This window comes from Bos taurus, chromosome 9 (genome assembly GCF_002263795.3).
Source record: "Bos taurus isolate L1 Dominette 01449 registration number 42190680 breed Hereford chromosome 9, ARS-UCD2.0, whole genome shotgun sequence".
NCBI classification, from domain to species: domain Eukaryota; kingdom Metazoa; phylum Chordata; class Mammalia; order Artiodactyla; family Bovidae; genus Bos; species Bos taurus.
In genome coordinates this window covers 458,117-530,205 of record NC_037336.1, presented here as the reverse complement: position 1 = coordinate 530,205, position 72,089 = coordinate 458,117, and positions in this window count along the sequence as shown.

The window sequence follows — 72,089 nt, the reverse complement described above, 5'->3', positions numbered from 1 at the left end:
ACTTGAGTCTCAGTGAACTCTGGGAGTTGGTGATGGACAGCGAAGCCTGGAGTGCTGCAATTCATGGGGTCACAAAGAGTCGGACACGTCTGAGCGACTGAACTGAACTGATGAGTTTATGCCTTGTTCCTTCATTTGCATAATATTTCTCTGTCTTATCATTTTTTTTTCCTAACTTACTGTGTTTGCTGATGCTGCTAAGTCATGTCAGTCGTGTCCGACTCTGTGCGACCCCATAGACGGCAGCCCAACAGGCTCCTCTGTCCCTGAGATTCTCCAGGCAAAAATACTGGAGTGGGTTGCCTTTTCCTTCTCCAGTGCATGAAAGTGAAAAGTGAAAGTGAAGTCGCTCAGTCATGTCCGACTCTTAGCGATCGCATGGACTGTAGCCTACCAGGCTCCTCCTTCCATGGGATTCTCCAGGCAAGAGTACTGGAGTGGGTTGCCATTGCCTCCTCCTACTGTGTTTGAGGTCTCCTTTTTTCAGGCTTTAGGGTTGTATTCCTTTTTCCTTTTGGTTTCTGCCCTCAATGGGTAAGGTTGGTTCAGTGGTTTGTGTAGGCTTCATGTTGGTAGTGACTTGTGCCTGCATTTTGATGGGAGTAAGTGAGTTTTTTTTCCCTTCTGTGGTGGACAGGGCTGTGTGAAGTGGTATGTTTGGGGGTGTTGGTGAGAATCCTGTCTGCTGATGATTGGGTTCATGTTTTTGTCTTGCTTGTTGTTTGGGTGAGACATCCTGCACTAGGTGCTGCCAGCAATTGGGTGATGCTGAGTCTTGTATACAGGTGGAGGCTTTTGTGGGAGTTCTCACTAATTAATACTTCCTGGGGTTAGGAGTCTCTGGCAGTCTAGGGTCCTGGATTCAGTGCTCCCAATCCAAAAGCTCAGGCTTGATCTCTGGCTGGAGAATTGAGATTCCACATGTCATTTGTTAGGCCATTAAAAGGAATTAAAACAAACACACAAAAACAAAAAACAGAACATAACAAGAAACAAAAGACGAACCCAGACAAATGGTATTTAAAAAATCAGACTAATAATAACAAAAAGAATGGAACACAAACACACACATACCCATACATACAAAACCACAAAAGTTCAAAGAAAAGAAAGTAAAAGAGAGTGAGCCAATGAGCAAAGGAAACCAAAAATGATATCAACCAATCAAAAACAAAACTAAAGTACAAACTGGAAAACAAAACCAAAGCAAAATGCCAACTGGGGAATAAAGGAAAGAAAGCAATAACAAAGTAACACACATGTTGGAAAAAAGAAAAGAAAGGAAAAAAAGTAGAAGGTAGAAGAAAAAATAGAAAAGCAAAGTTAAATAGAAGTATATAAAAAAGATTTATATATATTAAATAATAACTATAGCAGGAAAAGAATAATAAGGAAAACAATCAAGCAAGCAAAACAAAAAATCCCCACAGAACTGCAAGAGGCCAATGTAGTGGCAGAGGTATATAAAATAAAAAAAAAAGTGTGATTAAAAATCTTCAAAAATGTAAATAGAATTAATAGTAATATTAAATGAACAACCTCAGCAACAGATGAAAAGGAGGAAAAAAATAATCCAACATGTGCTACAGAACAAATAAAAATAAATGTTTTTCTTGGATCCCAGCTGTCAGTGTCCTTTCTCTTACTGTGTGTCACAGTTCACCTCCACCTCCCTAGGAGGCCCTCCAATACTGGGTTTATCCCTGGACCTGCTGTGGGGACAGCTCAGTGTCAAATCTGGCCTTACTCCTGTGTGGTCTTGCCTACAATGTCCACAGCTTCCAGAGCTAGTGCATTTTCTTTTTTCCGCAGACACAGAGCCTGCCTAGTTGATCTTGTGGATTTAATCTGCAGCTTGTACAGTTGGTGGGAAGGTTTTGATCCTCTTCCTTAGCCACACTGTCTCTAGGTTCAATTGTGATTTTATCTCCACCTCTGCATGTGGGTTGTCTATAAAAGTTTGCTCCTGGGGCTGCCCTGGAGGACTTGGGTTTGCCCCAAAGAGGATGAGGGGTGGAGGTAGTGCAGCTGCTTAGATCATGGGACCCTGGCGGCACCAAGTGTTTAGGGATCCCAACTGTCTCAGCTGCAGGAGCTGTGGTGTTATTAGAGTCTTTTTCTAACCTCTGCCAGCTGGGATTCAATGTGGCCTTTTTGGCTGGTCCTTCTCTGTTACCTGGTGTGTCAAGTAGTTAATGGCCCCCCCTTGGCTGGGGTGCTTTTCTTTTGCTCGGAACATCAGTCTTTCTCTATTGGTCAACTGCTAGTCCTGGCATGTGAGGAGAGAGAAGCTATGGTGATGGCTCCACTCCCTGTGTGTGACTCAGCATTATCACCTTGCCTCCATGTCTTCTCTGCTTTCCTCCAAAGGCATCTTCCAGCACGATCTCCTCCCTCATGTCCCTTGGGCCATCTCCTCATAGTCAACATCATACTTTGCCCTAGGATTGCTCTCAAATGCCTATGTTCCAGCTCCTAGCCATCATGCGTTTCAGGGGACTTGTGTCCCTGTCCAATGTACATAGGTCTGTGGCAAGGATTGTCTGTGTGCTTCTCATTCCATTCAGATTATCACAGATCAGCTGCTGCACTCTCCAACAGCCTCATATGCTTCTCCTCTGTCCCAAACAATTGCCCTGATGTGTGTATCTGACCCCTGCTTCAGTTCCCCCACCTCCCAGGTGCAGTTCCAGTCCTGCTAACTCTATCCTTTTTCTCTTCCTTCTTTTGTCCTACCAAGTTTTGTGTGGATCTATATATTCCTTCCCAGTCGTCATGGACTTCTGCTCATTCTTAGCTGGTGTCCTATGAGAACTTCTGTGTCTGAAAGTGTATTCCTGATGCTTTTCTGTGGAGAGAGATGTACTCCACATCTACCTACTCCTCGGCCATCTGTCTCCCTCTCATTGTGGTTTTAATTTGCATTTTCCTGATGACTAGTGATGTTGAGCATATTTTCATGTGTCTGTTGGCCATCTGTATGCCTTCTTTGGAAAAATGTCTATTTTTTAATCAGGATGCTTGTTTTTTTGATGTTGAGTTTTTTTTTTTTTTAATTTAAATTTATTTATTTTAATTGGAGGCTAATTACTTTACAATATTGTATTGGTTTTGCCATACATCAACACGAATCCACCACAGGTGTACATGTGTTCCCCATCTTGAACCCCCCTCTCCATACCATCCCTCTGGGTCATCCCAGTGCAACAGGCCCAAGCATCCTGTATCATCAATCGAACCTGGACGGGCAATTCGTTTCACATATGATATTATACATGTTTCAATGCCATTCTCCCAAAGCATCCCACCCTCGCTCTCTCCCACAGAGTCCAAAAGACTGTTCTATATATCTGTGTCTCTTTTGCTGTCTCACATACAGGGTTGTTGTCACCATCTTTCTAAATTCCATATATATGCATTAGTATACTGTATTGGTGTTTTTCTTTCTGGCTTACTTCACTCTGTATAATAGGCTCCAGTTCATCCACCTCATTAGAACTGATTCAAATGTATTCTTTTTAATGGCTGAGTAATACTCCATTGTGTATATATACCACTGCTTGCTTATCCATTCATCTGCTGATGGACATCTAGGTTGCTTCCATGTCCTGGCTATTATAAACAGTGCTGTGATGAACATTGGGGTACCCATGTCTCTTTCAATTCTGGTTTCTTTGGTGCGTATGCCCAGCAGTGGGATTGCTAGGTCATAAGGCAGTTCTAGTTCCAGTTTTTTAAGGAATCTCCACACTGTTCTCCATAGTGGCTGTACTAGTTTGCATTCCCACCAACAGAGTAAGAGGATTCCCTTTTCTCCACACCTTCTCAATCATTTGTTGCTTGTAGACTTTTAGATCTCAGCCATTCTGACTGGCATGAAATGGTACCTCATAGTGGTTTTGATTTGCATTTCTCTGATAATGAGTGATGTTGAGCATCTTTTCATGTGTTTGTTAGCCATCTGTATGTCTTCTTTGGAGAAATATCTATTTAGTTCTTTAGCCCGTTTTTTAATTGGGTCGTTTATTTTTCTGGAATTGAGCTGCAGGAGTTGCTTGTATATTTTTGAGATTAGTTGTTTGTCAGTTGCTTCATTTGCTATTATTTTCTCCCATTCTGAAGGCTGTCTTTTCACCTTGCTTATAGTTTCCTTTGTTTGATGTTGAGTTGTATGAGTTATTTGTATATTTTGAATATATCATTTGTAAATGCCTTCTCCCATTCAGTAGGTGGCCTTTTTGTTGACAGTTTCCTTCACTCTATAAAAACTTTTTAGTCTGCTGTAGTCCCATTTATTTATTTTTTTAAATTTCTTTTTAGTTTATTAATATGATGAGTTATATTGAATGTTAAACCAAATTTCCATTCATGGAACAGATCCCAGTTGTTAATGGTATATTATTTTAAAAAAAAAAAAACATTAATTTATTTTAATTGAAGGATAGTTACTTCACAACATTGTGATGGCCTCTGCCATACATCAACATGAATCAGCCATAGGCATACACGTGTCCCCTCCCTCCTGAATCCCCCTCCCACATCCCTCCCCACCCCATCCTGAGCTTCAGGTTGCTACAAAGCACTGGTTTTCAGTTTCCCGTGTCACACAACTCCCACTAGCTGTTTACTTTACACATGGCAGTGTATATGTTTCAATGCTATTCTCTCAAATCATCCCACCCTCTCCTTCTCCCACTGTGTTCAAAAGTCTATTCTTTACATCTGTGTCTCCTTTGCTGCCCTGCATGTAGGATCATTAGTACTATCATTCTAGATTCCATATATATGTCTTAATATGCGATATTTGTCTTTCTCTTTCTGACTTAACTTCACTCTGTATAATAGGTTCTAGGTTCATCCACCTCATTAGAACTGATTCAAATGTGTTCCTTTTTATAGTTGAGTAACATTCCATTGTGTATATGTACTATAAGTTCCTTATCCATTAATCTGCTGATGAACATCTAGATTGCTTTCATGTCCTATATATTGTAAATAATGCTGCAAAGAGCATTGAGATACATGTGTCTTTTTCAGTTATGATTTCCTCAGGGTATATGCCACATGGTAGGATTACTGGGTCATATGGTAGCTTTATTCCTAATTTTTTAAAAAGTAATCTTCATACTGTTCTCCACAGTGGTTCTATCAGTTTCCCCTCCCACCAACAGTATAAGGGGGTTTCTTTTTCTCCACACCCTCTCCAGCATTTATTGTTTGTAGACTTTTTATGATGGCCATTCTGATTGATGTGAGATGATACCCCATTGTAGTTTTAACTTGCATGTCTCTAATAATGAGCAATGTTGAGCATCTTTCATATGTTTATTAGCCATTTGTATGTCTTCTTTGGAGAAGTGTCTGTTTAGATATTTTATCCACTCTTTGATTGGCTTATTTGTTTTTCTGGTATTGAGATGCTTGTGTATTTTAAAGATTAATTCTTGGTCAGTTTTGTTTGTTGGCTTGATGTTATTTTTTCCCATTCTGAGGGTTGTCTTTTCACCTTGCTTATATTTTCTTTCATTGTGCAAAAGCCTTTAAGTTTAATTAGGTCCCATTTGTTTATTTTTGTTTTTATTTCCATTACTCCAGGAGGTGGATCATAGAGGACCTTGCTTTGATTTATATCAGAGAATGTTCTGCCTATGTTTTCCTCTAAGAGTTTTGTAGTTTCTGGTCTTATGTTTAGGTCTTTAATCTATTTTGAGTTTATTTTTGTGTGTGATATTAGGAAGTATCTAATTTTATTCTTTTACACAAATCCTTTCACAATTTGTATAGAAACATGAAAGATTCCAAATAGCCAAAGAAATCTTGAGAAAGAAGAATGGAACTGGAGGAATCAAGCTTCTTGTCTTCAGACTATACTACAAAGTTACAGTCACCAAGTCAGTATGGTACTGTCACAAAAACAGAAGTATAGACCAATGGAATAAGATAGAAAGCCCAGAGATAAATCCATGCACCTATGGACAACCTTATCTTTGTCAAGGAGGCAAAAGTGTACAATGGAGAAAAGACAATATCTTCAACAAGTGGTGCTGGGAAAACTGGTCAACCATTTGGTTATTTTTGCTTTTGTTCCCTTGCCTGGGGAGACAGAGCCAAAAATTATTTCTAAAACCTATGTCAAAGAGTGTATTGCCTATGTTTTCTTCTAGAAGTTTTACATTTTCTAGTCTTATATTTAGGTCTTTGATACATTTTGAATTTATTTTTGTATATGATATGAGAAAATATTTTAATTTCATTCCTTTACATATGGCTGTCCAGTTTCCCCAGTACTACTTATTGAAGAGGCTGTCTTTTCCTCACTGTATATTTTTGCCTCTTTTGTTGTAAGTTAATTGACTGTATGTGTGTGTGTGTGTGTGTGTGTGTGCATTTATGTCTGAGCTCTCTATTCAATGATCCATTGACCTGTGTTTACGTTTTTTTTTTTTTTTTTTTACCAGAACCATAGTCTTTAAATTATTATAACCTTGTAGTATAGTTTTGTAGAAGTCAGGGAGCCTGATACCTCCAACTTTTTTTTTTTTTTTTCCTCAAGATTGCTTTGGAAATTTGGGGTCTTGTTGTTCCATACAAGTTTTAGGATTATTCATTCTAGTTCTGCAAAGCATGTCATGGGTATTTTGATAGAGTTTGCATTAAATCTGTAGATTGTTTTTAGTGATATGGACATTTTAACAATTTTAATTCCTCCAATCTCAAACATGAGATTCCATTTAATGTATTAATGAAAGGATATTTATTGTGTGTCACCATCATATTTTACTCTGTCCTTATCCATTGATGCCCCAGTCAACCCACTCCAGCACTCCTCAGGGACCAGGTGTCAATGGGAGTAGAGACTGAATGATGTGGGTATTGATTCATGAGCTAGGTTCAGAGTAATTTTGTCCCAGTGTTTCTGTAGACAGAAGACAAGGGAGTTGTTTTCAATGAAGGAATCTGAGAGATATACAGATATTACAAAGCTCAGCTCTGTTGGTACCAGAAGAGCAAGTGTAGTATAGAAGAGGAGTCATTTCCTCCATTTCTGGAGTAGAACTTACATGACTATGGCACCTGGTGGCTCAGGCGGTAAAGCGTCTGTCTACAATGCAGGAGACCTGGGTTCGATCCCTGGGTCGGGAAGATCCCCTGGAGAAGGAAATGGCAATCCACTCCAGTACTATTGCCTGGAAAATCCCATGGACAGAGGAGCCTGGTAAGCTACAGCCCATGGGGTCGCAAAGAGTCGGACACGACTGAGCACACTTTCTTTTCTTTCTATGGCACCTACGAAAGTTGAAGAAATGTGTCGCTTTGTTGGGAACTTAAGAGTCCACAGTTTTGGTAGCTCCTAGAGAGGTGACCTTCAATGCAGCCATCACCATTGTTATGTTGCTCCCCTCCCAACCGCAGACACAACAGTAGTGACTTAGTACGTAATAAACACGGGGAAAGAGGGGGAAAGTTAACAGAAGACTGAGCTCATGTGCAGATTAAGCCAAATACATTTAAACCAAAAACCTTAACCATTGACTTTTTTATGCCATTGCAAGACTTTTGGCTCCCCACTATGAGTGGCAGGAGGGATGCTTGGTTCAAATATGTTATCACTGATTAAAGGATGAGGATATCAAATTCTGATAGATTAAAGATGGGGTGGAGCACCCCAGCTTCAGCTCCTTGTGGAGGTGGGATGAAGTGGGTATTCTGTTCATGTTATAATGAAGCATTTAGACATACACAGACTAACATTTTAGGTAAATGACAAATGGTTGAATGGTACAGTTGCTGCTGCTAAGCCACTTCAGTCGTGTCCGACTCTGTGCAACCCCATAGACGGCAGCCCACCAGGCTCCCCCGTCCCTGGGATTCTCCAGGCAAGAACCCTTTCCTTCTCCAATGCATGACAATGAAAATTGAAAGTGAAGTCGCTCAGTGGTGTCTGACCCTCAGTGACCCCATGGACTGCAGCCCACCAGGTTCCTCCATGCATGGGATTTTCCAGGCAAGAGTACTGGAGCGGGGTGCCATTGCCTTCTCTGGAATGGTACAGTTAGTATTTAGCAAAACCAGATACCAAATCAAATGATACATAAAAGAATAAACTTCTAGAAAACGGTAATTAATCTGAAATCGTCAAAGTTTTCTTTGTTAATAGGTCTATTATTAGTTCAATTATAAGAGTTTGATTTTCCAGTGCAGGAAAAATTATTAATCAGTCACAGCCACTATATTTCTCTGATGGTCACTCTGTGCATTTGTGAGAGGATGTGTCTAATGGGGGTTTTGTGATAATGTATTTTCACCTGAACTCATTAGAGGAGCTACACACCTTCACGGTGAGATTGCTCAGCATAGATACCACAAATGCTGGTGTTTCTGCTGATGGGATTGGCTTTTCCTTCCTCTTCAGTAGGAAATGAAAAGATTTTGTTTTACTTCTGGACCTGAATATTTGATTGAGGCTTTTGATATGTGTTTATCTTTAAGATCATCCCATGATATAAGCTTTGTTAACTACCTAAAAAAATGTTTCTGATTATTTTTCAGAAGCAGTCTGAATATTGTTCTTCCCTTCACTACAAAGATATGATAGTCAAATAAAAAATGTGGACAATTCTGCAAGTCAAATTATCAAGTTTATTCAACAAAGTAATAACATTGTTTTTTTACAATGTTGTATTGGTTTTGCCATACATCAACATGCATCTGCCACAGGTGTACACGTGTTCCCCATCCTGAACCCCCCTCCCACCTCCCTCCCCATACCATCCCTCTGGGTCATCCCAGTGCACCAGCCCCAAGCTTCCTGTATCCTGCATCAAACCTGGACTGGCGATTAGTTTCTTATATGATATTATACATGTTTTAATGCCATTCTCCCAAATCATTCCCCCCATCCTCTCCCACAGAGTCCAAAAGACTGTTCTATACATCTGTGTCTCTTTTGCTGTCTCTCATACAGGGTTGTCATTACCATCTTTCTAAATTCCATATATATGCGTTAGTATACCGTATTGGTGTTTTTCTTTCTGGCTTACTTCACTCTGTTTAACATTGTTTTAAAAAGAACTAAAATGAAGGGGAAAATATCTTGACTTAGAGAAATTTACACATGAAACAAATACAATGTATGAATGTTTGTATTCTTATTTGAATGAATAAACAATTGAACAAACTAAATAAAGGGACCAAGTGATAACTAAACTGTAAAAACACTTTTAAAGTAATCAGGGAAAATTAAACATAGGCTAGGAATTTAAGGCATTTAAAAATTGTGGTAATAGTATGCTTTTCTTTATTAATTGTTGTTTTATCTTGGATTGTATTTACAGTGTGTGCTACTTTGAGGTGTATAGCAAGGTGATTCAGTTGTACATATGATACATGTATATTATATGTACATAATACATGTACATATATATATATATACATTTTTACTTGTTTTTTTTTTTAATTTTTATTACTCTGTGAGGTGGATCCAAAAGGATATTGCTGTGATTTATATCAGAGTGTTCTGACAAAGTTTTCCTCTAAAAGTTTTATAGTATTTGGTCCTACATTAAAATATTTAAATTATTTTGAGGGTTTTTTTTTTTTTTTGTATATGGTATTAGAGAATGTTCTAATTTCATATTTTTACATGTGGCTCTCCAGTTTTCCCAACACACCTTGTTAAGACTGTCTTCTCTCAACTGTATAGTCCTGCCTCCTTTGTCATAGATTAATTTACCATAGGCATGTGAGTTTATTTATGGCATTCTATCCTGTTCCATTAGTTTATAAGTCAGTTTTAGTGCCACTACCATACTGTTTTGATTGCTGTTTAGTTGCTAAGTTGTGTTCGACTCTTTTGCAACCCTACAGACTGTAGTCTGCAAAGCTCCTCTGTTTATGGGATTTCCCAGGCAAGAACCCTGGAGTGACTTGCCGTTTCCTCCTCCAGGGGATCTTCCCAACCCAGGGATCAAACACGTGTCTCCTGCACTGCAAGTCAATTCTTTACCACTGAGCCACCAGGGAAATCCACTGTTTTGATTACTGTAGCTTCACAGTGTAGTCTGAAGTCAGGGAGCCTCATTCCTTCCATCCTATTATTTTTTTCTCAAGATTGCTTTGGCTATTCATGATCTTTAGGGTCTCCAATTTTAAGATTTTTCATTCTAGATCTGCAAATAATGCCACTGATAATTTGATGCACCCAATTTGAGTGCTGCACTCAATATGCCAGCAAATTTGGAAAACCTAGAAAGGGCCACAAGACTGAAAAAGGTCAGTTTTCATCCCAACTCCAAAGAAGGGCAGTGCTAAAGAATGCCCAAAGTCCTGGACAATTGACTCACTTCCCATGCTAGTAAGGTTACGCTCAAAATCCTTCAAGCTAGGCTTCAGCAGTACTTGAAACGAGAACTTCCAGATGAACAAGCAGGGTTTAGAAAAGGCAGAGATCAAATTTCCAACATTTGTTGAATCCTAGGGAAAGCAAGGAAATTCCAGGAAAGTATCTACTTCTGTTTCATTAACTACGCAAAAGCCTTTTACTGTATGGATCACAACAAAGTGGAAAATTCTTAAACACATGGGAATACCAGGCCATATTACTTGTCTCCTGAGAAACCTGTATGTGGGTCAAGAAGCAAATGACTGGTTCCAAATTGGGAAAGGAATATGACAGGGGCATATATTGTCACTCTGTTTATTGAAATTATATGCAGAGTGCTGTGCTGTGCTAAGTTGCTTTAGTCATGTCTGACTCTTTGAGACCCCATGGACGGTAGCCCATCAGGCCTCTCTGTCCACGGGTATTCTCCAGGCAAGAATACTGGAGTGGGTTGCCATGCCCTTCTCCTGGGGATCTTCCCAACACAGGGATTGAACCCAGGTCTCCCATGTTGGTGGTGGATTCTTTACTGTCTGAGTCACCAGGGAAACCCAAGGCTACTGAGTGGGCAGCCTATCCCTATATGCAGAGTTCAGTTCAGTCGTGTCCGACTCTTTGTGACCCCATGAATTGCAGCACACCAGGCCTCCCTGTCCATCACCAACTCCTGGAGTTCACCCAAACTCATGTCCTTTGAGTAGATGATGCCATCCAGCCATCTGATTCTCTGCCATCTCCTTCTCTTCCTGCCCCCAATCCCTCCCAGCATCAGAGTCTTTTCCAAAGAGTCAACCCTTTGCATGAGGTGGCCAAAGTATTGGAGTTTCAGCTTTAGCATCAGTCCTTCCAATGAACACCAAGGACTGATCTCCTTTAGAATGGACTGGTTGGATCTCCTTGCAGTCCAGGGGACTCTCAAGAGTCTCCTCCAACACCACAGTTCAAAAGCATCAATTCTTCGGTGCTCAGCTTTCTTCACAGTCCAACTCTCACATCCATACGTGACCACTGGAAAAACCACAGCCTTGACTAGACGGACCTTTGTTGGCAAAGTAATGTCTCTGCTTTTGAATATGCTATCTAGGTTGGTCATAACTTTCCTTCCAAGGAGTAAGCATCTTTTAATTTCATGGCTGCAATCACCATCTGCAGTGATTTTAGAGCTCCAAAAAATAAAGTCTGACACTGTTTCCACTGTTTCCCCATCTATTTGCCATGAAGTGATGCGACCAGATGCAATGATCTTAGGTTTCTGAATGTTGAGCTTTAAGCCAACTTTTTCACTTTCCTCTTTCACTTTCCTCAAGAGGCTTTTTAGTTCCTCTTCACTTTCTGCCATAAGGGTGGTGTCATCTGCATACCTGAGGTTATTGATATTTCTCCCAGCAATCTTGACTTCAGCTTATGCTTCTTCCAGCCCAGCGTTTCTCATGATGTACTCTGCATAGAAGTTAAATAAACAGGGTGACAATATACAGCCTTGACGTACTTCTTTTCCTATTTGGAACCAGTCTGTTGTTCCATGTCCAGTTCTAACTGTTGCTTCCTGACCTGCATATAGGTTTCTCAAGAGGCAGGTCAGGTGGTCTGGTATGCCCATCTCTTTCAGAATTGTCCACAGTTTATTGTGATCCACACAGTCAAAGGCTTTGGCATAGTCAATAAAGCAGAAATAGATGTTTTTCTGGAACTCTCTTGTATTTTCGATGATCCAGTAGATGTTGGCAATTTGATCTCTTGTTCCTCTGCCTTTTCTAAAACCAGGTTGAACATCTGGAAGTTCATGGTTCACATATTGCTGAAGCCTGGCTTGGAGAATTTTGAGCATTACTTTACTAGCATGTGAGATGAGTGCATTGTGCGGTAGTTTGAGCATTCTTTGGCATTGCCTTTCTTTGGGATTGAAATGAAAACTGACCTTTTCCAGTCCTGTAGCCACTTCTGAGTTTTCCAAATTTGCTGGCATATTGAGTGCAGCACTTTCACAGCATCATCTTTCAGGATTTGAAAGAGCTCAACTGGAATTCTATCATCTCCACTGGCTTTGTTCATAGTGATGCTTTCTAAGGCCCACTTGACTTCACATTCCAGGATGTCTGGCTCTAGGTGAGTGATCACACCATCGTGATTATCTTGGTCATGAAGATCTTTTTTGTACAGTTCTTCTGTGTATTCTTGCCATGTCTTCTTAAAATCTTCTGCTTCTGTTAGGTCCATACCATTTCTGTCCTTTATTGAGCCCATCTTTGCATGAAATGTTCCCTTGGTATCTCTAATTTTCTTGAAGAGATCTCTAGTCTTTCCCATTCTGTTTTCCTCTATTTCTTAGCATTGATCACTGAGGAAGGCTTTTGTTATCCCTCTTGCTATTCTTTGGAACTCTGCATTCAGATGCTTATATCTTTCCTTTTCTCCTTTGCTTTTCACTTCTCTTCTTTTCACAGCTATTTGTAAGGCCTCCCCAGACAGCCATTTGCTTTTTTGTATTTCTTTTCCATGGGGATGGTCTTGATTCCTGTCTCCTGTACAATGTCACGAACCTCTTTCCATAGTTCATCAGGCACTCTATCTATCAGATCTAGTCCTTTAAAACTATTTCTCACTTTCATTGTACAATCATAAGGGATTTGATTTAGGTCATGCCTGAATGGTCTAGTGGTTTTCCCTACTTTCTTCAATTTAAGTCTGAATTTGGCAGTAAGGAGTTCATGATCTGAGCCACAGTCAGCTCCTGGGCCTGTTTTTGCTGACTGTATAGAACTTCTTCATCTTTGGCTGCAAAGAATATAATCAATCTGATTTTGGTGTTGACCATCTGGTGATGTTCATGTGTAGAGTCTTCTCTTGTGTTGTTGGAAGAGGGTGTTTGCTATGACCAGTAGAGTGTCTTCGGAAAAGTCTATTAGCCTTAGCCCTGATTCATTCTGTATTTCAAGGCCAAATTTGCCTGTTATCCCAGTTGTTTCTTGACTTCCTACTTTTGCATCCCGGTCCCCTATAATTAAAAAGACATCTTTTGGGGGTGTCAGTTCTAAAAGATCTTGTAGGTCTTCATAGAACCATTCAACTTCAGCTTCTTCAGCATTACTGGTTGGGGCATAGACTTGGATTTCTGTGATACTCAATGGTTTGCCTTGGAAATGAACAGAGATCATTCTGTCGTTTTTAAGATTGCATCCAAGTACTGCATTTTGGACTCTTTTGTTGACCATGATGGCTACTCTATTTCTTCTAAGGTATTGCTGCCCACAGTAGTAGATATAATGGTCATCTGAGTTAAATTCATCCATTCCAGTCCATTTTAGTTCGCTGATTCCTAGAATGTCGACATTCACTCTTGCCATCTCCTAACTACTTCCAATTTGCCTTGATTCATGGACCTAACATTCCAGGTTCCTATGAAATATTGTTCTTTATAGCATTGGACCTTGCTTCTGTCACCAGTCACATCCACAACTGGGTATTGTTTTTACTTTGGCTCCATCCCTTCTTTCTTTCTGGAGTTATTTCTCCACTGATCTCCAGCAGCATATTGGGCATCTTCCAACCTGGGGAGTTCCTCTTTCAGTATCCGACCATTTTGCCTTTTCATACTGTTCATGGGGTTCTCAAGGCAAGAATACTGAAGTGGTTTGCCATTCCCTTCTCCAGTGAACCACATTCTATCAGACCTCTCCACCATGACCCACACGTCTTGGGTGGCCCCACACGGCATGGCTTAGTTTCATTGAGTTAGACAAGGCTGTGGTCTGTGTGATTGGATTGACTAGTTTTCTGTGATTATGGTTTGTGTGTCTGTCCTCTGATGCCTCTCAGAATACATACTGTCTTACTTGGGTTTCTCTTACCTTGAACGTGGGGTATCTCTTCAGGGCTGCTCCAGCAGAGCAGTCACTACTCCTTACCTTGGACGAGGGGTATCTCCTCACAGCCGCCCCTCCTGACCTTGAACGTGGAGTAGCTCCTCTCAGCCCTCCTGTGCCCGCACAGCCACGGCTCCTTTGATGCAGAGTACGTGCATATGCAGAGTACATACATATGCAGAGTATGCTACGTGCTGGATAGCTGAATTATAAGCTGTAATCAAGATTGCCCGGAGAAATATCAACCATCCTAGATATACAGATGATGGCACCCTAATGGCAGAAAGCAAAGAGGAACTAAAGAGCCTCTTGATGAGGGTGAAGGAAGAGGGTGAAAAAACTGGCTTACAACTCAGCATTAAAAAGCTAAGATTATGATATCTGGTCCCATCACTTCATGGCAAGTAGAAGGGGGAAAAGTGGAAGCAGTTACAGATTTTCTCTTCTTGGGCTCCAAAATGACTGCAGATGGTGACTGCAACCATGAAATTAGAATATTCTTGCTTTTTGGAAGGAAGGCTATGACAAACCTGTGCTGTGCTTAGTCACTCAGAAATGTCTGACTCTTTGTGATCCCACGACTGTAGCCCACCAGGATCCTCTGTCCATGGGGACTCTCCAGGCAAGAATACTGGAGTGGGTTGCCATGCCCTCCTCCAGGGGACCTTCCCAACCCAGGTCTCCCACATTGCAGGTGGATTCTTTACCATCTGAGCCACCAGGGAAGCCCAGGAATACTGGAGTGAGTAGCCTGTCCCTTCTCCAGGGAATTTTCCCAACCAAGGAATCAAACCGGGGTCTCCTGCATTGCAGGCAGATTCTTTACCAGCTGAGTTACCAGAAGCCCCATGACAAACCTAGACAGCCTATTAAACAAAGACATTGCTTTGCTGACAAAGGTCCATATAGTCAAAGCTATGGTTTTTCTAGTAGTCATGTATGGATGTGAGAATTGGACCATAAAAAGGCTGAACATCAAAGAACTGATGCTTTCAAATTGTGGTGATGGGAAAGACTCTTGAGAGTCTATTGGAATGCAAGGAGTTCAAACCAGTCAATCTTAAAGGAAATCAATCCTCAATACTCATTGGAAGGACTTATGCTGACGCTGAAGCTCCAATACTTTGGCCACCTAATGTGAACACCAACTCATTGGAAAAGACCCTGATGCTGGGAAAGATTGAAGGCAAAAGGAAAAGAGGGTGGCAAAACATGAGATGGTTGTACACCGATTCAATGGGCATGAACTTGGGCAAACTCCGGAAGATGGTGACGAACAGGGAAGCCTGGCATGCTGCAGTCCATGGGGTCACAAAGAGTTGGATACAACTTTGTGACTGAACAACAACAACAACAATTTGATAGGGATTGCACTGAATCTGTATATTGCCTTGGGTAGTATAATCATTCTAACAATATTGGTTCTTCCAATCCAAGAACATGGTATAACTTTCCATCTGTTTGTGTCATTTTTAATTTCCTTGATAATTTTCAGAGCACAGATTTTTTTGTCTCCTTAGGTAGGTTTATTTCTATGTGTTTTATTCATTTTGATGCAATGATAAAAGAGATTTTTCCCCTTAATTTCTCTTTCTGATCTTTTGTTGATAGTGTATGGAAATGCAACAGATTTCTGTGTATTAATTTTTTATCCTGCAACTTTACCAAATTCACTGATGAGCTTTGATAGTTTCTGCTAGCACTTTAAGGATTTTTTATGTATAGTATCATGTCATCAGCAAACGGTTTTACTTCTTTTCCAACTTTGATTTCTTTTATTTCTGTTTCTTCTCTGAGTACCCTGACTAGGACTTTCAAAACTTTGTTGAATAAAATGGCAAGAGTGGACATCCTTGTCTTGTTCCTGATCTTAGAAAAAATGTTTCAGCTTTTCACCCTATGTATGATGTTGGTTGTAGATTGGTCATGTATGGCCTTTATTGATACATGTCCCCTTTATGCTCGCTTTCTAAGGAGCTTTTGTGATAAAAGCTGAATTTGTTAAAACTTTTTCTGCATCTATTGGAATGATCATATATTTTTCATTCTTCAATTTGTTAATATGGTGTATTACACTGATTGATTTGTGTATATTGAAGAATCTTTGCATCCTAAGGATAAATCACACCTGATCATGGTGCATGATCCTTTTAATGTATTGTTGGATGAGGTTTGCTAGTATTTTGTTGAGGATTTTTGTGTCTATGTTCATCAGTGATATTGACCTGTAGTTTTCCTTTTTTGTGTGTGTGGTTTTTTTTTTTTTTTGTCTGGTTTTGCTATTAGAGTGATTGTCACCTTATAGAATGAATTTGGGGGTGTTTCTTCCTCTGCAGTTTTTGGGAAGAGTTTCAGAAGAATAGGTGTTAAGTCTTCTCTAAATGTTTGATAGAATTCTTCTGTGAAGCTATCTAGTCCTAGACTTGTTTATTGATAATTTTTAAACTACAGTTTCAATAACAGTACTTGTGATTGATCTTCATATTTTCTGTTTTTTCCTAGTATAGATTTGAAAGGTTGTACCTTTTGAAGAATTTGTCCATTTCTTCCAGATTGTCCATTTAATACAACCATATAGTTGCATATAGTTGCTTATAGTAGTCTTGTATAATCCTTTGTATTTCTGTGGTGTCCATTGTAACTTCTTTATTTTATTTTTTCATTTTTAACTTTGCTGATCTGCATCCTCTCCCTTTTTTTTCTTGAGGAATCTGGCTAAAGATTTTAGTTTAGTTTTTAGTTTCATCTTTGTTATTGTTTTTTCATTAGTATTTCATTTATTTTTGCTCTGCTCTTTATAATTTCTTTCCTTCTACTAACTTTGGGTTTTGTTTGTTCTTCTTTCTCTAGTTGCTTGAGGTGTAAAGTTTGTTTGTTATAATTTTCTTATTTCCTGAGGTAAGATTATTTTGCTATAAAATTCCCCTTTAGAACTGATTTGCCATGTCCCATAGGTTTTGGATCATCAAATTTTCCATTTGTTTCTAGGTACTTTTTAATTTTCTCTTTTATTTCTTCTGTGATACATTGGTTACAAAAGTATTGTTTAGTCACCACGTGTTTGTATTTTCTAGTTTTTTTCCCCCCCATAATTGATTTCTAGTCTTATAGTACTATGGTCAGAAAAGATGCTTGATATGATTTCAATTTGATTTATTTGCCAAGGTTTGATTTTTGATCCTAGATGTGATCTATCATGGAGAAAGTTCCATGTGCCTTTGAGAAGAATGTGTATTCTGCTGCTTTTGTATGGAATGCTCTACAAATGTCAATTAAGCCATCTGGTCTAATGTGTCATTTAAAGTCTGTGCTTACTTATTGATTTTCTGTTTGGATGAATTGTTCATTAATGAAATTGAGGTGTTAAAATCTCCCACTATTTTGTATTATTTCTGATTTCCTCCTTTATGGGTATCAGCATTTACCTTATATATTTTGAGGTGCGTCTATGTTGGGTGCATACATATTTACAATCGTCGTATCTTCTTCTGGGATTGATCCTTTGATTATTAGGTAGTGTCCTTCTTTGTCTCATAATAGTCTTTATAGTCTATTTTGTCTGATTTGAGTATTGCTACTCTAACTTCCTTTTGATTTCCATTTGCACTGAATATCTTTTTCTATTCACCACCCCCCGCCATTCTTTTAGTTTATGTGTGTCCCTAGATCTAAAGTGGGTTTCTTCTGGACAGCATAAAGAGATGGGTCTTATTTTTGCATCCACTTGATAGCTTATGGTGAACAATGTTGGATTCGTTATCTCTGAAGAAGATTTAGCTTTGGAACTGGGGACTAGGCTTGATCACTCAAGAGCTTTTGTGTAGCAGAGATTTATTAAAGTGAAAAAGGGACAGAGAAAACTTCTGACATAGACATCAGAAGGGGGATGGAGAGTGCCTCCCTCGCTAGTCTTAGCAAGGGAGCTATACACTTTTTAAATTGGTTATTACAAAAAATCAAAAGAATGTCTCAAGATTGTAAAGGTCTTACCAGACCCACTCCCACAATTTACAAGTTTTAAGAAAACAAGATTAGCCAGAAGGTTCTTGTTAAGAGAAACATATCCTAGAGCAAGATACACTGTTATATTGACTAAGGAAAAACAATGTAGGAAAAAAAGTATTTGTCCCTTTATCCTCCTTGGGAGCCTCTGACCCCTTTCTCCTTCTCGAGGACTCTGGACCCCTTTCTCCTCCTCCGGGGCTGCAGACCAATTTCTCCTCCTCAGGGACCCTGGACTTCTTATCAACCTGCCTAAGAATTGACCCTCTCACACTCAGTCAGTCTCTGCCTTTTGGTTGGAGTAATTAATCCATTTACATTTAACGTAATTATCAATATGTATGTTTTTATTGCCACTTTGTTAATCGTTTTGGATTTTTTTTTTTTTAAAACTTCTTTCTTGTCTTCCTCTTTTGATCTCTTCTCATGTGATTGATGACTCTTTTTAGTATTGTATTTGGGTTTCTTTTTTTTGTGTGTGTGTGTTTATCTATGATAGATTTTTGGTTGGCACTTACCAAGAGGTTTAGACACAACACACACACACACACACACACACACACACACAAGATTGTTTGAAGTTTCTAGTCTCTTCATTTCAAATACATTTTCAATATTCTGCATCTGTACTCTCATTTTCTCATGATTGCTAGTTTTGATATCATATTTGTATATGGATTATTTACTGCCCATGCTGTTTATTTACCTTTACTGGTGAGCTTTCTCATTCTTAAGTTTTTTGTTTCTAGCTGTGGCTTTTTGTTTTCCTCCTAGAAAAGTTCTTTCAACATTTGTTGTGAAGCTGATTTGGTGGTACTGAATTCTCTTAGCCTTTATTGATCTGTAAATGTTTTTATTTCTCCATCACAGTTAAATAAGAGCCTTTCTGAGTATTCTTGACTATAGGTTTTTCCTTTTTATCACTTTAAATATATTGTGCCACTCCCTTCTGGCCTGCAGTCTCTGAGGAAAAATCAGCTGATAACTTTTTGGGAATTCCCTTGCATCTTATTTGTTGCTTTTCCTTTGTCACTTTTAATATTTTCTTTTTATCTTTATTTTTTTTCAATTTGGTTGATGTGTGTCTTGACATGTTCCTCTTTGGGTTTAGCCTATATGGGACTCTGCTCTTCATGGACTTGGGTGACTGTTTCCTTTCCCATGTTAGGAAAGTGTTCAGTTATTATCTCTTCATATATTTTGTCAGGCTTTTTCTCTCTCTTCTCCTTCTGAGAACCATATACTGTGAATATTGATGCATTTAATGTTGTCCCAGAGGTCTCACTTTGTCCACATTTCTGGTGTTTGTGGTCTGTTGCACAGGCTGCAGGACTGTAGTACCTCTTGCTTCTGATTTCTGTCCCCTGGTGGGTGAGACAGGTCTAATAGGCTTGTGCAGATTTCTTGGTAGGTGCAGCTGCATCTTGCCTCTCTGGTGGGCAAGAATGTGTCAAGGGGTGTGTTAAGAGACAGCTGTAGGCTTAGGAAGGCTTTGGGAAGACTGTGTGCTGATGGGTGAGCCTTTTTTTTCTGCTCTTACATCTCATGTCTCAGATCCTCTGTTCAATTCAGTTGCTCAGTTGTGTCTGACTCTTTGCAACCCCATGAACCGCAGCACGCCAGGCCTCCCCGTACATCACCAACTGCCAGAGTCTCCAAACCCATGTCCATTGAGTTGGTGATGCCATCCAACCATCTTATCCTCTGTTATCCCTTTCTCTTCCTGCCCTCAATCTTTCCCAGCATCAGGGCCTTTTCAAATGAGTCAGCTCTTTCCATGAGGTTGCCAAAGTATTGGAGTTTCAGCTTCAATATCAGTCCTTCCAATGAACACCAAGGGCTGATTTCCTTTAAGATGGACTGGTTGGATCTCCTTGAGGTCCAAGGAACTCTCGAGAGTCTTCTCCAACACCACAGTTTAAAAGCATCAATTCTTCAGCTCTCAGCTTTCTTTATAGTTCAACTCTCACATCCATACACGACTACTGGAAAAACCATAGCTTTGATTAGATGGACCTTTGTTGGCAAAGTAATGTCTCAGATCCTCTGTTAGGCATTTTTAAAAGCCAGTGTTTATAATGGAAATTCAGAAGGAATCATATACCATTTGAGTTAGTGGTTAAGAGCTCAAACTTGGAAAGTATGCAGTCTAAGTTAAAGTCCTGGATCTGGCTATTGGTAGCTATGGAATCATGAGCTGATTAAAAATAATTATGGTATTTTAAAAAAAGATATATGGAACTTCATATGAGTGAACCATATCTGGAATTTAAGTTAAAAAGACTCCAGAAAATACCAATAAAATTTTAAAGCCATGTATTGAGACTAGATAAAAATAGGAAAACAGAATGCTGATAATTGCAGATGTTAGATGATGGGTAAAAGAGGGTCTCTTGCACATATTTGAAAAATTTCAAAAATTTCATGGTAGAAAGTAAATTTTTAAAATTCTTGCTTTTACATATACACATTTAATTTATTTCCATGAGATATTTCCCTTAGACAAATATTTTCTTCCTTAAGCTTTGAACCTAAAAATGTGGCAATGGAACATGAATTTGGCTTCAAATAAAATCACTACCAAATTCCTGTCTTCTTCTCAGTTTTCAGTACGTGCATACCAATTGCAACCTCTTCCTTGGAGGTAACAGACTTTATGACAGAACAGACTTTATGGCAAGGTGTCACATGAGAAACATTTGCCTTCTCTAGGTACATCCATTAACTTCCTCAGCAGTAAATGAACTTCTTTTGCAGGTAAACAGTGGTTATTAGTAAATCCTGCTATGTTAGTGTTGTAACCTTCAAAGTATAATAAAAAGGCTTTCTTTTGTTCCATCAGCCCTTTATATATGCAATAGCATAATATATCCTATCTCACTTGAACAATTTGTATAAGAATGTGAATGAGAAACTTGAAAATCTTAATTGAAAAAATTAATATTATATTTATAATACCTCCTTACAGAAATAAAAATTCCCAAAAGGACTTTTTTTTTCCTTCAAAGACTTTAAAATACAAAGGAAATTAAATAGCTAACAATGAAATATAGTTTTTAAACTTTTTTTTTGATGCTATGAATTCTAGTACACCAAACAGTTCTACTAAAGTTTTACAAAAATCATAACTATGATGACAAAAAATTAATATCTGCTATTATTTATTATCATTTAAATTTTTATAAACATCTGTTGACTCAAGATGGATGTAATGTTCTTAAATTTTCCTAGTAAATATTTTCTCTTAACATTGTTATTTATTATAAAATATACTATCTCATGTATTTAACTATTTAAAAGTTCTCAGAAATTGTTTCAATATGTATAATTAATGGTTTTTACAGTGCATACAGTAGCATCAAGGATCCAGGCAGGAAGCAGGTGAGTGAGGTGGAATCTGGTCCTGAGGAGGGGTAGTGTGTGGGATAGCCCATCAGCAACTTGGAATGGAAGTTTATACTGACTCATGCACTGGAGTCTGGTGCCAAGCTGAGGGCTGAAACAACAACAAGACTGGCCATGCTGGGCTATTAAATAATAGCTCTGGAATTCATGGATCACTGAGTTACAAAAACCCCTTCATGGGTCACAGCCTTGCTGTGGAGAAGGGGCTTACATAACTCAATGAAGCTATGAACCATACCATGCAGGGCCACCCAAGATGGACAGGCCGTGATGAAGTTTCTGACAAAATGTAGTCCACTGGTGAAGTGGTGAAGAATACCCACTCCAGTATTCTTGTCTGGAGAACACCATGGACAGTATGAAAAAGCAAAAAGATATGATGCCAGAAGATTAACCCCCCTAGGTGGAAGGTGTGCAATATGCTACTAGGGAAAAGCAGAGAGCAATTACTAATATCTCCAGTAAGAATGAAGGGGCTGGGCCAAGGCAGGAATGATACTCAGCTCTGGATGTATCTATCTGGTGGTGAAAGTAAAGTTCAATGATATGAAGAGCAATATTGAATAAGAACCTGGAATTTTAGAGCCATGTTAGTCCCTTAGTCATGTCTGACTTTTTGTGACCCCTTGGAATATAGCTTGCCAGGCCCTTCTGTCCATGGAATTCTCCAGGCAAGACTACTGGAGTGGATAGCCATTTCCTTCTCCAAGGGATCTTCCTGACCAGGGATCGAACTCAGTTCTCTTGCATTGCCGGCAGATTATTCAGTGTCTGAGCCACCAGGGAAGTCTGTTAGGTCCATGAATCAAGGCAAATTGGATGTGGTCAAGCAGGAGAGGCAAAGTTGAACATTGACATCTTAGGACTCAGTGAACTAAAATGGACAGGAATGGGAGAACTTAATTCAGATGACCATTATATCTACAACTATGGCATATGGTCCCATCACTTCATGGAAAATGGAGGGGGAAACAGTGGAAACAGTGACAGACTTTATTTTGGGGGGCTCCAAAATCACTGCAGATGGTGACTGCAGCCAAGACATTAAAAGATGCTTGCTCCTTGGAAGAAAAGTTATGACCAACCTAGACAGCATGTTAAAAAGCAGAGACATTACTTTGCCAACAAAGTTCCATCTAGTCAAAGCTATGGTTTTTCCAGTAGTCATATATGGATGTGAAAGTTGGACTATAAAGAAAGCTGAGTGCCAAAGAATTGATGCTTTTGAATTGTGGTGTTGGAGAAGACTCTTGAGAGTCCCTTGGACACAAGGAGATCCAACCAGTCCATTCTAAAGGAAATCAGTCCTGAATATGCATTGGAAGAACTGATGCTGAAGCTGAAACTCCAATACATTGGCCACCTGATGCGAAGAACTGACTCATTTGAAAAGACCCTGATGCTAGGAAAGATTGAAGGCAGGAGGAGAATGGGATGACAGAAGATGAGATGGTTGGATGGCATCACTGACTCAATGGACATAAGTTTGAGTAAACTCTGGCAGTTGGGATGGACAGGGAAGCCTGATGTGCTGCAGTCCATGGGGTTGCAAAGAATTGCATATGACTGAGCGACTGAACTGAACTGAACTAATGGACAATAAACCCTTAGAAGAAATGGAGTCTCTCTCACATAGTCAACAAGAGTCCAAAATGCAGTCCTTGGGTGAATCTCCAAAATGACAGAATGATCTTGGTTCATTTCCAAGGCAAACCATTCAACGTCACAGTAATCCAAGTCTATGCTCCAACCACTGATACTGATGAAGCTGAAGTTGACTGGTTCTATGAAGACCTACAAGACCTTCTAGAACTAACATCCCCCAAACCATGTACTTTTCATCACAGGGGATTGGAATGCAAAAGTAGGAAGTCAGGAGATACCTGGAATAACAGGCAAGTTTGGCCTTGGAGACCAAATGAAGCAGGACAAAGGCTAACAAGAGTTTTGTCAAGAGAAACCCTGGTTATAGCAAACACCATTTGCCAACAACGTAAGAGATGACTCTACACATGGATTTTACTAGATGATTAATATCAAAATCAGTTTGTGTTCTTTCAGTCAAAAATGGAGAAATTCTATACAGTCAGTAAAAACAAAACCTAGAATTGACTATGGCTCAGATCATGAGCTCCTTACTCAAAATTCAGGCTTAAATTAAAGAAAGTAGGGAGGTGACTCAGCTGGTAAAGAACTCACCTGCCAATGGAGAGACACAAGAGACCTGGGTTCAATCCCTGGGTTGGGAAGACCCCTGGGGAAGGAAATGGCAACACACTCCAGTATTCTTGCCTGGAAAATTCCATGGAGAGAGGAGCCTGATGGGCTACAATTCATGGGGTTGCAAAGAATCACATACAAATGAGCATGCACATGCACATTCAGATCTGACCTAAATCAAATCCCTTGTGATTATACAGTGTAGTATGGATGAATACTATTCATCTTTGATGAATAGATTCAAAGGATTAGATCTGGCAGGCAGAGTGTCTGAAGAACTATGGACTGAAGTTCATAACTGTATAGGAGCCAGTGACCAAAACCTTCCCAAAGAATAAGAAATGCAAGAAGGCAAACGGTTGTCTGAGGAGACTTTACAAATAGCTGAGGAAAGAGAAGCAAAAGGCAAGGGAGAAAGGAAAAGATATACCCAAATGAATGTAGAGTTCCAGAGAATAGCAAGGAGAGATAAGAATGCTTTCTTAAATGAACAAGACAAAGAAATAGAGAAAAAGAACAGGATGGTAAAGACTAGAAGTCTGTCCAAGAAAATTGCATATATCAAGGGAATATTTCATGCAAGGATGGGCATGATAAAGGACAGAAATGGTAAGGCACTAACAGAAGCAGAAGAGATTAAGAAGAGGTGGCAAGAATACTCAGAAAAACTGTATAAGAAAGGTCTTAATGACCCAGATAACCAAGATGGTGTGGTCACTCACATGGAGCTCGACATCTGGAGTGTGAGGTCAAGTGGGCTTTAGGAAGCATCACTATGACCAAAGCTAGTGGAAGTGACCATATTCTGGTATTTAAATAGCTGAGCTTTATTTAAAATATTGAAAGATGATGCTGTTAAGTGCTGCACTCAATATGTCAGCAAATTTAGAAAACTCAGCAGTGGCCACAGGGCTGATAAAGGTCAGTTTTCATTCCAATCCCAAAGAAGAAGTGAAATTGCTCAGTCATGTATGACTCTTTGCAATCCCATTGACTGTAGCCCCCCAGGCTCCTCTGTCCATGGCATTTTCCAGGCAAGAGTACTGGAGTGGGTTGCCATTTCCTTCTCCAAGGGATGTTCCTGACCTGGAGATCAAACCCAGGTCTCCCACATTGCGGGCAGATGCTTTACCCTCTGAGCCACCAGGGAAGCCCAAAGAAGGACAGTGCTAAAGAATGTCCCAGCTACTGTACAACTGTGCTCATTTCACATGCTAGCAAGGTTATGCTGAAAATCCTTCAAGCTAGGCTTCAGCAGTACATAAACCAAGAATTTCTAGATGTACAAGCTGGGTTCTAAGAGGCAGAGGAGCCAGAGATCAAATTGCCAACATTTGTTGGATCATAGAGAAATCAAGGGAGCTCCAGAAAAACATCTACTTCTGCTTCATTAACTATGCTAAAGTCTTTGATTGTATGGATCACAATAAACTGGAAAATTCTTAAAGAGATGGGAATACCTCTCTCCTGAGACACCTTTTTGTGGGTCAAGAAGCAATAGTTAGAACCTTACATAAAACAACAGACTGGCTCAAAATAGCAAAAAGAGTATGACAAGACTCTATATTGTCGCTTTGCTTATTTAAGTTATATGCAGTGTCGTCGTCGTGAAATCTCTCAGTCATGTCTGACTCTGCGATCCCATGGACTGTAGCCTACCAGGCTCCTCCTTCCATGGGATTCTCCAGGCAAGAGTACTGGAGTGGGTTGCCATTTCCTTCTCCAGGGAATATATGCAGTGTACATCATGCAGAATGCTGGGCCAGATAAATCACAAGCTGGAATCAAACTTGCTATGAGAAATTTCAACAACTTCAGATATAGCGATGATACCACTCGAGGCAGAAAGCAAAGGGGAAATAAAAAGCCTCTCATTGAGGGTGAAAGAAGAGAGTGAAAAAAGCTAGCTTAAAGCTCAGAATTCAAAAAGCTAAGATCATGGCATCTGGTCCCATCACTTTATGGCAAATAGAAGAAGAAAAGTAGAACAGTGACAGATTTTCTCTTCTTGGGCTCCAAAATCACTGCATAAGGTGACTACAGTTATGAAATTAGATATGCTTGTTTCTTGGAAAGAAAGCTATGATAAATCTAGACAGGGTATTAATTAGCAGAGACGTTACTTTACTGACAAAGATCCATAGAGTTAAAGCTGTGGTTATTCCAGTAATCATGCACAGAAGTGAGTGTTGGTCCATAAATAAGGGTGAACACTGAAGAATGGATGCTTTAAAATTGTGGTGCTGCAGAAGATTCTTGAGTTTCCCTTGGAATGCAAGGAGATCAAGCCAGTTAATCCCAAGGAAATAAATCGTGAACGTTCATTGGAAAGACTGTTGCTAAAGCTGAAGCTCCAGTACTTTGGCCACCCGATGGGAAGAGCTGACTCATTGGAAAGACCCTGATGCTGGGAAAGATTGAAGGCTGAAGAAGACGCGAGTGGCAGAGGATGAGATGGTTAGATAACATCACAGACTCAATGGACATTAATTTTAGTAAGCTCTGGGAGATAGTGGAAGACAGAGGAATCTGGCATACTACAGTCCATGGGGTTACAAAGAGTCAGACATAACTTTGGGACTGAACAACAGCAATGGGAATTCTGTTGTTATAATCTTTCTGTCCAGGCAGCCAGGCAGAGAGATAAAAGAGCAAACAAGGAGCACTTGCTGAGAATGATTGCCAAATACCATCCACACTCTATGTTTAGTTGTCTCAACAGCCCCACATGACTGCTGGCCTTATTTGGAGGAGATAAAAGGTTAGGTAACTGGCCCTTGGTTTCTGCCAGGAAGTCATGACCTAGGGTTGGACCTTGGTCTTTTGCCTCCTAGGCTATTCTCTCTCCTCAAAACTGTGTCCAAACATATCTTCTGCATGTGACCTTCTCTTTTTCCTTCTCGTCTCAGCATAAGAGAGACTTTTCTCCTCCCCAGGGCTAATGTTACTATGTGTGTTTGCTCTCCCACCTTCCCACATGCACAGAGATCCTGCTCTATTGGTCTTCCCCTTTCCTCTCTGGCTTGTTTCCCTGTTAACACCTTCTGACTCTTTCTCTACAGAAATTAATCATGCTCATATGTCCCTTTTCCTTCCCCTCCCCAACAAGCTTAAAAAGACCAGTAATTTTCTTATAAAAGTAACACATGTCCACTGATTCTTTAAAAAAAAAAAACAACTAATAGAAATTAAAAAGAAAAAAGTCTTCAATCCCTTAATATCTAGTCTCATCACCAAATTTCACTCCATATAATGTGTATCCTTCTTGCCATTTCTATACATACACCAGATGTTTGTCATTGGGTTACACTTGCTTTCCTGAACCCAATTACCACACACTAGTCTAACCTCTGGAGAAGGCAATGGCACCCCACTCCAGTACTCTTGCCTGGAAAATCCCATGGACAGAGGAGCCCGGGGTCGTGAAGAGTCAGACACGACTGAGCGACTTCACTTTCACTTTTCATTTTCATGCATTGGAGAAGGAAATGGCAACCCATTCCAGTGTTCTTGCCTGGAGAATCCCAGGGATGGGGGAGCCTGGTGGGCTGCCATCTATGGGGTCACACAGAGTCGGACACAACTGAAACGACTTAGCAGCAGCAAGGAAGTCTCCTGGAATGAAAAGGAAAAAGATAGAGACAGACACATCATCTGTAGTGGTTTAATCCTGGAACGTCAGTGTTTGACAAACAATGTATTTTAGGCAAAAGAGTATTGAAAAAATAGAGGAGAGGAAATTACTAGAGAAAAGAAATTCCTGAGGACTTAAAACATAAAGCTTTTTTATGAGGATACTTATGAAGAATCAAGTAAGCTATATAAAAACAATAATAAAACATATTTCAAATTGCCAAGGATAACATTCTAAAGGCTTCCATGAAGAAAATCCATGTTTACAGAAATGAGGATCCAGTTGGCATCTGTCTTCTAATTAACAGAATGGAAATTAGCAAATGATATATGTTGGTGAACCTCACCAAATTATTTTGAACTCAGTACTTTATGCTCAATTAAATTATCAGATAATTATAAAGGATCAGAAGGCAGGAAATACAGTTTTGGACATGCAAGAATTCAGAAAGCTTGCCTCCCAATCATCTTTTTTGAGGATGTAGTTTAGCAAGACAAGTAATGAAATGGAAAAAGAGGATAGTGTGAAAAAAATGACGCTGAGCCAGAGGAAATTCAGGATCAATTTGTCCAGATGGGAGCAGGAAACCAAAGAAATTTAGAGCAGTCCTGCAGCAGAAAGGAATAGTGCAGGATGGGTAACCTTCATCATGTGTTAAAGGGCTATGGTCCTTTTACCAGCAAGGCAAAAGAAAAGCAATTAAAAACACCAGGCAAAAATTAAAAGTTTCATAAGAAACAATGATTTAAACATAGCAAACTAAAATATGGAATGGTTTGAACTGTTGATTGAATGTGAGGAAAGTTTTTATCAATGCTTAAAACATTATTTTTTGATGTTGGACTTATAATGAAGCATAATCACATGATTTACTTCACTGTATAGCAAATAGTCGGAGAAGACAATGGCACCCCACTCCAGTACTCTTGCCTGGAAAATCCCATGGACGGAAGAGCCTGGTAGGCTGCAGTCCATAGGGTCGCTGAGGGTCAGACACGACTGAGCGACTTCACTTTCACTTTTCACTTTCATGCATTGGAGAAAGAAATGGCAACCCACGCCAGTGTTCTTGCCTGGAGAATCCCAGGGCCGGGGGAGCCTGGTGGGCTGCCCTCTATGGGGTCGCGCAGAGTCGGACACTACTGAAGCGACTTAGCAACAGCAGCAGTAGCATAGCAAATAGTATTTATGTTGTAATAATATAAATGCTATCTTTTTGGTGGAAATTTTCAGTTTTAAAGAGTATTCTACATAAAATACAGAAACTTTTTCAAAAAATTATTTATTTTTATTTTTGGCTGTGTTGGGTCTTCACTGCTGTGTGAGGGCTTTCCCTAGTTGCAGCGGGTGGGAGCTGTTCTTTGTTGCAGTGCTCGAGCTTCTCACTGCAGTGGTTTCTCTTGTGGACCACAAGAAGGCTTCTCTTCTTGGTGCTGGAACTTCAGTAATTATGGCACAAGCTCGGTAGTAAGGGCTCAGGAGCCATAGGGCATGCAGACCTTAAGGGTTTTAGCGTGGGAGCTCAGTGGTTGCGACTGGCAGGCTCTAGAGCGCTGGCTCAGTGGCTGTTGTGCACAAGCTTAGTTGCTCCACAGCATGTGGAATATTCCTGGATCAGGGATCAAACCCATGTCCCTTGCACTGGCTGGATTCTTACCACTGTGCTGCCAGGAAACTCCAGAAATGTTTTTTAAAATTAAAATTTGTTTACAACTGGAGAAGGAAATACCAACCACTCCAATGGCACCCCACTCCAGTACTTTTGCCTGGAAAATCCCATGGATGTAGAAGTCTGGAGGGCTTCAGTCCATGGGGTTGCTAAGAGTCAGACACGACTGAGCGACTTCCCTGTCACTTTTCACTTTCATGCATTGGAGAAGGAAATGGCAACCCACTCCAGTGTTCTTGCCTGAAGGATCCCAGGGACGGCAGAGCCTGGTGGGCTGCCGTCTCTGGGGTCGCACAGAGTCGGACACGACTGAAGCAACTTCGCAGCCAGTATCCTTGCCTGCAGAATCCCATGGACAGAGGAGTCTGGCAGGCTACAGTCCATGGGGTTGCAAAGAGTTGAAAAAGACTAAGGGACTAACACTTTCACTTTTGTTTACAATGTTGTGTTAGTTTCAAGTGTACAGCAAAATTAGATTCAGTTTTTCATATTCTTTTCCTTTCCTTATAAGACATTACAAAGTATTGAGTCTAATTTCCTGTGCTATACTTTGGGTTCTTGTTGCAGAAACTTTAATTTTGGTTACAAAATTGAATTATTGAATTAAGTTAATAAATTAAATTAATCACATAATTTTCATAAACTAAAAGGATAGATGAAAGAAAAGGAAAGAATAGCTTACATAGTAGGAAGCCAATATATATGTTCTAAGTCGATGGAAGGAGAAACTAAATTTAAGAATATAATGTTAACATGAATCCACCACGGGTATACACGTGTTCCCCATCCTGAACCCCCTTCCCACCTCCCTCCCCATACCATCCCTCAGGCAAAACCAATATTGTAAAGTAATTAGCCTTCAATTAAAATAAATAAATTCATATTAAAAACATAAAATGGTGAAATAAAAACAAGAATATAATGTTAATTTATAAGTGTAAACTTGAAGAAAACAACAATAATAATACTTATTACTTAATGACATTTGCTATGTGCTGGGCATAGTTCCTTAAATATTTTAACTCCTTTAACCTTCCTGACACTCCTATGAACTTTTAGCTTTTCTTAATCTGAATCCTTAGCTTTTCTGCATTTGAGAGAAAGAAAAGCTGAATCACAGTGAGTTAAGAAACTTGCCAAAGTTTGCATACCTAGTAATGGTGGGTCAAGAATGGAAATAAAAAACAACTATTTAATTTGGAAGATGATGTAGATGAAAAATTAGTCAGTATTAAAAACAATTTGTAATAAGGATCAATATGTAGTACATAGTCAATGAAATTGACAAATCTAGAAATAATGTTATTTAGGACTGGAGCTCTGACTGCAATTACTAGAGGGACTTACACAGCAGAGTAGCAGTGCACTTCACATTTTATTTTCCACTTTAAATCATTCTTTACAGTAATTTACTTCATATGTGCATAATATTTAAAAATTTTAAACATCACTTTCTCCCAAACTGTCACATTTCTTGAAACGTCTTCCCACTCATTCACATTTAATAAAGCTTCTCTTACTAAAAGATAGCTTCTTTTCAATTTTACATATTAGCACCATATCTTCATACTTAGGAAGATTGCAGATAACATTTCCAAATGAAAAAAGTGGTCTGCACTCATTCCAGATGAAAGTGCCTCATCTGCCGCATAGCTGCATAGAGTTCATTTCATGTTCACTAAAGATGACATTTAAAAATGCGTTACAAATTTATTAAAATGTGTCACCCTATCACAACAGTAGACAATATGTAATGACCTGAGAAAGTGAAGGTAATGGAGACATTTTAGTGAGAAAAAAATGTGTAGTAAAAATATCAAAGTTTAAAGATGCCAAAAAAGAGCAGAGCTACCACAGAGTTGTAGGAGAGAACAGTTATTTATTCATACTCTTATTCAACCAACATGTATTGAGCATCTGTATGTTCTTAGTATGTATCAGGTGTTAGGTGTGTGTATTTGAGAACAAGTTTTTAAATAGTTTACAATATAGCATAGAATATAATGGATGCATATATACATACTTTTTATGTATGATACAATTTGGTAAGTATCACCACATGACAGAAGTATGATACAGTAACAGAAGTAAGGGAGGTAATAAAAAAAGAGCAATTTAGCAATTTAGTATTGTGTGCTCCATGACAAGCAGGAAGCAAGCTAAGATGTAGGCTCATTACTGGGGTAGACAATAGGGTCAGGAGCTAAAGAAATATGTGATATTGCTGCTGCTGCTGCTAAGTCGCTTCAGTCATGTCTGACTCTGTGCGACCCCATAGACGGCAGCCCACCAGGCTCCCCCGTCCCTGGGATTCTCCAGGCAAGAACACTGGAGTGGGTTGCCATTTCCTTCTTCAATGTATGAAAGTGAAAAGTAAAAGTGAAGTCGCTCAGTTGTGTCTCACCCTCAGCGACCCCATGGACTGCAGACTACCAGGCTCTTCCGTCTATGGGATTTTCCAGGCAAGAGTACTGGAGTGGGGTGCCATTGCTTTCTCCATGTGATATTGCTAGTGAACCACAAATATGTAAAAGGAATCTTGGTAAGAGATTCTTGGTTCTTGCTAAGAGACTCCATTTCCCTCTAATCCCCAATATAATTCACCTCAAGCCAGGAACGGAGAAGGCAATGGTACCCCACTGCAGTACTCTTGCCTGGAAAATCCAATGGGCGGAGTAGCCTGGTAGGCTGCAGTCCATGGGGTCACGAAGAGTCAGACACGACTGAGCGACTTCACTTTCACTTTTCACTTTCATGCGTTGGAGAAGGAAATGGCAACCCACTCCAGTGTTCTTGCCTGGAGAATCCCAGGGATGGGGGAGCCTGGTGGGCTGCCGTCTATGGGGTCGCATAGAGTCGGACATGACTGAAGCGACTTAGCAGCAGCAGCAGCAGCAAGCCAGGAAAAGGCAAGGAGATGGATAAAAAATACAGTGTGTGTGTGTGTGCTAAATCGCTTCAGTTGAGTCTGATTCTTGACTCTATAGCCCGCCAGGCTCCTCTGTCCATGGGATTTTCCAGGCACAAATACTGGAGTTAGTTAACATGCCCTCCTCCAGAAGATCTTTTAAATTCCGGGAATGAACCTACATCTCTTATGTCTCCTGCATTGGCAGGCGGGTTCTTCACTACTAGCTCCACCTGGGAAACCCAGAAAATTTAATACTCTTTAGAAAAATTACACACAAGATTCAATAGTAAAATAAAGGTTTGTGGTCCTGGTCATTTTGACCTTGAGACTGAACCAGGTAATGTTTCCTCTCTTCTCCCTTTTGTGTAAAGCTGAGAGACTGCAGTCCTCCCCTACACCTCCCATCCCCACTTCTCTCTCATCCTCTAGCTCAGGCAGTTAGATTCAGAAGCCTCAGCCAGAATGAGGAAAAGGAAGTAGATGGGGAGGATGGAAGGAGAGAGGTGGAAAGGATGAAGAAGCCTATGGGGATCTTAAGGCAGGAGCAAGAAGAGAGAGACCAAGGGCTTTTGACTGCAGAAGACTCCAGGTGGTCCAGAAGTAAGAAATCTGCACTCTGTGGGTTTTGATCATTCATCTGTAAGCTTTTCTTACTGGTAAAAACTCAACTTTCTCTACCTTCCAAACACTGTTAAATTTTTCATATTTTATGGTATGAAAAAAAAAAAAGTGAAATTCACTCAGTTGTGTCCAACTATTTGCGACCCCATGGACTGTAGCCCGCCAGGCTCCTCTGTCCATGGAATCCTCCAGGCAAAAATACTGGAGTGGGTTGCCATGCCCACCTCCAGGGCAGCTTCCCAACCCAGGGATGGAACCCAGTTCTCCTGCCTGTAATGCGGGACACTTGGGTTTGATCCAATGGTGTAATTATTTGCAAATGAAAATTGTAAGGAATTTTGGAAATTGTAGCAGTAGACTTTGGTGGGGTACCTTCCACTCTGACAGCATGAAGGGCTTAATTCACACCCTGCTGTGCTTGGGGGTGACAACAGCTCTTGAGCACGCCCTTCAAATTCTGCATATGATAGGAAGGCAGAATTGAAACTGATCAGAACATGTTAAGAAATTATTGCCCAATGAATATATTGAGGTTAATCAAGCAGCTCCCTCATGATATAGAAAGTTGGCTTTGAAAGGATAAAAGGAAGTGGTGCCATGTGTGAAGGCCAAAGAGCAGATCCAGATAAGGCAGCTCTGCAGAGCAGCATTGATTGGTATGTGATCCTGTAGGTCTTGAGGTTAAATGCAGCACAGTCAGTCACCTACTTGTATTTACTCCTGTCTCTAAATTACAATTTGAATAGATTTAGGCAGTTAAAAATTATAGGCAAATTCAATAATTATGGATGTGTTTACTTTTGTATTGTCAATTCTGGCCACTTACCTATTTAAACACCTAAGTTGTCTTCTTTATTTCTATTATTCTCTCTCACAGATAGATATCTACTTTTCCTACTAGAAACTCAGGTGATCTCCTGGCTTTATAAAACACGGGAATTTCACTTTAATTAACAAATTATTGTCCTTTAATTAATCTTAATTTTGAAATAAAATTATGACAAAAATAATTTAATAAGTATACTAATTAGATTGTGTGTTGCCATATTTCTAATTTATTAAACACTGACAGTGTTAAGCATTATGCTAAATTCTAGGAGTTGTCACATTTATTAATTTTTTCCCAAAAAGCTGTAAAAGCACTTTTCAACCTATACTCAGTATCAGTGTCACTAATGAGGTATGTAGGAGTTGAGGCACTTCACTAGGGGCCCTAAGCATCCCTGCACCTTCTTTCTAGATATGCCGAAGATCCAAGTCTCTTATTGCTCCTTACCCAGGATGTTTCTCAGGGTTATGTTTGCAGTGAGTAACCTTGAGGATGAGGTAATGTCTCCCTCAAAGAATGGGTTTGCTTAATTCCCAAAGCTCTGCATTTTTGTATCCAGAGCAGTTTCCTACATAGGTACCATCCACCTGGAGCCCATGCTGCTTATTGTGCTGTGAGTAACAAAGTCCTTTGTATCTGCCCATGGGTCATGTGTTATTGACCAGTATTCATGAAACAGTAACATACTAACTTGTTTGTAAGAAGGAGAAAATCAAATTCCAGGCCCTGACTTTAAGTAGGTAACACAAGGATTACAATTTCTATTTTACTAATCACTTTCCTGGTCCTCAAGTAACAAACATCATTACTTTGACTACTTAATTATGGATGTGCCTTAAGGAGAGGAATATGGTGTTATAGTGATTTATTCAGTGTTTTCTGTATCTCAGGTACTAGAACAAGCCCAATCAGTTACTATTATTCCTATTTTACAGGTAAGAAAACTAAGATTCACAGGGGTTAATAATATTCTAGGTCAAACAACTTGTTAATGATGAAGCAAGGTTCTAAATGCAAGCTGCCATAAGTCTAAAATTCAGGTATTTGCCATATATTTAGAAGAGAAATTCTGGGAAAGATATTTTAAATTACCTGCATCGGTATCCTATATGAGATTTGATAAGTTATAATCACAGAAAATACTTTGCAATGTCAGCTTTAGATAATTACAACCGAAAAGAGAACAGTTAAAGAATCTTTAATTAAAAAAAAAACACAACTTGTTGCAAATAACAACTGATACCACAGAAATACAACAACAAAAAAAATCATAAGACAGTACCAAGAAATTGGACAACCTAGAAGAAATAGACAAGTTTCCAGAAACATACAGCTTGCCAAGACGGAGTCAAGAAGAAATAAATAATTTGAACAGCCCAAACACTAGAAGTGAAACAGAAACTATAATTTAAAAAACTCCCTACAAGCAAAAATCTGGGACCAGACAACTTCAAGGGTAATTCTACCAAACACATAAAGAAGAACTAACATCTATCCTTCTCAAACTCTTCCCAAAAATTGAAGAGGAAAGAGCACTCCCAAATTCTTTTTATGACGCCGCTATTATCCTGATACCTAAGACCAGACAGAGACACTCCAAAAAAAGAAAGCTAAGGACAATATCTTTGATGACTACAGATGGAAAAATCCTCAACAAAATATTAGCAAACAGTATTCAACAACACTTGAAAAGGATCATTAACCATGATGAAGTTGGATTTATCCCAGGGTCACAAAGATGGTTCAGCATTTGCAAGTCAATCAATGTGATTCATTACATTCATTAAAGGAAAGGCAAAAATCACATGATCATTTCAATAGATGCAGAAAAAGTATTTGACAAAATTCAACATCCATTTATTATAAAAATTCTCACAAATGTGGGTCCAAAGGGAATATATCTCCACAAATTAAAGGTCATTTATGATGAACTCACGGTCAACCTAATACTCAACAGTGAAAAGATGAAAGCCTTTCTGCTAAATTCAGGAACAAGACAGGGATGTGCATTCTCACCATTTCTATTCAAAATAATGCTGGAAGTTCTTGCTACAATAATCGCACAAGAAAAAGGGGGAAAAAAAGTATTCAAATTGGAAGGGAAGGGGTAAAACTGTCACTATTTGCAGATGGCATGATACTCTATATATAGAAGCCTGACGTCTCCACACAAAAACTATTAGAGCTAATAAATGAATTCAGCAAGGTAGCAGGATACAAGATTGATATACAGAAATATGTTGTATTTCTTTATACTAATAATGGAATAGCATAAATAGAAATTTTTTTTAATCTTGTTTAAAATGACAAAAAAATAAAAGCCTAGGAAAAACTCAACCAAGGAGATAAAAAACCTATACACTGAAAACTATAAAATATTGATAAAACTGAAGATGACTCAAAAAAAAAAAAAAAAAAAAAAAGGTATTCCAAGCTTTTGGATGGGAAGAATTATTATTAAAGTGGCAATACTACCCAAAGCAATCTATAGACTTAATGCAATCCTTATCAAAATACCCAGGACATTTTTTACAGAACTAAAACAATCCCAAAATTTATATGGAACCAGTAAAGACAGAATTGTCAAAGCAATCCTGAGGAATAAAAGAACAAAGTTGGAGGTATATCTTTTCCAGACTTCAAACTATACTACAAAACTACAATAATCAACACAGCATGGTACTGGCACAAAACCAGACTAGACCAATGTAACAGGATAGGGAGCCCAGAAACAAATCCCCTAAATATGGCCAATTAATCTATGACAAAGAAATCAAGAATATACAATGGAGAAAAAATAGTTTCTTCAATAAATTTGTTGGGAAAGCTGGATAGCAACATGTAAGTCAATGAAACAAGAACATTCCATCATATTGTAATAGAGCAGGATGAGCACAGCTCTTAGCACGTAGCCATTGCTGTGCCTCATTACTCTGCTCCCCGTTACTAGGCAACAGGTCTTGCTCAGCCATTGCTTGGTGCCTCATTGGGCTCTGCCCACTAGCAACTAACTGTCAATGAGCAACTGTTAGTTTTCCTGCTATTGATCAGCCCTGCCCACTGATAACTGTCAATGAAGGACCATTAGGAAAATTATTCAGTCAAGTGTCGGTGGTGTGGTGGTCATCAGGTGGAAAATGAGGTAAGAGGCAAAATCAGGCCTTCTCCTGGAGACCGTCCAGCTTACACAGGCTTGGGCCAGTGGGTGAGCTGGAGGGCTCAGGGAACAGACTGGGGATGACATCGTAGAGGGCTCCAGAGCCCTCACTATGGCCCTCCACTAGTTGTGGCCCAGGCCTTGAGGAGTGGTGAGCCTCTCCCCCATGCCTGTCTCTGTGAGTCACTAGCAGTGGCCGTCTGTCTGAGTCACAGTCTGTGAGACTTGGTCTCCCCATTTTGGTGGCCTGGGGAGACTGAGGGTCAGTTGGGTTGGATGCCTGTCTTCTTCAGGGATGACAGCTGGGCAGGATATGGGAATCTGGCCCTGAAGGAGCTGCCAACTAAGATCTGCCTCCTGTTAGCCAGGACTGGGAACTTGGAGAGTAAAAGTTGTGCCTTGGGGCTTTGCCCTGTCTGGTCAGGACAGAGAATAACATTCATTTGGTAGAGATTTACACAAACATTGTTACCTGACCATGACTGGACCTCAAGAACAAAGGATCTGACACCCAGAAGTCTGCAACAACTAACCATCCCCATCCCTCACCTTTTGCTTTTTAAAGGACTTGCTGAAAGCTTTTAGTAACTTTGGAGTTCTTAGGGTTACCCATCTCTTTGTATGAAGCTGTAATAAACTTTTTTCTGTTCCAAATACTAATGTTTAGTACTGATGGCCTCACTGTATGTCAGGCACACAGACTTGCAATTTCAGTAACAATACCATATATAAAAATAAACTCAAAATGGTTTAAAGGCTGAAATATAAGACATGACACCATAAAACTCCTAGAAGAGAATATAGGTAAATATTATTTTCATAAATGTAGCAGTATTTTTAGATTAATTTCCCAAGGTAAAATAAATAAAAACAAAAATACACAAATGGGCCCTAATCAAACTTACAAGCTCTTACACAGCAAAGGAAACTATAAACAAAATGAAGACAACCTATGAATGGGAGAAAGTATTTGCCAATGACGTGACCCAAAGGGTTAATATCTAAAATACACAAAGAGCTTATATAACTCAGTATCAAAAAACAACCTAAATAAAAATGGGCAGATGACTTAAACATACATTCTTCAAAAAAAGACATACAGATGGCTAACCACACATGAAAAGATGCTCAACATCACTAGTTATCAGGGAGATGCAAATCAAAAATCCAAAGAGGTATCATCTTAAACTGGTAAGAGTGCCCATCATCCAAAAATCTGCAAATAAGTTCTGCAGAGGGTGTAGAGGAAAGAAAACCTTGTTCACTGTTGGTCAGAATATAAATTGGTGCAGCCACTATGGAAAATAATATGGAAGTCCCTCTAAAAACTAAAAATAGAGTTACCATATGATCTAGCAATTCCACTCCTGATATGTATCTGGAAAAAAATGAAAATACTAATTTAAAAGATGCATGCACCCCAATGTTCACTTAAGCATTATTGGCAATAGCTTAAACATGGAAAAACCCGAGTGCCCATCAACAGATGATTGGCTTAAGAAAATGTGTTATACAAGATGGCGGAGGAGTAGGAACGGGGAGAACACTTTCTCCCCGACAAATTCATCAAAAGAGCATTTAAACGTCAAGTAAATTCCACAAAACAACTTCTGAATGCCGGCAGAGGACATCAGGCACCCAGAAAAGCAACCCAACTCTTCGAAAGGAGGTAGGAAAAAATATAAAAGACAAAAAAAGAGACAAAAGAGGGAGGGACGGGGTTCCGTCCCGGGAAGGGAGTTTTAAAAAGAGAGAAGTTTCCAAACACCAGGAAACCTTCTCACTGCTGAATCTGTGCCGAGCTTTGGAAGCACAGAGGGCAACATAACAGGGAGAAAAAATAAACAATTAAAACTCGCAGATTGCGAGCCCTACGGTAACTCCCCCAGCGGAGAAGCAGCGCAGACGCCTGCACACGCCATTAGCAAGCGGGGGCTGGGCAGGGAGGCGCGGCGCGGGCTGCATCGCTGAGAGTAAGAATCTGGCCTGAATACCCTGAGCGCTATCTGAGCGAAATAATTTGGGCTAGCAAACCAGACTGTGGGATATCTACCACGCAAAAAGCCAGCCCCAACCTAAGACACCCCCAGACCCACGCACGGAACAAAGGACTGAACAGAGATAGCCGGCTGCAGACCTTCCCCCTCCGGTGACAGGCAGCCAGAGCTGGAAGGGGGCAATCGCAGCCCCAGAGAGACATTATCTATAAAACTGTAAGCAGGCTTCTTTGCTAACTAAAACTTCTTGGGGGTCTGGACGGTTAACATCTGCCTGAGAAGGTGCGCCGGTTTTACACCCAGATAACCAAGTGGCGGGGAGGCGATAAGTCGCAGCACTGGCGCTCGCCAAACACCTCATCACCTGAGCTGCTCGGACCTGGGAAGAGCACAAAACGCAGGCCCAACTGAGTCTGCGACTCTGAGGACTACCCGAGTGCCTGAACCTGAGCGGCTTGGACCTGGGAGGTACATGCAGCCCAGGGCCGGCCTCGGATTGATCCCGGCGGAACAACCTAGAGCCCGAGCAGTGTGGGCAGGGAGGCTACACGCACCGTGAGCGGGGGCAGACCCAGTGTGGCTGAGGCACTGCGAGCGCACGCCAGTGTTATCTGTTTGCAGCATCCCTCCCTCCCTCCCCACAGCGCGACTGAACAAGTGAGCCTAAAAAAAAAAAGTTTCCTCCACTGTACCCTTTGTGTCAGGGCGGAAACCAGACACTGAAGAGACCAGCAAACAGAAGAAGCTGTAACAGAGGGAAACGCCCTGGAAGCTACAGGCAATAGATGAAAACCCTGTGGTTACTACGGACTACATAGGAAGGGGCCTATAGATCTTGAGAAATATAAATTGGACCAAGGAACTAGCCAAAAATGAACTGAACCCACAATACTCACAACAAAACCAGAAAAAGTCCTAGATATATTTTTACTATTTTTACGATCATTCTTTCTTTCTTTCTTTCTTTTTTATTAAAAAAAAAATTAAGTCCTCTATTGTTCCTTTAATTTTCACTTTTATAACCTATTACTTTGCAAAAAAAAAAAAAAAAACCCTATTTTTTTCTTCTTCAGCAAACTTCATATATATATATTTTATAATTTTTTGACCTAGTTTTTTTTTTTCTTCTTTTCTTTAACATTGTATTTTTGAAATTTCAAACTCTACTCTAGTTTTTCAATTTTAGCTTTTTGGTATATGTTATCAATTTTGTACCTATAGTTTTTTTTGTAATTTCTGTGACTTTTTTTTTTTCTGTTTCTTTCTCTTTTTCTTTTATATAACATTGTATATCTGAAATTCTAAACTCTACTCTAGATTTTTAATTTATGCTTTTTGGTATTTGATATCAACTTTGTACCTGTATTTTCTTTATGATTTTTGCGATATTGTTTGTTTTTGTTTGTTTGTTTGTTTTCTCTCTTTATGCTTCTACTTCCTTTCTTTTAACATTGTATTTTTGAAATTCCAAACTCTACTCTAGATTTTTAATTTTTGCTTTTTGGTATTAGTTATCAATTTTGTACCTATATTTTCTTTATAATTTTTGCAACCTTGTTTGTTTTTCTTTGTTCGTTTTTTCTCTCTTTTCCTTCTTCTTTTCTTTAACATCGTATTTTTGAAATTCCAAACTCTACTCTAGATTTTTAATTTTTGCTTTTATGTATTTGTTACCAATTTTGTACCTTTAAGAACCCAATCTTCAGGACCCATTTTTCACTAGGGAGCGAGATTACTGGCTTGACTGCTTTCTCTCCCTTTGGATTCTCCTTTTTCTCCACCAGGTCGCCTGTGTCTCCTCCCTAACCCCTCTCTACTCTACCCAACTCTGCGAATTTCTGTGTGTTCCAGACGGTGGAGAACACTTAAGGAACTGATTACTGGCTGGATCTGTCTCCCTCCTTTTCATTCCCCCCTTTTATCCTTCTGGCGACCTCTGTCTCCTCCCTCCTTCTTCTCTTCTCTGTATAACTCCGTGAACATCTCTGAGTGGTCCAGTTGTGGAGTGCACATAAGGAAGTGACTACTGGCTACCCCACTCTCTCCACTATTGATTCCACCTCATCTCATTTGGGTCACCTCTAACTCCCTCCTCCCTCTTCTCTTCTCCATGTAATGCTGTGAACCTCTCTGAGTGACCCTCACAGTAGAGAAACTTTTCATCTTTAACGTGGATGTTTTATCAATGGTGCTGTATAGAAGGAGAAGTTTTGAAACTTCTGTAAAAATAAGACTGATAACTGGAAGCAGGAGGCTTAAGTCCAAACCCTGACTCCAGGGAACTCCTGACTCCAAGGAACATTAATTGACAGGAGCTCATCAAACGCCTCCATACCGACACTGAAACCAAGCACCACACAAGGGCCAACGAGTTCCAGGGCAAGACATACCAAGCAAATTCTCCAGCAACAAAGGAACACAGCCCTGAGCTTCAAGATACAAGCTGCCCAAAGTCACCCCAAAACCATAGACATCTCATAACTCATTACTGGACATTTCATTGCACTCCAGAGAGAAGAAATCCAGCTCCACCCACCAGAACACCGACACAAGCTTCCCTAACCAGGAAACCTTGACAAGCCACCTGTACAAACCCACACACAGCGAGGAAAAGCCACAATAAAGAGAACTCCACAAACTGCCAGAATACAGAAAGGACACCTCAAACTCAGCAATTTAAACAAGATGAAGAGACAGAGGAATACTCAGCAGATAAAGGAACAGGATAAATGCCCACCAAACCAAACAAAAGAGGAAGAGATAGGGAATCTACCTGATAAAGAATTCCGAATAATGATAGTGAAAGTGATCCAAAATCTTGAAATTAAAATGGAATCACAGATAAATAGCCTGGAGACAAGGATTGAGAAGATGCAAGAAAGGTTTAACAAGGACCTAGAAGAAATAAAAAAGAGTCAATATATAATGAATAATGCAATAAATGAAATTAAAAACACTCTGGAGGCAACAAATAGTAGAATAACAGAGGCAGAAGATAGGATTAGTGAATTAGAAGATAGAATGGTAGAAATAAATGAATCAGAGAGGATAAAAGAAAAATGAATTAAAAGAAATGAGGACAATCTCAGAGACCTCCAGGACAATATTAAATGCTACAACATTAGAATCATAGGGGTTCCAGAAGAAGAAGACAAAAAGAAAGACCATGAGAAAATACTTGAGGAGATAATAGTTGAAAACTTCCCTAAAATGGGGAAGGAAATAATCACCCAAGTCCAAGAAACCCAGAGAGTCCCAAACAGGATAAACCCAAGGTGAAACACCCCAAGACACATATTAATCAAATTAACAAAGACCAAACACAAAGAACAAATATTAAAAGCAGCAAGGGAAAAACAACAAATAACACACAAGGGAATTCCCATAAGGATTACAGCTGATCTTTCAATAGAAACTCTTCAAGCCAGGAGGGAATGGCAAGACATACTTAAAATGATGAAAGAAAATAACCTACAGCCCAGATTATCGTACCCAGCAAGGATCTCATTCAAATATGAAGGAGAAATCAAAAGCTTTTCAGACAAGCAAAAGCTGAGAGAATTCTGCACCACCATACCAGCTCTCCAACAAATACTAAAGGATACTCTCTAGACAGGAAACACAAAAACGGTACATAAATTCGAACCCAAAACAATAAAGTAAATGGCAACGGGATCATACTTATCAGTAATTACCTTAAACGTAAATGGGTTGAATGCCCCAACCAAAAGACAAAGACTGGCTGAATGGATACAAAAACAAGACCCCTACATATGTTGTCTACAGGAGACCCACCTCAAAACAGGGGACACATACAGACTGAAAGTGAAGGGCTGGAAAAAGATTTTCCATGCAAATAGGGACCAAAAGAAAGCAGGAGTAGCAATACTCATATCAGATAAAATAGACTTTAAAACAAAGGCTGTGAAAAGAGACAAAGAAGGTCACTACATAATGATCAAAGGATCAATCCAAGAAGAAGATATAACAATTATAAATATATATGCACCCAACACAAGAGCACTGCAGTATGTAAGACAAATGCTAACAAGTATGAAAGGAGAAATTAACAATAACACAATAATAGTGGGAGACTTTAATACCCCACTCACACCTATGGATAGGTCAACTAAACAGAAAATTAACAAGGAAACACAAACTTTAAATGATACAATAGACCAGTTAGACCTAAGTGATATCTATAGGACATTTCATCCCAAAACAATGAATTTCACCTTTTTCTCAAGCGCACATGGAACCTTCTCCAGGATAGATCACATCCTGGGCCATAAATCTAGCCTTGGTAAATTCAAAAAAATAGAAATCATTCCAAGCATCTTTTCTGACCACAATGCAGTAAGATTAGATTTCAATTACAGGAGAAAAACTATTAAAAATTCCAACATATGGAGGCTGAACAACACGCTGCTGAATAACCAACAAATCACAGAAATCAAAAAAGAAATCAAAATTTGCATAGAAACGAATGAAAATGAAAACACAACAACCCAAAACCTGTGGGACACGGTAAAAGCAGTCCTAAGGGGAAAGTTCATAGCAATACAGGCACACCTCAAGAAACAACAAAAAAGTCAAATAAATAACCTAACTCTACACCTAAAGCAACTAGAAAAGGAAGAAATGAAGAACCCCAGGGTTAGTAGAAGGAAAGAAATCTTAAAAATTAGAGCAGAAATGAATGCAAAAGAAACAAAAGAGACCATAGCAAAAATCAACAAAGCTAAAAGCTGGTTCTTTGAAAGGATAAATAAAATTGACAAACCACTAGCCAGACTCATCAAGAAACAAAGGGAGAAAAATCAAATCAATAAAATTAGAAACGGAAATGGAGAGATCACAACAGACAACACAGAAATACAAAGGATCATAAGAGACTACTATCAATAATTATATGCCAATAAAATGGACAACGAGGAAGAAATGGACAAATTCTTAGAAAAGTACAACTTTCCAAAACTCGACCAGGAAGAAACAGAAAATCTTAACAGACCCATCACAAGCATGGAAATTCAAACTGTAATCAAAAATCTTCCAGCAAACAAAAGCCCAGGTCCAGATGGCTTCACAGCTGAATTCTACCAAAAATTTAGAGAAGAGCTAACACCTATCCTACTCAAACTCTTCCAGAAAATTGCAGAGGAAGGTAAACTTCCAAACTCATTCTATGAGGCCACCATCACCCTAATACCAAAACCTGACAAAGATCCCACAAAAAAAGAAAACTATAGGCCAATATCACTGATGAACATAGATGCAAAAATCCTTAACAAACTTCTAGCAATCAGAATCCAACAACACATTAAAAAGATCATACAACATGACCCAGTGGGCTTTATCCCAGGGATGCAAGGACTCTTCAATATCCGCAAATCAATGTAATACACCACATTAACAAATTGAAAAATAAAAACCATATGATTATCTCAATAGATGCAGAGAAAGCCTTTGACAAAATTCAACACCCATTTATGATAAAAACTCTCCAGAAAGCAGGAATAGAAGGAACATACCTCAACATAATAAAAGCTATATATGACAAACCCACAGCAAACATTATCCTCAATGGTGAAAAATTGAAAGCATTTCCTCTAAAGTCAGGAACAAGACAAGGGTGCCCACTTTCACCATTACTATTCAACATAGTTTTGGAAGTTTTGGCCACAGCAATCAGAGCTGAAAAAGAAAAAAAGGAATCCAAATTGGAAAAGAAGAAGTAAAACTCTCACTATTTGCAGATGACATGATCCTCTACATAGAAAACCCTAAGGATTCCACCAGAAAATTAGTAGAGCTAATCAATGACTATAGTAAAGTTGCAGGACATAAAATCAACACACAGAAATCCCTTGCATTCCTATACACTAATAATGAAAAAACAGAAAGAGAATTTAAGGAAACAATTCCATTCACCATTGCAACGGAAAGAAAACTATAAAACACTGGTGAAAGAAATCAAAGAGGACACTAATAGATGGAGAAATATACCATGTTCATGGATTGGAAGAATCAATATAGTGAAAATAAGTATACTACCCAAAGCAATTTATAGATTCAATGCAATCCCTATCAAGCTACCAACAGTATTCTTCACAGAGTTAGAACAAATAATTTCACAATTTGTATGGAAATACAAAAAACCTCGAATAGCCAAAGCGATCTTGAGAAAGAAGAATGGAACTTGAGGAATCAACCTGCCTGACTTCAGGCTCTACTACAAAGCCACAGTTATCAAGACAGTATGGTACTGGCACACAGACTGAAATATAGATCAATGGAACAAAATAGAAAGCCCAGAGATAAATCCCTCCACACACCTATGGACACCTTATCTTTGACAAAGGAGGCAAGAATATACAATGGATTAAAGACAATCTCTTTAACAAGTGGTGCTGGGAAATTTGGTCAACCACTTGTAAAAGAATGAAACTAGAACACTTTCTAACACCATACACAAAAATAAACTCAAAATGGATTAAAGGTCTAAATGTAAGACCAGAAAATATAAAACTCCTAGAGGAGAACATAGGCAAAACACTCTCTGACATAAATCACAGCAGGATCCTCTATGACCCACCTCCCAGAATATTGGAAATAAAAGCAAAAATAAACAAATGGGACCTAATTAACCTTAAAATCTTCTGCACATCAAAGGAAACTATTAGCAAGGTGAAAAGACAGCCTTCAGAATGGGAGAAAATAATAGCAAATGAAGCAACGGACAAACAACTAATCTCAAAAATATACAAGCAACTCCTACAGCTCAACTCCAGAAAAATAAATGACCCAATCAAAAAATGGGCGAAAGAACTAAATAGACATTTCTCCAAAGAAGACATACAGGTGGGTAACAAACACATGAAAAGATGCTCAACATCACCCATTATCAGAAAAATGCAAATCAAAACCACTATGAGGTACCATTTCACACCAGTCCGAATGGCTGTGATCCAAAAGTCTACAAATAATAAATGCTGGAGAGGGTGTGGAGAAAAGGGAACCCTCTTACACTGTTGGTGGGAATGCAAATTAGTACAGCCACTATGGAGAACAGTGTGGAGATTCCTTAAAAAACTGGAAGTAGAACTGCCTTATGATCCAGCAATCCCACTGCTGGGCATACACACTGAGGAAACCAGAAGGGAAAGAGACACGTGTACCCCAATGTTCATTGCAGCACTGTTTATAATAGCCAGGACCTGGAAGCAACCTAGATGTCCATCAGCAGATGAATGGCTAAGAAACCTGTGGTACATATACACAATGGAGTATTAGCCATTAAAAAGAATACATTTGAATCAGTTCTAATGATGTGGATGAAACTGGAACCTATTATACAGAGTGAAGTAAGCCAGAAGGAAAAACACCAATACTGTATACTAACGCATATATATGGAATTTAGAAAGATGGTAACAATAACCCTGTGTACGAGACAGCAAAAGAGACACTGATGTATAGAACAGTCTTATGGACTCTGTGGGAGAGGGAGAGGGTGGGAAGATTTGGGAGAATGGCATTGAAACATGTAAAATATCATGTATGAAACAAGATGCCAGTCCAGGTTCGATGCGCGATACTGGATGCTTGGGGCTAGAGCACTGGGACGACCCAGAGGGATGGTATGGGGAAGGAGGAGGGAGGAGGGTTCAGGATGGGGAACACAGGTATACCTGTGGCGGATTCATTTTGATATTTAACAAAACTAATACAATTATGTAAAGTTTAAAAATAAAATAAAATTAAAAAAAATTAAGATTCTGAGAAACAAAAACAAAAAAAAAAAGAAAAGAAAATGTGTGTTTTATATATATAATGGAATATTACTCACCCATAAAAAAGAATAAAATAATGCCATTTGCGACAGTGGACCTAGATGGACCTAGAGCATACTATGCTTTGTTAGAGAAAGACAAATGCTACATGATATCACTTATATGTGGAATCTAAATGATAATAAAATTGAATCTGTATACAAAACAAACTCATGGGCATAGAAAACAAATTTATGGTTACCAAAGGGGAAAGGTGTGGTAAGAGACAAATGAAGAGTATGATATTAACAGATACAAACTACTATACATAAAATAGATAAGCAAGAAGAATTTACTGCATAGCACAGGGAACTGTACTCATATCTGTAATAATGTATACTGGAATATAATCTGCAAAGCAAAAATAAATCAGCATACTATACACCTGAAAGTAACACAATATTGGAATCAATTATACTTCAATTAAAAAAAGAAACTTGTCTTTGTTAATTATCTTCAAGCACACTTAAATACTGACTACATTCAAATCTAGTATCTGTTTTAGTGGACATGAGATTTTAGAAAGTATGCATACAACTGAAAAATAATGTGTGTGCATGCTCAGTCATGCAGTCGTGGATACTCTTTGCGACCCCAAGGACTGTTGCCAGCCAGGATCCTCTGTCCATGGAATTTTCCAGGCAAGCATACTGGAGTGAGTTGCCATTTCCTACTCCTGGATCTTCCCCATTCAGGGATTGAATCGGAGGCTCCTGCCGTATTTCCTGCATTGCGTGTGGATTCTTCACCACTGTGCTGCCTGGGAAGCCTGAAAAATACTGACTTGGATCTAAATGTTCAAAGGCATTATATTTTAGAAATTGAGAACATCAATGAGACTTATCAAAGTGTTCTCCCCCTGCTCACCTGGAACAAAGATTCTAAAATTTTGGCATCAGAAGTCAAGGGTGTTCTACTGAATTTTCTCTGGAGGTTAGACTCCAAATCTATGGTTACCATGAGAGTGGAAAACAAATTCAACACTTTTTATTATGAGGATTTAGCTCTCCAACTCCCTCAGTAGACAATAAGTTCTAAAGGGTTAGATTCAGTTCTTTTTTTTTTTTTTTTAAGGCTTATTTCTTTTTTTTTTCTAATTTTATTTTATTTTTAAACTTTACATAATTGTATTAGTTTTGCCCAATAGATTCAGTTCTTACTCAGTTTTCTAATATTATTACTTTGTGCTATATCAGGTTTCTTTTATTTTCTACTTTTCCCCTTCCCCCCTTTGCTTCCTCTTTCTTCTTTTTAAGAATGTAACAGGAGGTGGTCCCAAGATGATGGAGGAATAGGATGAGAGACCACTTCCCCCCAACAAATACATCAAAAGAATATCTGCATTTAGAGTATCTTCCACAAAACAACTTTTGAACACTGGCAGAGGACCCCAGATACCCAGAGATGCAAACCAATCTCTTCAAAATAAGATAGGACAAAAGATAAAGAAAAAGAGACAAAGGATTTAGGGACAAATACCTGTCCTGGGGAGGGAATCCTGAAGGAGGAGAAGTTTCCACTACAATAGGAAACCCTTTCACAGGCGGGGTCAATGGGGGAACTTTGAAATCTCAGAGGGCAGCATAATTAAAATAAAATAAAATCACCACAGAATTCGCACCACAGGCAATTACCAGCAGAGAAGTGGTTCACACACTCCTGTCTGCCCACAGCAAGTAGGGGCTGGGTGTGGAGCTGCAGGCTGCATGCTAGGTCCTTAGGGTAAGGACTGGGGTTGAATACCCTGAGGACACTCTGAGGGGACTTAAGTGACAAAACAACCCAAACTGTGGGAATGCCAGGGAGACAGAGAAAAACAAAGGACTTTTCTTGCAGAAAGTCTCTAACACCACATTGTGACCCCTGACACACTCATAGAACAAAAGATTGCACCCTAGGGAATACCAAAGGAGAGAGCCAGCTGGTATTTAAGGACCTCCCTCCCTGGAGGCAGAGAGGCAGGTGCACAACAGCCAGAGATGGGAAGCAAGGGGCTGCTTCAATCTTGGCCCCAGAAACTGCATCTCCTACCCAGCTGTGAGCAGGCTGACAAGTCACTAACCTCATTGTATTGCTGATCCTGTGTGTAATGCCAATTGTCTTGCTGTTCACACTGTGCTCACTGTTTGCTGAACCCAGAGTAGGCAAGGCTCAAGCTAAGAGGCTGGAAGAAGACGCAAGGAGCCATAGGAACTGAAGACACAGTTTATTCTCTCCAGAGAATAATCCATGTTATGGTGGCCATAACACAGCCTTTCTCCTGGCTGGCGCAACAGCCATAGCAGCAGCCACAACATAACCGTAACGTAGCCATAACATAATCTCACAGAACATAGCCATGATGTTGCTCCAGTGTAATCCCAATGCAGCAGATTCCAGGGCTTTCATGGTGAAGTTCACTCAGGCGTATTGCACAAAGTAGCCCGTGACCAAGCGAGTACCTGATGACGCACATGTGCAGTGCTACAAGTGATCTCAATTGTTACATAACCATGCATAGTCATTGTTTACAGAGCATGGGGCAAAAGGGCTGAGAGTGTGGGGTGAGACAGCTTGACTGGAACCATCTTATTAGTTTCCTCACACACATCTTCTTGGGATCCTGGATGATTCCTATCTGCCAACAGTGTCACAGCCTGAGACCAGCTCCCCCAAGGAGATGCCCGGCCCACCTGAGACTGTGCCCTTTTGGAGCACTTGGGAACCTGAGCAGCTTGGACCTGGGAAGTGCATGCCACCTTGGGCTGTGGAAACCCCCATGTGTCCATCCACTCAGTGTGCCCACACATGCCAGTGGTACTTGTTTGTAGTGTCCCTCTCTCTCCACAGCACAACTGAGCAAATGAGCCTGAATAAATGGCCACTTTTACCCTGTCATGTCAGGGCGGAGATTAGACACTGAAGAGACTCGCAAGCAGAGGAGCCAAACCTAAACAAAGAAGAAGGGGGAACCATCTCAGAAGTGACAGATGCAGCCGATTAAAATTCTGCAGTTAAGCTGAGACTGTGCATCTGAGGGACACTGTAGACTATGAGAATAAAATGAAAGTGAAATCATGTCTGACTCTTTGCGATCACATGGATTGTAGAATAAGTACAATCCAGAACAAGGGATTATCTGACACTGAACTGATCCCACAATATATTAAAATATTTTTGTGTGCTTTTTTTATTGTACTTTTGAGAGTCTAATCTTTATTCTAGGTTTTTAGTTTTTGCTTTCTGATATTTGTTATTAAATTTGTACCTTTAAGAGTCTAATTTTTAGTATCCATTTTCACTTATGGATTTGATTACTGACTTGATTACTCTCTTCCCTTTTGACTCTCCCTTATCTCCTCCTGGTCAGCTCTATGTCCCTCCTCCCTTTTCTCTTCCCTATATAACTCTGTGAATCTCTTTGGGTGTTCCTGCTTGTGGATAATTATTTCAGCATTTAGGGGTTTTGTCTTCTATGCTGTGTGGATGGAGAAGTTTTGATGCTATTGTAAGAGGGGAACTGAAACCCAGAGGCATGAGGCTTAACAGAAGAACTTTGGACCATCATAAAACTCCTGATCCCAGGGAACATTAATAGATGAGAGTCCACCCCAAATCCTTCATCCTACACTGAGACCAACCTCCAGCCAAGAGCCAGCAAGCTCCAGTGTAAGACATCCCATGCTAATCCTCCAGCAAAGCAGGAGCACAACACTGAACATTGAAAGACAGGGTGCCCAAAGTCATACCAAATTCATAGAAACCCCAAACTCATTACTGGACACTGCATTGCTCTCCAGAGAGAGACCCAGATCCATCCACCAGAACACAGACAGAAGTTTCCCAACCAGAAAACCTTCACAAACCTTCCAACCCCATCCACAGGGAGCAGACTCCAAAATTAAGAAGAACTGCGACCCTCTAGCCTGCAGAAAGAGGACCCCAAACACAGCAAACTAAACAAAATGAAAAGGTAGAGAAATATCCAGCAAGTAAAGGAAAATGATAAAACCCCACAAAACCAAACAAAAGAGAAGGAGATAGGGAGTCTATCTGAAAAAGAATTCAGAATAATGATAGTAAAGTTGATCCAAAATCTTGGGGAAAAAATGGAGACTAGAAACATGGATTAAGAAGATGCAAGAAATGTTTAACAAGAGCCTAGAAGAAATAAAGAAGAGTCAATCAGTAGTGAACAATGCAATAACTGAGATTAAAAACACTCTGGAGGGAATTAACACTAGAGTAACCGAGGCAGAATTAAGGGTAAGTGAGCTGGAAGACAGAATGATGGAAATAAATGAAACGGAGCAGGAAGAAGAAAAAAGAATTAAAATAAAATGAGGACAGCCTCAGAGACCTCTGGGACAATGTTGAACACCCCAACATTCTAATCACAGGTGTCCCAGAAGAAGAGGACAAAAAGAAAGGGTATGAGAAAATATTTGAGGAGGCCATAGTTTGAAGCTTCCTAAAAAGGGGAAGGAAATAGACACCCAAATCCACAAATTCAGAGTCCCATATAGAGTAAACCCAAGGCTCAACACACCAAGAAACATATTAATCCAACTAATAAAATTAAACACAAAGAACAAATATCAAAACCAGCAAGGGAATATCAACAAAAAACATACAATGGTATCCTCATAAGTATAACAGCTGATCTTTCAACAGAAATTCTGCCGGCCAGAAGGGAATGGCAGGATATACTTAAAGTAATGAAAGGGAAAGACCTACAACCAAGATTATTCTACACATCAAGGATCTCATTCAGATTTGAAGGAGAAATCAAAAGCTTAACAGACAAGCGAAAGCTGAGAGAATTCAGCACCTCCAAACCAGCTCTTCAACAAATGATAAAGGATCTCCTCTAGATAGGAGACACAGAAAAGGTTTATAAAAACAAACCCAAAATAATAAAATAAATGGTAATGGGATTATACTGATCAATAATTACCTTTAATGTAAATGGGTTAAATGCTCCAACTAAAAGACAAAGACTGGCTGAGTGGATACAAAAACAAGGTCCTTATATATGCTGTCTACAAGAGACAAAGAAGGACACTACATAATGATCAAGGGATCAATCCAAGAAGAAGAAAAGACAGTTAAAAATATATATGCACCCAACACAGGAGCACCTCAATACATAAGGCAAATACTAACAACTATTAAAGAGGCAATTGATAGCAACACAATAGTAGTGAGGGACTTTAATACTCCGCCCACACCAATGGACAGACCATCCAGACAGAAAATTAACAAAGAAACACAAACTTTCAATGATACATCAGACCAGTTAGACCTAATTGATATCTACAGGGCATGTCACTGAAAAACAACGGATTTAACCTTTTTTTCAAGGGCACATGGAATACTCTCCATGATAGGCCACATCCTGGGCCACAAACCTAGGCTTAGGAAATTTTTTTTTTAATAAAATAATTTCAGGCATCTTTTCTGATCACAGTGCTGTAAGGTTAAATATCAACTACAGGAAAAAATTATAAAAAACACAAACATATGTAGGCTAGGCACTACGCTTCTGAATAACCAACAGAACACTGAAGAAATCAAAAAGGAAATCAAAATATGCATAGAAACAAATGATAGTGAAAATATGACTACCCAAAACCTATGGGATTCAGTAAAACAGTGCTAAGAGGGAAGTTCATAGCAATACAAGCCTACCTCAAGAAACAAGAGAAACATCAAGAAAGCAACCTAATTTTACACCTAAAGCAACTAGGAAAAGAACCAAAAATCCTAAAGTTAGTGGAAGGAAAGAAATAATAAAAATCAGGGCAAAAATAAATGAAAAAGAAAAGAAGGAGACTATAGCAAAGATCAACAAAACTAAAAGCCAGTTCTTAAGAAGATAAATAAAATTGACAAACCATTAGCCAGACACAGCAAGAGAAAAAGGGAGAAGAATCAAATGAATAAAATCAGAAATGAAAATCAAGAAATTACAACAGACAACATAGAAACACAAATGATCATACGAGACTACTGTGAGCAACTATAGGCCAATAAAAATGGACAACTTGGAAGAAATGGACTAATTCTTAGAAAAGTATAACCTTCCAAACTGAACCTGGAAGAAATAGAAAATTTGAACAGACCAATCACAAATATGGAAATTGAAACCATAATAAAAAATCTTTCAACAAACAAAAGTCCAGGACCAGATGGCTTCACGGGTGAATTCTACCATAAATTTAGAGAAAAGCTGACACGTATCCTACTCAAACTCTTCCAGAAAATTGCAGGGAAAGGAAAACTCCCAAACTCATTCTACAAGGTAACCATCATTCTGATATAAAAATGCCACAGAAAAAGAAAACTACAGGCCAACATCACTGATGAACACAGATGCAAAAATCCTTAACAAAGTTCTAGCAAACAGAACCCAACAACATATCATATATCATAATCATACATCATAATCAAGTGGGCTTTATTCCAGGGATGCAAGAATTCTTCAATATTTGTAAATCAATGTGATACACCATATCAACAAATTGAAAGATAAAAGCATATGATTATTTCAATAGATGCAGAGAAAGCCTTTGACAAAATTCAACACACATTTCTATTAAAAACTCTCCAAAAAGTAGGCATAGAAGAAAGATCAGTTCAGTTTAGTTCAGTCTCAGTCGTGTCTGACTCTTTGCAACCCCATGAATCTCAGCACGCCAGGCCTCCCTGTCCATGACCAAGTCCCAGAGTTTACGCAAACTCATGTCCATCGAGTCAGTGATGCCATCCAGCCATCTCATCCTCTGTTGTCCCCTTCTTCTCCTTCCCTCAATCCCTCCCAGCATCAGAGTCTTTTCCAATGAGTCAACCCTTCGCATGAGGTGGCCAAAGTATTGGAGTTTCAGCTTTAGCATCATTCCTTCCAAAGAACACCCAGGACTGATCTTCTTTAGAATGGACTGGTTGGATCTCCTTGCAGTCCAAGGGACTCTCAAGAGTCTTCTCCAACAACACAGTTCAAAAGCATAAATTCTTCGGCATTCAGCTTTCTTCACAGACCAACTCTCACATCCATACTTGACCACTGGAAAAACCACAGCCTTCACTAGATGGACCTTTGTTAACAAAGTAATGCCTCTGCTTTTGAATATGCTATCTAGGTTGGTCATAACTTTCCTTCCAAGGAGTAAGCGTCTTTTAATTTCATGGCTGCAATCACCATCTGCAGTGATTTTGGAGCCCCCCAAAATAAAGTCTGACACTGTTTCCACTGTTTCCCCATCTATTTGCCATGAAGTGATGGGACCAGATGCCATGATCTTAGCTTTCTGAATATTGAGCTTTAAGCCTACTTTTTCACTCTCCTCTTTCACTCTCATCAAGAGGCTTTTTAGTTCCTCTTCACTTTCTGCCATAAGGGTGGTGTCATCTGCATATCTGAGGTTATTGATATTTCTCCCGGCAATCTTGATTCCAGCTTATGCTTCTTCCAGCCCAGCGTTTCTCATGATGTACTCTGCATAGAAGTTAAATAAGCAGGGTGACAATATACAGCCTTGACATACTCCTTTTCCTATTTGGAACCAGTCTGTTGTTCCATGTCCAATTCTAATTGTTGCTTCCTGACCTGCATATAGGTTTCTCAAGAGGCAGGTCAGGTGGTCTGGTATGCCCATCTCTTTCAGAATTGTCCACAGTTTATTGTGATCCACACAGTCAAAGGCTTTGGCATAGTCAATAAAGCAGAAATAGATGTTTTTCTGGAACTCTCTTGCTTTTCTGATGATCCAGTAGATGTTGGCAATTTGATCTCTGGTTCCTCTGCTTTTTCTAAAACCAGGTTGAACATCTGGAAGTTCATGGTTCACATATTGCTGAAGCCTGGCTTGGAGAATTTTGAGCATTATTTTACTAGTGTGTGAGATGAGTGCAATTGTGCGGTAGTTTGAGCATTCTTTGGGATTGGAATGAAAACAGACCTTTTCCCGTCCTGTGGCCACTACTGAGTTTTCCAAATTTGCCAGCATATTGAGTGAAGCACTTTCACAACATCATCTTTCAGGATTTGAAATAGCTCAACTGGAATTCCATCATCTCCACTAGCTTTGTTCATAGTGATGCTTTCTAAGACCCACTTGACTTCACATTCCAGCATGTCTGGCTCTAGGTGAGTGATCACACCATTGTGATTTTCTGGGTCATGAAGATCTTTTTTGTACAATTCTTCTGTGTACTCTTGCCACGTCTTCTTAATATCTTCTGCTTTTGTTAGGTCCATACCATTTCTGTACTTTATTGAGCCCATCTTTGCATGAAATGTTCCCTTGCTATCTCTAATTTTCATGAAGAGATCTCTAGTCTTTCCCATTCTGTTGTTTTCATCTATTTCTTTGCATTGATCACTGAGAAAGGCTTTCTTTTCTCTACTTGATATTCTTTGGAACTCTGCATTCAGATGCTTATATCTTTCATTTTCTCCTTTGCTTTTCACTTCTCTTCTTTCAACATAATAAAAGTCATATATGACAAATCCACAGCAAACCTTATCCTTAATGGTGAAAAACTGAAAACTTTTTTTATAAAATCAAGAACAAGATAAGGTTGCCCACTCTCACCACTACCATTCAGCATAGATTTGGAAGTCCTAGCCACAGAAATTAGAGAACAAAAAGAAATTAAAGTATCCAGATTGGAGAAGAAGAAGTAAATTCTCACTGTTTGCAGAAAACTTGATCCTCTACAAAGAAAACCCTAACGATGTCACCAGAAAATTACAGTGGTGTCATGATGCCTCTACTAGAGGTAATCAATGGATATAGTAAAGTTGTAGGGTATAAAGTTAATACACAGAAATCCCTTGCATTTGTATACATTAACAATGAAAAATCAAAAAGAAAAATTAAGGAAACAATCCCTTTCACCATTGCAATGAAAAGAATAAAATACTTAGGAATAAATTTACCTAAAGAACAAAAGACCTTTATATAGAAAAGTATAAAACACTGATGAAAGAAATAAAAGATGACACAAATAGATGGAGAAATATACCTTATACCATGGATTGGAAGAATCAGTGTAGTTAAATTGAGTATATTATCCAACATGAAGTTGCTCAGTCGTGTCTGACTCTTTGTGACCCCATGGACTGTAGCCTACCAGGCTCCTCGCTCCATGGGATTCTCCAGGCGAGAATATTGGAGTGGGTTTCCATTTCCTTCTTCAGGGGATCTGCCCAACCCAGGGATCGAACCTGGGTCTCCCGCATTGCAATATTATCCAAAGCAATCTATAAATTCAGTGCAATTCCTAGCAAACTTTCAATGATATTTTTCATAGAACTAGAACAAATAGGTAATATATTCATATGATGCAACATTTATAATGTATACAGCAAGGAAAACAGTGGAAGTTTCTTTCATCCCTTTTCTCCAAAATGCTATTTCCCTTTCCTGGGGGTTACCAATATTACCACTTTCTTGTGTATCCGTGGGTATCTTAAAATGAGACTCTTCTCACACTGCACAGTGAGACATGCTCCACATATTTCCAGAGATTAGCATGGCAGACCCAACAGAGCCTGCTGGAATCTAGTTTATTACTCAAATAAAGCAACTGTTTTATTTATTTCATCCCTTTTAACCAATATTCTTAAATATTTGCTTAAAATATATTGAAGGAAACTAATTTTTAAATAAATATTGGAGGTAGACAACAATCCACTTACTTCCATTAGCTAGTTAGTGTTAAAAAAATTAAAAAATATTTTCTAAAAGTTTTATAGTTTTCACGCCCTCCAGTTTTCTGTTGTGAGTTTTCCAAATGAGACAAATTTATATGGAGTCTTGTAAAAAAAATACTAAATGAAAATACATTGGTAGAATGAGCACTTCTTGAAACTTCTACTAGAATTGTTGTGTACACTGGTTATGCTGTTGTTGTTCAGTCACCCAGTTGTGTCAGACTGATTGCAACTCCATGAACTGCAATGCAACAGGCCTCCCTGTCTCTCACCATCTCCCAAAGTTTGCCCAAGTTCATGTCCATTGCACTGGTGATGCCATCCAGCCATCTCATCCTCTGATGCCCTCTTCTCCTTCTGTCCTCAATCTTTCCTAGCATAAAGGACTTCTCCAGTGAATCGGCTATTCACATCAGGTGGCCAAAATACTGGAGCTTCAGTTTCAGCATAAGTCCATCCAATAAGTATTCAGGGTTGTTTTTCCTTAAGATTGACTGCTTTGATCTCCTTGCTGTCCAAAGAACTTACAGAAGTCTTCTCCAGCACCAGAGTTCAAAGACATCAATTTTTGGCATTTTGCCTTCTTTACAGTCCAGGTCTCACAACCATGCATGACCCCTGGGAAGACCAGAGCCATGACTTTTATCAGCAGAGCAATATCTCTGCTTTTAAACGCACTGTTTAGGTTTGTCATAGCTTTCCTGCCAAGAAGCAATGATCTTCTGATTTCATTGTGCAGTCACCATCCACACTGATTTTAGAAACCAAGAAGAAGAAATCTGTCACTACTTCCACATTTTCCCCTTCTATTTGCCATGAATAAATGGGATGGATGCCATGATCTTTGTTTTTTTAATATTTAGTTTTAAGCTGGCTCTTTCACTCTCCTCCTTCATCCTCATCAAGAGGTTCTTTAGTTCCTCTTCACTTTCTACCATTAGAGTGGTATCATCCACATATCTGAAGTTTGCTGATATTTCTCCCACCTGTCTTGATTCCAGCTTGTAGCTCATATAGTGCAGCATTTCTCAAGATGCACTCAGCATATAGGTTAAACAAACAAGATGGCAAAAGAGAGCTCTGTAGTACTCCTTTCTTAATCTTGAACTGGTCAGTGGTTCCATACAGGGTTCTAACTGTTGCTTCTTCACTCACATACAGGTTTCTCAGGAGACAGGTAAGATGGTCTGGTATTCCTGTATCTTTAAGAGCTTTCCACAGTTTGTTATGATCCACACAGTCAAAGGCTTTAGCATAGTCGATGAAACAGAGGTGGATGTTTTTTCTGGAATTCCCTTGCTTTCTCTATGATCCAGAGAATGTTGACAATTGGATCTCTTGTTCCTCTGCTTTTTCTAAGCCTAGCTTGGATATCTGGAAGTTCCTGATTTTCATAACGCTGAAGCATAACATGCAAGATTTTTAAGCATGACCTTACTAGCATGGGAGATGAGTGCAATTGTCCGATGGTTTGAACATTCTTTAGTACTACCCTTCTTGGGAATTGGGATGAGGATTGACCTTTTCCAACCCTATGGCCACTGCTGAGTCTTCCCGATTTGCTGAATGCAACTTGATAGCTTCATCCTTTAGGGTTTTGAATAGCTGTACTGGAATCCATCACATCCACTAGCTTTATTAAATTATCAGTGCTTCCTAAGGCCCACTTGACTTGCCACTCCAGAATGTCTGGGTCTGGGTGACTGACCACACACCATGGTAGTAATCTAGCTCATGAAGATCTTTTTTGTACAGTTCTTTTGTGTACTCTTTCCATCTCTTCTTGATCTCTTCAGTGTCTAGCAGATTTCTACCATTTCTGTCTTTTATTGTGCTCATCTTTGGGCAAAATGTTCCCTTGATATTTCCCATATTCCTGAAAAGATCTTTAGCCTTTCCCCTTCTGTTGTTTGCTTCTAGTTTTATGCACTTCTTTTATGTTCATTGAAGGTCTTCTTGTCTCTTCTTGCTATTCTTTGGAACTCTGCATTTAGTTGTATGTACCTTTCCCTTTATCCCTTGCTTTTAACTTCTCTCCTTTCTTCAGCTGTTTGTAAAGCCTCCTTAGAGAACCACTTTGCCTTCTTGCTTTTCTATTTCTTTGGAATGGTTTTGTTTGCTGCCTCTTGTACAATATTATGGACCTCCATCCATAACTCTCAGGCACACTGTTAACTAGATCTAATCCCTTGAATCTATTTGCTACTTCCACTACATATTCACAGGGGATTTAATTTAAGTTGTACCTGGCTTCCCTAGTGGTTTAAGCCTGAATTTTGCTGTGAGAAGCTGATGATCTGAGCCACAGTCAGCTCCCCATCTTGTTTTTGCTGACTGTATACAGCTTCTCCATTTTAGGCTACAAAGAATGCAAACAATTTAACTTTGGTATTGACCATTTGAAGATGTCTATGCATAAAGTCAAATAAACACTGGGTTATTTGAAGCAATTTCTTTTTTTTTTTTTTCCTGTGAAATTTATTGTTTCCACATTAAAAGATTTTTTCGAGGGTAAGTATTTTTTTTTTAACCACATGATGACCCTATACAGCTGCCTGGAGTAGTTACACCATAGACTTACACCATCGTAAGTCTTTAACATGCCATATGAGTTCTGAATAAATAAAAGCTACAAAGCCGAAGTTATATACAAATATCTTAGGCAATAATGCTTACAAACCTATGTACAATAAAACAAATGTAAACAGTAAATGCAGCATGAGAGTAATCAAAGGATGCACAGGGAGGACCACTTATGGTCAGTCTGCCTCCTGGAGCTGGCGCCAGCCGGCCCCTGGAATAAGGCCATGCAACCCTTCCTGACACAACAGGACAGGCCCTCCGGAGACAAAACAAAAGCACTCTGAAGATGTCATTTCACTGAAGGACCAGAGAGCTGCCAAGGGTGCGGCCGCCACCCCCTCCCCCAAGTCTGAGGCAGTGGAGGAGGAGACGGCAGGGCCCAGCCCTGAGAGCACCCAGGCCCCAAAGCTCCTGCTATCTCAGACGGGCCTTTGTGGCTGGCTCGGGGAGGCAAGTCTATGGAATGGAAAACCAGAAGGTGCAGAAAATGCTCCCTAGTTCAGTGGCCTTCCTGACTCTTCACCAGCCACAGGCCCAACCTGGGGGGGTGGGGGGAACACATGATCATCAGCACTGGAGATGCTTGGCTGGGAGCTCAGGAGGAGACCACAAGTTGACCTGATTTGGGGAAGAACTTCTAGAAGATCTGCAATGTCCTAAACACAACTAAATCCTACCAGTACAGCAGGGCGGGGCTAGGAGATGCTGTGATGAATGGGTACTTCTGCATCCAGTGACCGAGTAATACACGCCTGTATCACCTTGTGACCCACAAAAGTGCAATCATGTGAAACCAACGGCACTACGGCGAGAAGAGAAAATAGCCAGTATTGATATTGCGCAGAGTCCTGGAACTGGACCGGGCCCAGCAGCCGCCACTGCATGCAGCCTGCCCTCTGCCAGCCGTGGGGAGGCGGGCGGAGGGGCACGAGCTGGGCCCAGGCACCGAGGGGTGAGGCATGGGTGTTCTGGTGCTTGGAGCGGGGCAGGAGCCCCCAGCTGGAGGCCGGGCACTCACACACTGAGCGGCAGCATACCCGGTGCTGACGACGTGCGCGAGGAGCCCAGACCAGGAGGAGGAGGAGCCGGGTCAAAGCCGTTTACTGCCCCTTTGTTGAAGAAAGACGTGTGCGCTGATTGAGAGAACTTCGTGCCATTGCTATTCATCACCCCACAGTTAACATTCCTTGAAATATAGGATTTTCGTGATGCTTGGTCCTTTGCAAAATTCCTGCAAGCTGCTAATTTGGATTCTAAAGCTCCTACTTTCCGTAAGAGATCCCCCACAATGTTCAGTGCCGATATCCTAGCTGAAGGAGTCAGCGGACTGGTACCAAAACCATTTGGTATAGCTTTCGGTGAAGGAAAACTGTTCTCCGTTCCACTCTTGCCCATTGAGTTGTTGATGCCATCCAACCATCTCAATCTCTGTTGCCTCCTTCTCCTCTTGCCCTCCATCTTTCCCAGCATCAGGGTCTTTTCTAATGGTCAGCTCTTTGCATCAGGTGGCCAAAGTATTGGAGCCTCAGCTTCAGCATCAGTCCTTCCAGTGAATATTCAGGACTGATTTCCTTTAGGATTGATTGGTTTGATCGCCTTGCAGTCCAGGGTACTCTCAAGAGTCTTCTCCAACACCACAGCTTGAAAGCACCTTTGGCACTCAGCCTTCTTTATGGTCCAACACCAACATCCATATATGACTATTGGAAAAGCCATAGCATTGACTATACAAACCTTTGTCAACAGAGTGATGACTCTGCTTTTTAATACGCTGTCTAGGTCTTCCATCTTTTCTTCCAAAGAGTGTCTTTTAGTTTTGTGTCCAGAGTGATTTTGTAGCCCAAGAAAATAAAGTCTGTCACTCTTTCCATTGTTTCCGCCTCTATTTGCCATGAAGTGATAGGACTGAATGCCGTGAAATTTGTTTTTTGAATGTTGGGTTTTAAGCCAGCAATTTCAGAAAATTGGTATATATTCAGAAAAAAATGAAAACACAAATTCAAAATAATACACGTACCCCAATGTTTATAACAGTATTATTCACAATAACCAAGACGTGGAAACAATCTATGTGCCCATTTATATATTAATGGATAAAGAAGATGGGCCACATATATATGTATATATATGTAGATGTAATCTATAAACATTTTGGATCCCTATGTTCTACACCTGAAACTAACATAATATGATAAGTCACCTATGCTTCAATTTTTAAATTTAAATCAATTAATGATTAAATAAGCAAGCATAAATATCTTAAAACCAATATTCCTTCTGAGCAAACTTGTCACCTTAGTAAACAGCAGCCTGAAGCAGCTCCTACATTCAAGTACTGATTAAGCATGATTTCTTTAAGGAAAAAACAATGGTGAACTTTGCTTGTCAATCCTTTGAGTACTTGTATATCAAAAACTATGCATCATCAAAAAGTCTACAAGCAATAAATGCTAGAGAAGATGTGGAGAAAAGGGAATGCTAGTGCACTGTTTGTGGGAATGTAAATTGATACAGCCACTTTGAAAGAGGTATGGAGATTCCTTTAAAAACCAGGAATAAAAGCACCATATGACCCATCAATCCCACTCCTAGACATATACCCTGAGGGAACCAAAATTGAAAGAGACACATGTATCCCATTGTTCATTGCAGCACTATTTACAATAGCTAGAACATGGAAGCAACCTAGATGTCCATCGACAGATGAATGGATAAAAAAGTTGTGGTACATATACACAATGGAATATTACTCTGCCATAAAAAGGAATGCATTTGAGTCAGTTCTGATGAGGTGGATGAACCTGGAACATATTATACAGAGTGAAGTGAGCCAGAAATAGAAAGATAAATACCATATTGTAATACATATATATGGAATCTAAAAAAATGGTACTGAAGAATTTACAGGACAGCAATGGAGAAACAGACATAGAGATTAAACTTATGGACATGAAGAGAGGGGAGAAGAGGGTGAGATATATGGGAAGAGTAATATGGAAACCTACATTACCACATGTAAACTAGATAGCCAGTGGCTCAGGAAACTCAAACAGGGGCTCTGTATCAATCTAGAATGGTGCATTGGGATGGGAGATGGGAAGGAGATTCAAAAGGGAGGGTATATATGTATACCTGTGGCTGATTCATGTTGAGGTTTGACAGAAAACAAGAAAATTCTGTAAAGCAATTATTCTTCAATTAAAAAATAAATAAATTCTAAAAAATATTGCACAGGAAAAAAAGTTATGATGTAGATGACTACAAGGTATATAAACCAATCAATACTTTAGATTTGATAGATCCCTGGAGTGCATGTGACAGTGACTAATAATTTTAATACTGATTAGATTGCAAAACTAAGGACCTGGTGTATTTCCTTTTCTTAGAATGCACATTTTCTTACATTCAAAGCTATTTTCCCCCCATGCAGCTCTTAGCAAAAGCATTTTTAACAAATATATAGCTGCACTGGGGAGTAGGAAATGGCAAGCCACTCCAGTATTCATGCCTGGAGAATCCTGTGAATGGAGGAGCCTGGTGGGCTGCTGTCCATAGGGTCACACAGAATTGGTCATGACTGAAGCGATTTAGCATGCATGCATGCATTGGAGAAGGAAATGGCAACCCACTCCAGTATTCTTGCCTGGAGAATCCCAGGGATGGGGGAGCCTGGTGGGCTTCTGTCTATGGGGTCGTACAGAGTCAGACATGACTGAAGCGACTTAGCCACAGCAGCAGCAGCTAGACTGGAATATTCTGATCAATGTCCAATCTTGGGACTCCCTTAGCATTTTATAGTTTATCTGACTGGAATACCATTAGTCAAATCCTTGACATGACTAGGAAATTTCTGGAAATCACTTAAGATTTCTCTTGATAAGTGATTTGTACATTTATTTCAAAATTGTATGTGCCCCACCGAAGAGTCTGTGTGTAGCTTGAGCTTTGTGTAACTTGGTTTGGGAGCGGGTTCAGACTGCTTTGCCTCAAGTAGCTAACAGATGGGAGAATGGCTGTTCTATGCCATCCCTAGAAAGTGAAAGTTGCTCAGTCTTGCCCGACTCTTTGGCCCATGGACTATACAGTCCATGGATTCTCCTGACCAGAATACTGGAGTGAGTAGCCTTTCCCTTCTCCAGAGGATCTTTCCAACCCAAGCCTCCTGCACTGAAGGTGGATTCTTTACCAGCTGAGCGACAAGAGAAGCCCAAGAATACTGGGGTAGGTAGCCTATTCCTTGGAGAAGGAAATGGCAACCCACTCCAATATTGTTGCCTGGAGAATCCCATGGAAGAGGAGCCTGGTGGGCTGCAGCCCTTGGTGTCACAGAAGAGTCAGAGATGACTTAGTGACTGAACAACAACAGCTTATCCCTTCCCCAGTGAATCTTCCTGATCCAGGAATTGAACCACAGTCTCCTGCATTACAGGAGGATTCTTTACCAACTGAGCTATGAGGGAAGCCCTATGCCACTCCTAAAGTTAGTCAAAATGGAACATATACATTAAATGTAGAACCTGGTAGTGCTTAGTGATGTCATATGATGCAAGTCAGATGGAATTTTAGTCATATTTCTAGCTATCTTAGATGAGATAATCTAGATGGATTAAAAAAAAATCCTAAGACATTCTTGATTTCCTTTCCCACAGCCATTTAATCCTTCTACCTTATACAGAACTCTGATTTTGTTTGTTGTGCCATAGATCCAACAAATGAATCATGTTTGATCCAAGCAGTTGTTCTCCACCATGGCTGCATATTTAATTTAATGCCAGGGCACCACCCTAGAGCAATTAAATCTAGAGAATCTCTGCAAATTGGGCACAGGTGAAAGCATGTTTTGAAAGTTTTCTAAGTTATCCTGATATTCGGCCAAGGATAGGTCCAAGCCAGTCATGGCCTGCAGCCCCTATGTCAGTGATCAGTAGAAGATACATGACTCTGTTTTGACTGATGAGACTGATGGGGAGTACTGCAGAGATAAAATTTTTCCTCCATGAAAGAGGAGAAGAATGTAAGGAGATAGATTTTTTTTTAGCACCAATACTCCTGCTTCATGCTTTGGCAATGTCCTGTGAGGGCATAATGCTTGGTGGTTGTTGGCCATTTTGCAGCTATGATGTTGTTGAAGATGGCAGAGCAAAAAGATCCCAAGTGCATCAGTAGGAAAACAGAGCCACTGCAAATATAAAGAGAAGAAGGGATTTATTATAACAATTAGACCTCAAACAAACATAAGCAGGGTTGCAAAAGTGAAAGTCTGGAAAGGAAGACAGGATCAGAGAAATAGGTACCAAACACTCCATGTGAAGCACTGGTGTGAGGGGACAAATTGAAGATGGTGGGGAAATTCAACAAAACAAACACAACTGCTTGCCAGAGTGGGACTGCAGGAAGAGTACTTGTGGAAAGATTTCTTCAAGTGTCACCACTGGGGAAATAGTTGCCTTTGTGTGGCTGTCACCATCTAAGTGTCCTATGGTGGGTCAGAGGCTACCAGTGGCCCAGCAGGTGGCAAGAGGCAAGAGATGAGACGGGAAAACGTGGGGCTCATCAGGCACCTCTGTCTCTACTGTCCCCTAGTCTGGCAGCAATGACCATTAAGGCTTCAATTTCTGTCATTTTTCCAAATCTCATACAAATTCTTGTGTCCAATTCTAGCCTGGAACCATATAGTAAAATGGATTCTGGGAAATGTAGCTCTCAACCTTAGCCAAGAAATGAGGTAAACAAGCTGTAATCCTTCTGGAAAGTCTAGATTTGGTGGTTAAAATCAGTAATAAAGTCATATTTAGAGATGATAGCAATTGACTATCAATCACAACCCTGCTTTTCCCCCATTATTAAAAGTGAAAGTCAATTTCTGCAAACTTGTCCATGCCTCTTTTTGACTAAGTTCTAGTACTTCTTTCTTATACAGATAAATCTGTAATAAACACAGACTATAAGTAATAAACGGATGGGGACAAAAATTCAATGCCTAATAAGAAATTTTAAAATTTTTATTTATTTATTTATTTGGCTGTGCCAAGTCTTAGCAAGATCTAGTTCCCTGACCAGAGATGGAACTTGGGCCACCTGTACTGGGAACCCAGAGTCCTGGCCACTGGACCACCAGGAAAGTCCCAAGAAGAGATCCTGAAGTGTAATTAATTAAATGTAGAGAAGCAGATTAATGTGAAAATAAAGATTAATAGGAATTAAAGCTACTCAATAGAATGAGGTGGGAAATAATAGCAGGCTTCTACTTTTGAAGCTGGATGGTAAAATAAAAGGATATAAAAAGAAAGAAAAGCAAGCATAAATTTAGACAATGCTATCAATTAAAACTGTGAGGGTAATTTGAGCAGGATTAAGTCATTATTAGAATAAATTGTAATTAATTCATTCAGGTCACAGAGTCAACTAACACTGAGGAAAAGTTAAATTGGCCCCATTCTAACCAATGTAAATATTGGCTAGCTAGGTACAACTTAGATCAAATCCTCAATGAATATGCAGTGGAAGTGATGAGTAGATTAAAGGGATTAGATCTAGTAAACAGTGTACCTGAGGAACTATGGACGGAGGTCTGTAATATTGCACAGGCAGTGAACAAAACCAACCCAAAGAAATAGAAAAGCAAGAAGGCAAAGTGATTATCTAAGGAGGACTTACAAATGGCTGAGGAAAGAAGAGATGTGAAAAGCAAGAAAGAAAGGGAAAGGTACATCCAACTAAATGCAGACAGAGTTCCAAAGAATAGCAAGGAGAGACAAGAAGACCAGTACATAAAAATAGAGGAAAACAACAGAAGGGGAAAGCTTAGAGATCTCTTCAGGAAAATTGGTTATATCAAGGGAATGTTTTGCCAAAATACGGGCATAATAAAGGACAGAAATGATAGAGACATAGTAGACACTGAAGAGATCAAGAAGAGATGGAAGAAGTGTACAAAAAAGATTTTCACGAACCAGATAACCATGATGGTGTGGTCAGTGACCCAGAGCCAGACATTCTGGAGTGTGAAGTCAAGTGGGCCTTAGGCAGCCCTGCTCTCAATAAAGCTAGTGAATGCAATGGAATTCCAGTAAAGCTATCCAAAACCCTAAAAGATGATGCCATCAAAGTTTTGCACTCAATATGTCAGCAAATCTGGAAGATCCCAGCAGTGGCCATAGGGCTGGAAAAGGACAATCCTCATCCCAATTCCCAAGAAGGGTAGTACTAAAGAATGTTCAAACCATCGGACAATTGCACTCATCTCCCATGCTAGTAAGGTCATGCTTAAAAATCTTGCATGTTATGCTTCAGCATTATGTGAATCAGAAACTTCCAGATATCCAAGTTAGGCTTAGCAGAGGAACAAGAGATCCAATTGTCAACATTCTCTGGATCATAGAGAAAGCAAGGGAATTCCAGAAAAACATCCACCTCTGTTTCATCGACTATGCCTTTGACTGTGTGGATCATAACAAACTGTGGAAAGCTCTTAAAGATACAGGAATACCAGACCATCTTACCTGTCTCCTAAGAAATCTGTATGCGGGTGGAGAAGCAACAGTTAGAACCCTGTATGGAACCACTGACCAGTTCAAGATTAAGAAAGGAGTACTACAGAGCTCTCTCTTGCCATCTTGTTTATTTAACCGATATGCTGAGCACGTCATGAGAATAATGCAATAAATGAATAAGGCAATAAATGCTGGAGAGGGTGTGAAGAAAAGGGAACCCTCTTACACTGTTGGTGAGAATGCAAACTAGTACAGCCACTATAGAGAACAATGTGGAGATTCCTTAAAAAAACTGGAAATAGAACTGCCATATGACCCAGCAATCCCACTGCTGGGCATACACACCGAGGAAACCAGAATTGAAAGAGACACATGTACCCCAGTGTTCATCACAGCACTGTTTATAATAGCCAGGACATGGAATCAACCTAGATGTCTATCAGCAGATGAATGGATAAGAAAGCTGTGGCACATATACACAATGGAATATTACTCAGCCATTAAAAAGAATACATTTGAATCAATTCTATTGAGGTGGATGAAACTGGAGCCTATTATACAGAGTGAAGTAAGCCAGAAAGAAAAATACCAATACAGTATGCTAACACATATATATGGAATTTAGAAAAATGGTAATGATAACCCTGTATGTGAGACAGCAAAAGAGACACAGATGTATAGAACAGTCTTTTGGATTCTGTGGGAGAAGGCAAGACTGGGATGATTTGAGAGAGTAGCATTGAAACATGTATGTTATATGTGCAAGAGATCGCCAGTCCAGGTTCAATGCATGAGACAAAGTGCTCGGGGCTGGTACACTGGGATGACCCTGAGGGATGGGATGCGGAGGGAGGTGGGAGGGGGGTTCAGGATGGGGAACATATGTACACCCATGGCTGATTCATGTCAATGTATGGCAAAAACCACTACAATATTGTAAAGTAATTAGCCTCTAATTAATATAAACAAATTAAAAAAAAAAAAGAAAGAAAAATGATAGATGAGAGAAGCAGCCTTCATTGTTTCTCTGTCAGGGTTGTTAGAACAAAGTCATGAGAGCCTTTTTTCCAATCCATCAGGAGGTAGAATTAGTGGGCAGAATAATTTTCCAAGTAAAAATTCTTGGTCACTAGATCCTCCACAAGAACAACCTGATTTGTACATGAAGTGAAGCTGCTCAGTTGTGTCTGACTCTTCAAGCCTCCTCTGTCCACAGAATTTTCTAGGCAAGAGTACTGGAGTGGATTGCCATTTCCTTCTCCAGGAGATCTTCGCAACCCAGGTCTCCCGCACTACAGGCAAATGGTTTACCGTATGAGCCACCAGGGAATCCCATTTGTATGTGTGACCAGTCAAACAACTCATTGCCAAATTCATCATGTCAATTTTTTGCTGTTTGAGCCACATTTCTGTGATGGGTTTAGTTTGATGTACCCATGCTGCTGCTGCTGCTAAGTCACTTCAGTTGTGTCTGACTCTGTGCGACCCCATAGACGGCAGCCCACCAGGCTCCCCTGTCCCTGGGATTCTCCAGGCAAGAACACTGGAGTGAGTTGCCATTTCCTTCTCCAATGCATGAAAGTGAAAAGTGAAAGTGAAGTCGTTCAGTCGTGTCCGACCCTCAGTGACCCTATGGACTGCAGCCTACCAGGCTCCTCCGTCCATGGGATTTTCCAGGCAAGAGTACTGGAGTGGGGTGCCATTAAGTACCCATGAGCCCTACCAAAATCTGGCAGTATTTTCATGCACAGCATATGTAACAGGCATAACTACAATGATTATTTAATTAATGTCTATGCTGTGCTTAGTCTTTCAGTCCTGTCCAACTCTTGTGTGACCCCATGGACTGTAGCCCACCAGGCTCCTCTGTCCATGGGGATTCTCCAGGCAATAATATTGGAATGGGTTGCCATACCCTCCTCCAGGGGATCTTCCCAACCCAGGCATCAAACCCAGGTCTCCTGCATTGCAGGCAGATTCTTTACCGTCTGAGCCACCAAATATTTGCTTTATTTGACTCTGTGTGCTAATGGCTTTTGTCTGATAGCTACCCGTGAAAATTATTTGAATATACTTTTGCAGCAGGGGCATTTTAACATATTTCTTTTGCAAGCCAGAACCTTTAGGAAAAGGTTGTGTTGGTTTAGATACACTGGTTTTGTTATGCTATACACAGCATTTTAAATTCATGAAGACAAACTGCTAGTCTAAATTTCATGAAGTCAGGGACCAAGTTTGTGCTAATCACTTTGTCTTCAGTGCCAAACACATGGTACATAATGTTCACTCAGTGAACATCTATGAAACTATTGCACAATTTCCTGATTCTAGTCAATTGAAAAACTCAATAGCTCTTTCAGAGTTAGAATTTTGCTTATTTGCCCCAGCCCTGCCAACAAACTACAGAGACTATTATTAGTACTTTCAGAATGAAAAACTTTTTTCCTAAGATGGATATATATGTATTGGAGTTACAAAAGAGCACCTGATAATTTGGCATTTAATACTTGAGTCAGATCAGATCAGATCAGATCAGTTGCTCAGTCATGTCCGACTCTTTGTGATCCCATGAATCGCAGCTCCTAGCAAATGTAACAAGTCATACACACACACACACACAAATATATACATATGTACGTATATATACATATATGAAACTAGTAAGCCAAATCACCACAGCTAAAGTTTTATTTAAAATTATAGGTTTAAATAAGCACCTATGATTCCCTAATATGCACACACTTTAACAAACTTCATGACCTCTATTTCGGTTGTTGGGAAACATTGTCCCCTAATGTTTATTCCAGTTATGTAGGATGTTGCTTAAGATACCCATTTTATAAGCTGATGTGGTAGTGATTAATGCTATTTTTGTCTTTTTCAGTACAGTTTATGTTCTGAGTGGCCAGTTTTGTCCAATGAGTTGAATAGAAGTATGATTTCTTAGTCAAGAAATTTGACACTCCAAAGCCTTTTTTGCCTTCTTTCACAACTAGCACTGTCCCAGGGTAGATGCTCCAACAGCTTGGGTCCTTCTGGTAGGTATGAAGCTTAAGTGAGAAATAAATCCAAGTTATTCTCAGAGTGGTTGCTTCTGCAGCATATCTTAGCCTGAGGTGAAAAGTGAAAGTGAAAGTCACTCAGTGGTGTCTGATTTTTTGGGACCCCACGGACTATATATAGCCTGCCAGGCACCTCTATTATCCTGACTTAATTAAAAAAGCTTTTTTCCTGCAAAGATAAAACAGGTTTCAATCTAAAGAAATTTACAAAATCACAGCGTTTACAAAGAACACTTTGTTCTTAAACAAAATGAGTTCCACAGGCAAGAGTTTAAGAAGTCATATACTACGGCTGATTCATGTTGATGTTTGACAGAAGACCAAATTCTGTAAAGCAATTATCCTTCAATTCAAAAAAAGTCATATAAAATTCTTTAACAACTGGTAACAGAAAAAACGGCCAAGCATACGTGTATAGACATACTTTTGTGGTACAGTAGATAGTCACACAGGTTTCATTCCTTGAGTTTTAAACCATGTATCAGCTAGTCACCTAACTAGAGGCTCATATCCCTTAATGTGTCAAGTTTGTGAAAACCAACATAGGTAATCAAATTATGAAAACTTGGTAAGAACCCTTAATATGCAGTAGCTATCATAAAAGGTGCATCAATCAACTGATTAGTCTGACAGTATTTGTCAATTTGTGTAATTATTACTAAGTCTTCCATTCACAATTTAATGCATACAACTGCCCTAATTCATTGAAGGTAAATATGTATTTTTTCCTTTCCTTTCCCAGGCTAGTTAGCCCAAATGTAATGCAGAAACACTGGGTCAGACACTTTTTTTGACTCCACAGCATGCAGGATCTGTTTTCTGACCAGGGATCAAACCCTCGCCCTCTACCATTCTGAGTATGGAGTCTTAATCACTGGACTGCCAGTGAAGCCCCCACTTTTTAAACCCGTCTCTAACATATTCAATTCAGGTGTAGGGAGGTGTATACACACACACACACACACACACACACACACACGACTTACTCAAGGTATCAGGGAATGTGTAAACATACACTGCAAACACTACTGTTTCTTCAAAACTGTACTTTAAAAGAATTTGTCTGCACATGAAAAAAAAGGGGTGCTCATTTTAGTGACTAAAACCTGACATCACTGTCTTTCATGTTCTCCATGATACTCTTAGATGCTTATCAAATAGTATTTAAGAACAGAATGGCAGTTAAAAAGATTCCAGAGATTAAGATTCTGAAGCTAAATTGGGGGACCACAATATAATGTTTAAGTACTCTGGTTGAAGAGGGATGACCAGATGTGGTCGCATGCCTGGGTTGAATGTGTCTAGGCATGGAGCTGTGGGAATAAGAGCATTGTCTCAGGAAAAGGGGGCATTAGAAGGAATAACAGAAGTTTCTGTGATGCAAAATGACCACTGACATTTATTTTTTTAGGTTTTTCCTCTAACTAGACTGTATTTTCTCTTACGATTAATAACATACTGAATTTTAAAACACCATCTGATAATTTCATGTATTCAAGACAGTTCGTATTTCAACTATTAGATACATGTAATCTCCCAGGATATGAGGATTTCTGTAGTTTTATTTACAAGATACAAAATAGATAAAAATTAAATCTCATCATGCTGAACATTGCAGAGATGAGGTTTATAAAGTAAACTGACAATCCAACACCGCAAACTAAATGTTTCAAACTCAAAATGTTTTTCACTAATCATGAAGGACTTCTCAGTAAACACAGATGCTATTTTATGTGTTCTGTGATAATACTGGGAGATGGCAATGGCACCCCACTCCAGTACTCTTGCCTGGCAAATCCCATGGACAGAGGAGCCTGGTAGGCTGCAGTCCATGGGGTCGCTAGGAGTCGGACACGACTGAGCGACTTCACTTTCACTTTTCCCTTTCATGCATTGGAGAAGGAAATGGCAACCCACTCCAGTGTTCTTGCCTGGAGAATCCCAGGGACGGGGGAGCCTGGTGGACTGCCATCTATGGGGTCGCACAGAGTCGGACACAACTGAAGTGACTTAGCAGCAGTACCAGCAGCAGTGATAATACTAATTATCATGTAATGATCAATTACACTTCCCAAGAGCAGGCTGCAAAACAAAAGAACCCAGGTCAAGTTACTAGCCCATCACAAAAGATCTAAGATTTAAAGAAGCAATGGCCCCCAGGACCCCCTTTTGTTTTGGCTTCAAGTTTCAAGAATGGAGTATATTAAACGCTAAATTGGTATATGAAGAGATGGAATCTAATTCTTTAAAACATAAGGTGAAGCATTGTTGCTCACTCAAATTTTGAGGCTTTTACTCAGTTTTATTAAAAAAGAAAAAAGATCAGACATGTGTCTCTTTCAGATTAACATTGAACTATACAAAAGCTTTTCAGATGGCTGAAACTTAACTTCACATGCCAAAAGCTTAGATTTGAATTAACTTCAAAACTTAAAAAGGTATGCAATTATTGATACGCAAATGAGAACACATGCCCAGAAGGTAAGCTGCACAAAACCACTTGGTTGGTAGAACTGCGCTTCAAATCATGGCCTTCCTCTACTAGTTTCTCCTCAGAACAGAATTGGGTCATTGGTCCAAAGTCATCTAAACCTTAAAAAGTTTATAATGGAAAGCACTTTCAATAAAGTTCCCTGTGTCTGCAAGGAACTTATCATGTCAACTTCATTTAATCCTTCACTTGTTAACCAAAATCCACACTTCAAATAGCACTAAGACCAATTCTTTCACAT